A 72,089-nucleotide genomic window follows, 5' to 3' on the forward strand; every position below is an offset into this window, starting at 1 on the left:
GGACTCTGATCTACTCTACAGGGACATGCTGGTACTCCTGGACTCTGATCTACTCTACAGGGACAAGCTGGTACTCCTGGACTCTGATCTACTCTACAGGGACATGCTGGTACTGATCTACTCTACAGGGACATGCTGGTACTGATCTACTCTACAGGGACATGCTGGTACACCTGGACACTGATCTACTCTACAGGGACATGCTGGTATACACCTGGACATTCCCATCCACATGCAGGCCCTGGTATTTGTACTTCTCAAACGTGTTTTATTTTATTTCAAGGACCCCCATAACTCCAGTGTAGCTACAAATGAAACCGTCAACTTTGGTTAATATTGTCCTCTTAGCTTCCTCTCGTGTCCATTTGGATCCCGGAAGGAACCCTATGGGTCCCCTCACCGAAAAGGTACCACCACTGATGTAAGGTGTGTGTGTGTGTGTGTGTGTGTGTGTGTGTGTGTGTGTGTGTGTGTGTGTGTGTGTGTGTGTGTGTGTGTGTGTGTGTGTGTGTGTGTGTGTGTGTGTCGTGTGTGTGTGTCGTGTGTGTGTTGTGTGTGTGTCGTGTGGTGTGTGTGTGTGTGTGTGTGTGTGTGTCGTGTGTGTGTGTGTGTGTGTGTGTGTGTGTGTGTGTGTGTGTCGTGTGTGTGTGTGTGTGTGTGTGTGTGAGAGAGATGTGTGTGTGTGACGTGTGTGTGTGTGTGTGTGTGAGATGTGTGTGTGTGTGTGTGTCGTGTGTGTGTGTGTGTGTGTGTGTGTGTGTGTGTGTGTGTGTGATGTGTGTGTGTGTGTGTGTGTGTGTCATGCACTATACTAGGGATACATGACGTGCGTGTGTCCTGTGTGAGCGTGCGTTCTGGAACCTGGGCCTTTCCTAGTACCACACAGTAATTTATCTCTGTATGCATAACCTCCCATGAATCTCTATGCAGGGTGGGGCCACGCGTGTGTGTGTGTGTGTGTGTGTGTGTGTGTGTGGGGACGGGGGGGCGGAGGGGGGGTGGGGAAGGATGCGAACCATGCAGAACACCAATGAAAGAAAATCCATAGCCCCTGTGTCTGTGATTGGATAGTTAGTTTCAGGCAAAAATGATGTAGGCTATGAAGACGAGTCGATAACATACAGTAAAAGACACTGTTGTTGTCGTCGTACATGGTAAGATGTAGCCTGTTGCTGTCCACGTTTTGGCTGCTCTCTGTCTCCCGACAACAACCGGGCCAATCACATCATGAGCGGGACCAGCAGCAGCCGCCCCTCTGGGCCTGTGTGGATGTCTAATGAAATCACAGCAAAGCGGAGAGCGCCACCCTGTGTTCGCCAGACCCCACAGCGCCCGTCGTCCTGGTAAAATTCCATTCATGTCAGATAAGGAGGAAGCCTCCTCACCACCATCACCACCAGTGAGGCCAGACAGCAGAGAGACTATAGAGACTGACTGCACCAGAGGGCCCAAGGAAAATAATTTGATAAGAAGATCATCCGAGTGGTCTTGTGCGGGTTTCTCAGGAATTCAAATCATTTGTGGCTGCGGAGAAAAGGCGCGCGGGGGGGGGTGTGCCGCTTTGTTTGTGTGGTGCTGGGAGAGATTCTTCTTTTCATAATAAGAGGTTTTTCATTCAAGGCCTAGCTGGCCTGACCCCACCCATCTCACCAAATATCTCTTTCTCTGCGTCTATGTATGGAGGCTATTGAGTTCTTCTCTCACACCCACACACACACGCGACGCCCGCCACACACACATGCACGCACGCATGCACGCACATACACACACACAGACGCACACGTTCTAACCCTAAAAAAGACCTATTCTATTGTGAGAACTGAAGAAGGTCAGTATAGTGAGCGAACACGTTGTCTACTTATAAATGTATCCTCTTGTACCCGAGCAGATTAACAGTCTGGGGGCGTATTTTTCTATTTTTATGATAGTTATAGTTTTTTTTCCTCCAGCACACAAGCAAACAGGACAAAAAAACACCTCAGCCATGCAACTCCAGACCATAAGTCCTCCAAAAGTACTATCAAAAGATGCAGCTCATTTAGAGCTCACTCAGAGCTCTAACTTAGAACTTTAAATCGTATTTGTCCATCCTATTTAGCAACCTGTATGACAGTCGCTCGTAGGTGGCCAATTGTCCAGGCGAGGCATACCAGACGGTGAAGGTGCAGAATGCAGATGAAGCTTTCCAGTCCTTAAACCACCAGCCTCCAACTGTCCAACATGACAATGCGGACGCATTTTTCCATTTTATTACTATTGTGAGAACCAAAACTGTACTCACAATGTCTATTTCTGAAATTCTAGCTGCTATAGTTGTGAGGACATTTGGCCCTCACAAGCACGTGAGCCTGCACGCACGCACGGACGCGCGCGCACACACACACACACACACACACACACACACACACACACACACACACACACACACACACACACACACACACACACACACACACACACACACACACACACACACACACACACACACACGCACGCCAAGTGAAACACTTTCCATGTGCTTTAATAAGTGTTGTTATGGTCCTTGTACTAAAATGTAGTAATGTAGTAACAATGCAACCAACAGACAACCTCATAAACCTGCAGCATAAACTTTTGTGTAATGAGGATGATGTTAAACATTAACAGTGTTAAAAGCTTCCTAAAAGCCTTCCTTCCATTTGGGCTTTTAAAAAGCTAATGTTTAAAGGGTTCTTGGAGCCTGAAGCTCTTTAGTGACAATGGACACCAAATCAATTCAATCTCCGGGTCCTTAGAGCCATATTGACTGCAGGCTTTTGTAAAACAACTTTTTAATGCAAGACATAGAGTGCGAGCTCAAAGCAGTTCATGTGCTATTTTCTGTTAACAAGTCACTTAACGGCACACTGATACGCACAACACATGGACAATGGATAATCAAATTACATGAAGTTTCTATTATATAACTACAATTATGTGTTAGATGTACTAACGCACGCACGCACGCACGCACGCACGCACGCACGCACGCACGCACGCACGCACGCACGCACACACACACACACACACACACACACACACACACACACACACACACACACACACACACACACACATCACTGACATGAAGTTACAAGGAACGCAAAGCTAAAGGGCTGTGGGCTGATAGTCAAAGAATCCATAATTGTGTAGGTTTTATATTCACCCCTGCAGCATCCATCCACATACATATTATAGTTATGTTTGTCATGTTTGACAAATTGGACATCTCACAAATAACTCTCTAGAGATTCCCTATGCTGTTGGCTTTGAATCAAGAGGACAATTGCAGCTTAGCAAGTTGACAACAGCATTGCTACATGGCAGAATTTGTTACGAATTTCACAACCATACATCAACCAAAGCATCCATTATCCACCGACATAACATATAATTTAACAAGAGCAGAGAGACCTGCCTCGTCTTGTGCATTATGGCCTGTTCTTTGCTGCAGTATGAGGCTGCTTGTTTTGCATGCATGTCACACCCCTGCAAATTGTTTTAAGTATCACAACTAAAGAAGTGTACCAATTTGGGACAATAATATAATGCAGTACATTACAGAAAATGAGAAATCATAGTCTATTTAAGTTTTCTGTCAAGCATTCATCTCTTTTGTGGGTGTTAATGGCTTAGATATGTCGTAACTCGAACCAAACTATGCTGTTGCGTCATGTCGACATCCACTGCAACTGTGTAGGGTTAAACGGAACCAGTTACTGCACAAAAAGGGCTGTGCCATTGTATTGTTATTTGGTATAGTAGTGCTTTAATACAGTAACTAACCAGACAACGTTGGTGTTGTTGCCATCAGGGTGTGTCAGTGAGTAGTTTTTGTTAAGTTATGGGATGATGCTATAGCCACCTTTTGGCATGATTTTGGTGACATTGTCCCCAAAAGGGGAAACGCACAGCTATATAGAGTCATCTGCCCTGTCATTTAACATTATAAGCCCAAAACCTCCTCAAGTCACACCAACGCCCATCCACTCTCTTGGCTGCTAGTTAAACAGAATCTCTTGTCATCTGTGTCAAGAGATTGGTAATTTGTTTCATGTCAGTTGATCTCATGGTATATTTAATTTAATGTGCATATAATAACACTTTTCAAGTAACACTCGATAGAGAACAAAATGATCCCTCCTTGACTTTATTAGCATGGATTTCATAAGCCCCACACTTTGTACAGCATGACAAAGACAGGGAACAATTACTAATGCTGTTACTAACCGTTGGGAAAAGCAAGGGATCATATTTTTCCACTGAACTCAAAGTACATTTGAATTATGGGCCATAATATAATTTATAACCAGTCCTAATATAACCCTGGTCACATTAGTAAGAATATGTGAGGTTTTGTCGCCATCTAGTGGTACACTATTTCGGTATTTCCCCCCCACAACAAATCCAATATGGCTGCCTACATGTAGACGTTTTGTTTTTGTTATGTGGGAAATATTTGCTCTTTTGCCGAACATGGAAATAAATAATAGGAGTTCAGGTAAATTACTTGCATCAACACCACTTTTAATTGGACATTTAACAGAATTTGCTATTAACATGATCAACGTACGTCGCTCAACAACAAATGACCCGGATTATCGGATATGCTAACCGTAATTTGCAACACAGGCTACATCATAGTCATGGGCTACATAGTAGCCCTGAAACATGGCTTTGAACCATTGGCTATAGCTTTGATGTGATGTTTTAAAAAGAATCATAAAACATCACGTCCCGCGTTTTATGATTCTTTGTAAAAGCCATGTTTCAGTGGCAGCGGTGGCCGAACGGATTGCGGAGCGGTCTTGATGCCGGAAGGTCGCCAGTTCGAATCAGCGGTCCGACACGTTAAAATTACCACCGCTGAAGTGCCCTTGAACAAGGCATTGAACCACTACGATGAAATGTTATATGAGCAGGGCCTGGCTGGAAACAAGTTCTTGAGCTTAGCCCAGATACCCTGGGTAAATATAGTAATCATTTCATTTCATTTCAAACAATGTAAAAAAAATAATTAAATACCATAATTAGAATACGTCAACTAACAAGAATAGCCCCTTTCAGGCTTTCAGAGCAGACATTGCATGACTGCTGCCAAAGTTAGTTATGCATGGCCAGGTGTATTTAAAATTAAATGTCATAAATGGCTGTGCCCATATACTCTATGCTGTGGCCCCTTTATGCCCACATATCCTTGATGTCATCAGAGGGTTCAACCTGAGCAAAGGAATCGGTGACGAGAACAAAAACGTTTGCACTGTCTGAAACACAAATATGTGACATTGTGACTCAACTATTTACAGCTCTAGCTTGGACTAAACACTTGTTTTTATTTTTTCATAGATGTTCCTGTGTTCTTACCAAACGTTCTTGCCAAAAGGAATTCCAGATTTTCCGATGTGGAACCGTGTCCTGCCAAGAAGGCCAAGGTTGATGGTCAAGGGAAGACAGGTAAGAAGATGGTTCTGTTTCATGCATAGCCTTTCTGTACACATGTGTACAAAAAAACGATGCAAAGTGCACACTATCTTCTGTTATGTATAGTTGAAAACATTCTTTTCACATGCACATTACAGTACATCGCTGTCTTATTGCCCTGCAGCCACTATGGCAGTAAACAAGCCTGTGTACAGCATGTTGTCATTCTGTGGTTTGATGTGGTGTGGTGTGTATGTGAATACGAGACTGCTCGCCCCTTTACCAACTCGCCCCGGGCGTACAGCCGGCGGAACAGCGCGGCCTGTTATTCCTAAAGTAATCTAAGTAAATTATGCTTAAACGGTTAAACATAACCTTATTCCTAACCTCAACCTCAGTAAAACAATGCCTATGCCTAACCCTATTCCTAAACTTAACCCCAGTAAAACTATGCCTAACACTAAACTTATTTCTAACCTTATTCTCAGTAAAACAAAATAAAGAATACAAGAACCGCCGCACCGAGCTGTCGGCGTGAGGTCGGCGGAAAAAATCTGGGGCGAGATGGAATTGGGGCGACCTGACCTGTTACCGTGTATGTTACTCCTTTCTCCCACAGAGAAAGGTACTGTGCTGTTATTGATGTGGTGTGGTGTGTATGTTACTCCTTTCTCCCACAGAGAAAGGTGCAGAATCATTATTCGTGAGGAACCTTCCATTCGACACCACGGCAGACGACCTCAAGAGCCTGTTTAAGGACGCAAATGATGTCAGTCTGCCTCTCTTCAAAAATGGCAAAAACAGAGGCAAAAGCAGAGGGTAAGAAGAACAAACGGCTGGACACAGTGGACAGTAATACAGTATTCTTTGTTAACAACTATTTTATTTTGATTTTTCAATTCCTTTCATTTATTGTTTGTTGATTGATGGTGATGCAACTGGAACTGATGAAGATTGCACAATTGTAATATTCACCAAGGACGGTACAGTGACCGAAGTGACTGTTCCAGTTGAGATGTGAATTTATTAGGGATGCACCGATATGGAAATTCTTGCCCTTAAACGGACCACCTTGACCCTCTTGAGTCAAGATTTATTTTCAAAGGGCGCACAATTTTAGCTGATGGCTGATACTATATGATTATTTAGTTTTTGTTGTTTATTTGCACCTTTTGTGCCAAGGAAACAAATACATCTTCAATACAATAAATAAATGTTCAGAATCTACAGCTTGGTAAGCTGCAGATAACCAACACACCAACATAGCGAACGCAAAATGTATGCTTATCAATAACGGATAAAATCGGCTACTGCCATCAGTTTTATTTGCTGATACTGATATTGACTGATAACGGCTAATATCGGCTGATACATTGGCGCATCCCTAGAATTTATGTAAACATACCGGATGATGAGCTAACATTTTATTTCTCCACTTGTTCCACAGCTTTGCCTTCATTACGTTCCAAACGGAGGCCCTGGCTGAGGTGTGGCTACAGCAGACACAGGGTGCTGAGATCCATGGCCGCACCATCACCGTCGGCTTGGCGACAGGTGCTTTACTAGCTCCGTTTGGAACCTCATATCTTTGCTTTAGCTTCGAGAAGAGGTTATTGTCAGGATATCCCTGCATCGGTAGAGAACGGGGGTTGAGCCGTCCAAAAACAGTGGCGAAAACCCTTTTCGCAGTATAGTTTCCAAAAAGTAAAGGTATCAGAATCGAGCTACAGATGATAAACTTAGGATAGGCACATACATTTTTCAGATATGTGTGAAACAACTGCTTAAATCAGGCTTAAATAAAAATGTAGTCCAGTCAACCCCCGACCGCATGCGCAGTACTGCTTGCGTAAGATTACATTGGGGAAAAAAATGGTACTGACTTCATAAGCTTTGTAAGCGGTTAATGTGTACATTACTGTGCACAAAAGTACCGTAGGCCTATATACTTATGTGTGTGGTCTTAATTCATAGGCTGTGTAGTTTAAATATTTATTCTTGTTCTGGCCACCAGGTCCTACAAAAACGCTGATTGTCAACGGTCTCTGTGAGAGAACCACAGATAAGACCCTCATAGATTCGTTTGGAGGTGCCATCGGAGCCAAGATAGTGACAGACGAAGAGACGGGCTCCTCTAAAGGGTAAAGCTTAATTCTTCACTTTTGTGTTATGAGCTGTATGTCGGCCATCACACTCATTTCCCCCCCGACACGGTCAAGGAAAATGGCATCCCACGTTGGAGCCATTGTTCCCCTTAAAGAGGAACACTTGCTCAGGGCAGGAGGAATAACATCATGTCTCTGCTCTACTGTATATGTGAAGTGTCTGGAGAGTGGAGACAACTTGTTGTGATTCGGCACTGTAATAAAATAGAAATTAAATGGAATTGACCAGTGATGTGTACTGATGCGCAAGAGAATTGGAACCATGTCACAACATGTCACAGGCAGCTATCTCTGTCTCAGTGAGAGCATCTGTTTTCTGATGTGAAACAAAGCCTGGATGTAATGGTGAATTATTGAATAATAATTAATAGTTATTGCCTTATTTCTTTTGTCTTGTTTATAGTTCTGGTTTATAGTGGTGTACAGTTGTTCATGTTGTTTTCAGTGAACCAAAGCATCTATTTTCATTGTGAACGACTGAACGCCCCTCTCTGTGTTTTAGCGTTGGCTTTGTGGACTTTGACAACGAACAGGCCTGCCAGGCTGCCAAGGAGTCCATGAAGGACGCTGAGATCGACGGCAACAGGGTGACACTCAGCTACGGCACACGCAGAGGTGACGGCAGCTACTGTGTCTCGTTACATTGCAAGGCAGAGAGGCAGTGTGGAAGCACGTTTATGTCACTGCATTGCCTATTTCTCAAATGCTTTTGAATACATACTGTATTTTTGTGTTGTTTTTAAGTTTAACCCATTAAGACCTGAGGACCAGATTCTACAAAATGTCTTCTGAAATTCTAACAATTTTCTTAAAAAAAGAAAAAGGAAGAGGTTTCTATATCAGTGGTTCTCAAACCTTTTCATGTCGAGAAACACAAAAATGTTATGTATTTGGCCGCCAACCCCCATCTCAAAATATTTTGTTCCAGGGACACCCAGAAGCAAATTAAGATTAAAGAATGTACATTAAAAGATTTACACACATTTTCACAATTTTTCAATAATAGCAAATCTACAAGCTTAGGTGTAGATCTGCTATTTTTCAATAGCTAAAGTTTAAAATAATGGTTAAAGTGGGTAAAAGCTAAGGTGAGGCGTTCCAGGTCAGTAGGTGGGTTAAAAAAACGAAAACCTTTGTAATACACCATTCGGCCACTCTGTACTGAATTAAATTCAGGACAGAGTAGCAGCCATAGAGTATATAAAAGGATAGAGACTGAACTGGCGCGAAGCTCCGCCCCCCCAGCTATTCATGTCAGTGGAAGTTGCTCAGTGGCGTTTTGAAGCACCCGGAAGACTGCCGGAAGTACCGTCTCAGAACGTCTACTTCCGCATTTGACCACCAAATTTTGGTGGTCAAATGCGGAAGTGCAACCGAGCGCTCAATGTTAAAGCCCAGCTGCACGGGGTTTCCCGGTCATGAATACACGGGTCTGCCTGTAGTCCCTCCTCCTACCACTAGGGCCCAGAGCTTCAACGTTGAATAGCCTCACTGGCCCCTTGGTAGCAGCTCTGTAATGAAAGTCGGCAGCTTGTGGAGGAACGTTGAGCAATGGATGACATTTCATGACATCTTTAAAGTGTTACTGTGCAACCTCCATTTTGTTAGTCTTTTTGGTGACACCTCCGGTAGCTCAGCTGCCTGTTAGAACTGTGATCTCCACAATTCGGGTTGAAACATTGAACAATATCACGGAAATCCCACTCCACAATGAATGCTCCAGGGTCTTAGCGACGATGTTATTATTTTGGAATGTAACAACTACGTTTTCAGAAACCACGTGTATTGACTTTAAAATAGTAAACACATTTCCAGTTCCTGTTGCCTGCTTGCTTTATTTGTGAGTTAAATGGTGCATGAGTATTTATTCTTGTTCTGGCCACCAGGTCCTACAAAAACGCTGTATGTCACTGGTCTCTGTGCGGCAACGACAGATAAAACCCTCATGGATACCTTTGAAGGTGCCATTGGAGCCAAGGTAGTGACGGACACAGAGACGGGCTTCTCTAAAGGGTAAAGCTTTATTCTTCACTTTTGTCTGTTATGAGCTCTAAGGGCCGATTCATACTCCTATTTTACTGCTGTTTCGGCACTGTAGTGCCGAAATGATTTCGGCTCGTCAGAAATTTTCAGTAGCACCGAAGAGCCGACTTTAGGACCCCCCCCCCCCCACCCACCTCAAATGACGTCACATTGTAGGCTCTACAGCGCCAAACCGACTTTTATTCGGCTCTAAAATGGGAGTATGAATCGGCCCTAAGTCGGCCATCACACATCACGGAAATCTTTTGTAGTTTTTTCTGATCTTGGTTTATTGTGGTGTACAGTTGTTCATGATGTTGTTGTCAGTGAGTGAACCAAAACACCACGTCTATGACCATTGTGAATGCCCCTCTGTGTTTTAGGTTTGGCTTTGTGATCTTTGACAACAGACGGGCCTGTCAGGCTGCCCAAGAGGCCATGAAGAACGGCATGATCGATGGTAACATGGTGACAGTCCATTACGAGAAACCCAAAGGGTTTTAACATCGTTCTCCGGAGGATACACTCGTTTTTGGTTCACTTCTCAAAGCCTTTGGACATTCCACAATGTGTCATTTAAGCAATATTAACACGAGAGGTGTGCTTTACCTAACCGTGATTATTGGCCCGACAGTGATGCGGACAGCAAGCATCACTGAAGTGGCAATAATCATGGTAAAGCACAGCCTCGAGTGTAATATTGCGATTATACAACAGTTACCAACAAAACACAATCAAAATTTAAATAATGTTTCGACCTCTGTTTCCCTGTAAATAGAAGAGTTAATTTGACTGAGACATGAATGAATAGTCCCTGTTGATTCAAAGTAGCAGCGCTCAGCTGGTGCCGTCTCACCAAACAACACAGCTGAGGATTTTCCAGTATATGCCCCGTGTCATGTGGCCAGAATAACTGTGTGAACTTGTAGATCGGCTATTTTCATTGCGCGCTACCGTTGTACCACAAAGTATAAAATACACTGGGCTGTTAACCACTCCTTCTGATCCTCTTCCATCCATCCATCGAATAAATCAGAATTAACAATATAATCCATTTCTGAATGGGGTACTTGGCTGTTTGTTGTTCTCCGGTGCTTGCAGGCTGTTTTTGGTTTTCTCTCCAGTGGGCCACAATGGAGTGGTCAGGGTCCAGGGGCTGTCGACAGTCGAGGAGTTTAAACATGTGCTTTAAAAGACTGATGTCCAGAATGTTTGCCGACGTTCAACATAAAGATATTCATTAGCTGTCCAAAGTCCTATACTTTGCATATACAAATAAATACATACATAATAAAAAGTCAACGTAGAATACAACAGCCGTTTGCCTCCTATCAGCAACACCTGCATGTACGTCATCTAATTCTCCATATTCAGACCACAGCCATCTTGCCAGCAAGGTGATACCTAGGTGACACTTCCCATAGAGAGCCCATTCATTCAAACAGAAAAGTCCCCTCAAATTATATGAAACAACCTCAAAATCACCAACATTGCAGCTGTAGGGAAAGCTTGAATTATCCTCTTTCAATCTGTAAAGTTTTTGTTTAATAAAAATCCACCGACATTTTATGAGCTACTTCCTGTCAATAAATTCCTTGCAGATGATTTTTTGAGTGGTGCAAACCACTCCAACAACTGGCTTTGTACCCGTGTACCCGTGTTCGTACCCAAAACAATGAGCATGGTTACTATGGTCACTGACATTACGTCAGACCACAGCTGATCAGGCTATATAAGACCTTGCACCACTCAGTTCACACGGGTGTGATTTTGGAAGTGCTCGTTGACTATGACTTAAAGGCCCATGTGTACCACCTGTTTTGAATGTGCACATAATGCAGGAGGCAGCAGGAGGTTGCTTTACTGATAACGAGCGCTTCCATACTCTGATACTTAGAAAATAATCATCTGCAAGGAATTTCGCGAGACTAATACCTGGGCAACCCTTGGCCTTGACCAAGCCCTGCCGTGACATCAATTAGCAACAATAAGGCTCAAATGGCTCAAGTTTGTCTTGTGTTTTGATTGTGTTTTGATTACTTAAGAAAGTTATAGCCTATTATGTGTTTTTCATCAATAAAGAATGGTTGTGTCATGTCAGTGACCTTTCTGTTAGATTCCTGGTGTTAGTTACAATGATATGAAAAGTGGTCGGTGGTTCAAGAGATATGAAAATCAGCGTTATTGGACCCATTGGACATTAGTTGACCTGGGCAACAACTACATAGGCTATTGACTAGACAGTACACACCATAAAGGTCTCCACGCACCGGGCGCGAATCGGATGGCGAATTCGGATTTTTAGCGGCGTTTCTCCATCGGTTTTCCGAAAAACGCGGCCGGTGTGCAACCACCTTAAGGGTCCTAAAAAAACATGGGGCAGTACCAGGAGAAATATAGATGTATTTTTCTGTTGGATTCTTAGTAGTTTCTGTCCTGACATAAGTCAAGACGTGCTTGAATCTGAATAATAACCACTTTTAATTCCTTGGACCAAAACTATATAAAAATGTGATTGGGGATAGGTGTGGGTTGAAATTAACCCCATGGGACAAAAACGGGTGCCATGACAATGGCACCCGTTTTTGCATTTTAGGTTCCCAAGTGGCATCGTTCCCAAGTAACCAGTCCTAATATTGTCTCTCGAGACAGACTGTTGACTCGCATTAAATTCAAAGGAAAAGAGTGCGCTGTTTTTCCTTTATTTGCCGATTGGTTCTCAGATTGGTCCTAATCTAACCCTGGTCAGATTAGTAAAAATAGGCGAGGTTATGTCGCCATCTAGTGGTATTCCCCACCACATGAAATCCAATATGGCTGCCTACATGTAGACGTTTTGTTTTTGTTACGGTATGTGGGACTGGTCTGGGACAGTGGGAAATATTTGCCGAACATGGAAATAAATAAAAGGAGTTCAGGTAAATCACTTGCATCAACAGCACTTTTAATCAAATATGTGATATTTAAAATAATTTGCTATTAACATGATCAACGTGAGTCGCTCAACAACAAAATGTGTTGAGTGACTCATGTTGATATTGAGTATTGACCCAGTGAAAAGCAAATTTATGAAAAGCATTGAATCGTCTTTATTGTTACAGTTTTACTAGCCCCTCTCGGAACCCTCGTAAAAGGTTTCTAGGGCTACAGTTTTACATAAGTCAATAAGGGTTGAAAGGTTTTATTGTGCATTAGTGCATACTTCCCAACTTCGAGGGAAGAAGGGGGGGCATCATTCCATAATTGGAATGATTATGATCATATATCAAATAAGTAATTATGGTGTATTTAAAAATAAATCACACTTGTGTGACATGAGGGGCTCTTATCTTCATACATCATCCTACATCACATTCCGTGCTCACTCAGCCAATTCAATCATCAAAATGTCATTCCGGCCACTTTTCTCTTCAATATATACTTTTGACACACACACACAAAGCTAGGCATAGTGGCTAGCCCCACCCCCAATAAATGTCCTAAATGGCTGAGCCCCGTTTATGCCCACAGATCCCTGATGTCATCTATATGACGTCATAGTGCTGACCTCATACCCTGGCCTCTCGAAGTACTATGATAATGGTCATGATAATGGCTCTGAAGAGGTTTTGGGTCTGAACTGATGTTGCATGACCGAAGGGGCATGCGTTCTGAACGGGGATCACACTAGTAGTTAGTACATACAGTATTTGTAGGTTGAATTGATAATTTGTTTGTCTGTCTGTTGATCTCGTCGTTTACCCTTGTCTTTCCTTATCACCCAGCCACCATGGACTCCAAACAGATAATCCACTATGCTATTCAAATGGAGAAACTCAACACGGAGCGAAGCTTCGGGGACCTCGCAGGCCTCCTGAGTGACCTGGACAACACACGCATCACGGTGGAGCAACTGCAAAACACGGACATCGTCAGCGTCCTCTACGGGATTCTGAAGGCCTGCTCCGATGAATCCGTGACAAGAGCGGTCAAGCGCTTGCTGTCCAAATGGAAGAAGTTATACGGTCACTCTGATCAAACGTCACGAGACACACGTGCCGCAACACCACGTAAAGACAATGGGAGGCTGTCTGGCTGTGCAGGTGTTACAGATCAGAGTGCTGATACAGATGACAACGCGGCTGGTACGCAGGCGGATGTCCACATGGGTCCCACACACAGCCACACGTGGGATGGTGGGGGCGGAGGGGGCGAGAAGTCCACGGCGGAAACGACGTCGTCGGTGAAAGCTGAACAGTCACCCACAAATTCCTCCGTCCGCTCTGGTTCAGAAACTCCCGGAACGCTGAACGCTGCCGGTGATTTCTCACTCTCAGCCCTGAGATCCAGATGCGTCCGTCTCCTTCTCTGTGCCCTCGTCGCCTCAGAGACACCCGACTCGTCCTCGTCAGAGCCGGAGGAGGAGGTGTCGACGCTGGCCAGAGATATCGAGCAGAGCATCCACAACCTCCACGCTGCCAACCAACTCAAATACAAGGCCTGCGTCAGGAGCAAGGTGGCGAACCTCAGGAACCCGAAAAGCGGTCACCTCCGCCAGGGCCTGCTGAGCGGCTCCTTGAAGCCTGAGGCCTTCACTCGGATGTCTGCAGAGGAGATGGCCAGCGAGGAGCTTCAGCGGCTGAGGGAGGAGTACACGTCTCGTGCCGTGAACGAGCGGCAGCTCCCCCGGGGGGTGGAGGGAACCCCGACGCGGAAGATCCGCTGCAGACGGTGCGATAGCTTGGACTCCACGGTGACACAAGTCTCTCGAGGGATACTTTTTCTTCCCGCCTGGGCGCAGGGCGGAGGCCCAGACACGGACGCCATGACATTTGTGACCTGCAGTGTGTGTGGGGAGCAGTGGTACCACAGTGGCTGGAACTGCCTTTGAGCCTCAGGTCTGCATGGATGTACTGTAGTCTTCATCGAAGATTTGCCTGTCTGCCGAGTTGTCGTGTTTTGACACTTGCGTCTGATGCTGAGGCCGAGGACGCGCTTTTGTGTTCAATGTTGACGATGACGGATCATAACAGATCCACTCGGTACGGTAGGCAAATGGCTTTGTCAGCAGAAGCGGATTGGAGCCCCGCGACTCCCGTGAGCAATCCGTCATGATGTCATGTTGTTGACATCATCAGACGTTATCATTGTGATGAAAGGCACCACTCACTTCACACGAGTGTGATGTTATTTCAATGTTTTTGATGGTAACAATGCCTTGCATTTTGACACTGACGAAGGCCTGCGCGCCGAAACGCGTTTGTCTGTCTGGTATGACTGCTGCTGCGGAGCACTATCGTCATTAAACAAAGACTCTTACTCGACTGGATGTGCGGATTTTATTCATTTTCTATATTAACAATGCCTTGTTCTCATCACGTCCACGTTCAGTTGTCAGTCATCCCAGGTATTTTTTCTCAGAATGAAAGCCTAGGCGGGAGTAGGGATGTTAATAGTTAATCGATTAATCGCTGTTAAGAAATTCTTCAATTAAACGTAACAGTTAACAATTAATCGAAAATTCTTCTATCATTGGACCGTTTTCTGTGAAAGTAATGCTGTGGCACATGTGGGCCGGTTAAAAAAAGTCCCCTTCACCCCCACCTTGGTAGCCACAGAAACGTCTCTGCTTTTGCATGTGATGTGACAGACAAGTCAGTGCACTTTTCATTTCAATTTATTTCTCATACAAAGATGCCATTGCCTGGCCCTGTATCGCAAATGGTCAAATAAACATTTGATTAAGGAATATAATATGCATTTTGTATTCTTTCTGTACTGTATATCAGCAAAATGTAGTTTTAGACATTGAGGGAAATTAGCATTCTCAGATTTAGTTTTTAAATGCTGCCTATCAACTAACCGGTTAATCAGTCGATAAGGTTATCAATTTTCAATTAATGAATTAATTGACATCCCTACTAGGGAGCGTTTAAAAAGTAGATAGAAGGGGACAGTATGGGCAGGGGCCGTTCCATAGCAGAGGAGTAGCTCGCCCAGTTACATTAAATTTCTCAGTGAAACAAACATGGCGACTGCAGCATGTAACGTTACACCGACAAGGGTTGTCGATATGTGTCTGTTAATATTGTGCAGTGCAGAAACCTCAGGCAATGTGTTACACATTTTGGTTCCCGGCTTCCCGCTCGGTTGGAGAAAACAGACTTTTGGTCCCTGTCACCACCAGTGAGCTACAGTTTGCTCATTCTATCTACTGTTTCAAATGAGTTTCTCCAGACCTGCGTCTAGAGTGGAGTGAGATTGGAGTGCTCAGGGCTGGCCACGCGAGACTATCAGTCATGTGACAACAACAACAACAGCATAGTCTCGCGTTAGCAGAATTTTGCCTCTGGCAATTTCCAAATGCTTCCGTCATACGGTCTGGAGCAACGGAAGCTCTATCATGAGTAAAATATAAGGTGGAAGTGGAGCCTCCTCCCCACTTCTGTTAATCCGTTTGGTCTTTACAGTCGCGCACATTTATCCTAATATAATTAGAAATCATCTAAGCATATATAGCTTGCTGCTTGGGAGGTGTAGTTAGCATTCGGAGATTGTGGAATAGGCCGTGTGTGTGTGTGTGTGTGTGTGTGTGTGTGTGTGTGTGTGTGTGTGTGTGTGTGTGTGTGTGTGTGTGTGTGTGTGTGTGTGTGTGTGTGTGTGTGTGTGTGTGTGTGTGTGTGTGTGTGTGTGTGTGTGTGTGTGTGTGTGTGTGTTGGGCCAAGAACCCTACAATATCCCATTCATTTGGAGCATAGCAGACCGGTTGGATGAGACATGTGACCCTTAGAAAACAGTGAGCATGTGACTCAGTAATCTAGCTCCTTAGGAGTGGATGTGTGTGTGTGTGCGTGCGTGTGTGTGTGTGTGTGTGCGTGCGTGTGTGTGTGTGCGCGCACGTGCAGGGGGGAGGTCGGTTGCTAATGTACCAGGATTCTTTGCTCTCCGCAAGGCTTATGTGGCACAATGACTCACATCCTGCGACATCCTAACCTACTGACTGGTATTGGCTTTAGTTGAGCAATACGGATTTAAAGCCTAAGAAGCCTTTATTTTTATAATCGATGATAAGACTTGCCATTTTGACGAGTCGTATATTGTGGATCCATTTGGAATAATACATTGTACAAATTGTATTTTCAAAGGATTTTTTATATTTGATAACCTGAAATGGAACATTCTGCACAATGAATACTTTTTACTTTTGGTACTTTAAGTACATTTTGATGCCAATAATGTTGTACTTTTACTACTCAAGTACATTTTGATTTTGGGTCTTTTACTTGTAACAGAGTAGTTCTACATTGCAGTATTGATACTTTTACTTAAGTAAAACAATTGAGTACTTTTTTTCCCACCACCGGCTTTAAAGTTCTGAACACCTACCTACAGCATTAGGAGGATGGGTGCTATCACAACTCAGACATCAATCACTCAAGTGCCTGCTTTCAAGATAGCTCCCTATCTTTCCTGTTCCTGTGGAATAAAGCCTTTCACCCTTTCAATCACAGCAAGGCTATCACTTTCCCATGCCTGCCTGTCTGCCTGTCTGTCTGCCTGTCTGTCTGTCTGTCTGTCTGTCTGTCTGTCTGTCTGTCTGTCTGTCTGTCTGTCTGTCTGTCTGTCTGTCTGTCTGTCTGTCTGTCTGTCTGCCTGCCTGTCTGTCTGTCTGTCTGTCTGTCTGCCTGCCTGTCTGCCTGCCTGCCTGTCTGCCTGCCTGCCTGCCTGCCTGCCTGCCTGCCTGCCTGCCTGCCTGCCTGCCTGTCTGTCTGTCTGTCTGTCTGTCTGTCTGTCTGTCTGTCTGTCTGTCTGCCTGCCTGCCTGCCTGTCTGTCTGCCTGTCTGTCTGTCTGTCTGTCTGTCTGTCTGTCTGTCTGTCTGTCTGTCTGTCTTGTTTGACCACATCTATCAGTTGTGAGATGAGATGAGATGACAAATCTAACTAAGCAAAACACCCACACCTAAAAAAGAAACAAGATTGCAAACCAAGCCACAGATCCACCATGCACCCTCACTCAGCTACAGGTGAGTGGTGAATCAAGAAGAGTTGAATTGGGGATGAAGTAGGCTATTTCACTCTGGTCCTTTTAATACAAATCTATCAGTTTGACTGATATATTTGTATTATCCCCGAGGGAAATTCAGTTGTCAACTTGTCATCATAGCAGCAGCACAGTAACGGAGAGATACAAGAGTTAAGGTAATGTTTAAAAAATGATAGTTATTTAATTGGCTTCATGAATGAATTAATAATGAATACTGACATGAACACTGATGTGTAGGCTTACATATGGTAGACTTAAAGTTCCTGCACCATGCAGACATGTGGCTACAAGGGAACCCCATATGGGAACAAGTGTAATGCAATTATTTATGGTGTAGTCCACAGTTAACAGTTTTTTTTGTGTTGAGTTGTGCTTGAAATAAAATGTACTGTAATTCTGTAATTCAAACTGTTCATAAATACTTCAATCAATCAATCTGTCCTTGGGGGTATAGGCCTATACATCTACGAACAAATGTAAAACATTTGGAATATCTTTAGAACATTTTAACAAATTGTGTGAGGCTATGGGGGGGGGGGGGGGGTGCTCCCTAAAATATTTTCAGATTGATTATTTGATTGATTTGATTTAACCTTTTATTAACAGTTCAAGGAAAGTAGGCTACAGGTCTGGTCTTTGATTGATTGATTGATTGATTGATTGTGATTGAAATGTTTATTAACAGTTTGCAGAATTACAGTACATTTCAAGCACAAACTCAATACAAAGGCTGTTAACTGTGAGTGGACGACCCAATTAAGCATTACGCTTGTTTACAAGAGGGTCATGAAACCATTACTATATATTTGGTTTCATTTTACGCTCTCAAGAGTTAAAGATCTATAAAGGGTCCATTTGGTTACCAACTCTCCATCATTTAGCTGGGGACCACCTGGAACGCCCTCAGGACCACTGCTGGTCCCCCGGACCACTGGTTGAGAAGCAGTGCATCTCCAGTGAGGAGCGCATGATGTGCGGAGGCGTGACAAACTCGGGTCATATGAGCGTCATCAGCGGCTATCAAGGCGAGCAGCATAGTGTCACCCATAGGGTGTCACCGACCCTCGCCTCGGACCCTCGCCTGTAAAAGCATGGACCACATATTAACTTAACAGATGTCACGATCTTTGAATTAAAAGCAAAGGTACGTACCGTCGATTCTGTGTCTTAATTCAAAGCGGATAGGAGCCGAGTTGTGCGATGCAGAGTCTGATGTCGGTCTTGCTCATTAGCCTGTTGGCAGCTGGAGAGCCGAGGAGGGTTAATTAATGTTTTTTTTTTTTTAAAGCATGTACATTGTTTGTATTTCACAGTTGTCTTTATCTAGAATATGTCGAGCAGGTCAGCCAGTTCGTTTCGTTTTTACACGGGTCTGCGCGTATGTCGGCTGTGGGCATGCAGTGCACACTTTAACAAAGATTAATATTCTATTTATAAATAACTTTTGACAAGCGATAGACGGACAAAAGTTGTGTATACGCACTTTTCTTTGCTTGCAAAGTTATACTATAAGCTTTGTTTTAGCTTTTTTGAGGAGGGTATGGCATGCAGATAATAAACTAGGATGTGCTTGAAATGTAAATGGGTTTAATATAAGTCATATTAATTGGTAACTGTATAGGCTATTAATTGTAATTAGGCCATTTGTGTTCTGAGTCTGACCTAGCCCCTCTTGGAACCCTCGTAAAAGGTTTGTCAGAAACCTTTTACGAGGGTTCCGAGAGGGGCTAAGTCTGACCCTTCATTGAAATAGGAACCCCTCTCTCTCTCTGTAATAATCAGAATAGGCACTGCTCAGTTGTTTTGATAGAAGCTTGGTTATGTATGGCACTCCTTCATTTAGGCCTGTTCAATATATTTTAAGAAAAATGCAGTGTCATTGTCATGGGACACTGTATTAAACTACACATCATCAATCTCTGTAGTCTGCAAAACGAAACTTGGGTAATTCTTAATTTAATTGGCTGCAGACTGCTCTTGAATCAACCATTGAAACTTAGGAACAAGTCTGATGTATGCTCCCTCCAAAGATATTAGTAACCCAACCCATACTGCAATGGGTGCCAGACTGCCAGTGGTCTATTGTGGATCAGGGTGTAACTGTAACCGATACCAGGCCCATCATGTCTCTGGATTCACTCTGGAGTTGACAGTCTGCTTTCCAGATTGTTCCCTGAATTCTCTTTTTCAATCACAGTGGTGCAATAATGATCTCTATAGCAACTTATCAGGCCTATATCTCCCGCAGTCATCAACAATGAGTTTATCAAATGAAACACTATTGGAAACCTGGATATGCTACTTAGGGATCTGTTTATTTTGAAGCCAATAATTTGTATGGTGTGTTGTATTTTTCTTGGGATACCATCTTGTATAATGACCAAATCATATTTGCTAAATGGATGGCATGTACACAGTAGGCAGATTGAGCGAACATGCCTATCTCACTGTAAACTCATTTCGTTATCCAGAATGATGTATGAGGTCCCTTGCTGAATAGAAATGTCCCACCATCGTCTCCTGTTATATTCATTTGTGTTCTTCTCCAGTGTTGCACAATTAATCTGAAAACAGATTGAGATCTAGATTCAGACACCTATGCAATCTCATTTTGTGAAGAATCGTTCAGCACTAGTTGGCTGTCCAATTCATTTGATTTTAGTTACTCTTATGTTTTTATTTGGGTTTTTTTAATACATATTTTCATGGAAAGAATACGTATAACTAGGTAGGCCTAGTTTGTTTTTGGAGTGGAATGTGGCTTGAGTGACCACTGCAATACTAAGACTCCCTCTGTTAGTGTTATTGGATTAAAGGTACACTTAATATAAGTCCTCTTTGAAGGTGAGAGATTTAAACCTGACAAAACTATTTTACCCAATAGGATTGGTCATAGGAAAGGGAAAAGGAATGAACCAATTAGGCTACTACCATACTAAGTGAATGAATGAAGTCCCTTTACTATGGCTATTGGCCAATAGCCACATGGATTTACTTCATTGATGATGGAAGCATAGCAAAATGAAAAGATGGCTAAACTGGTGGAGTTGGCTGGTTTGGCAGATAGTTTGAAGGTTCCAATGGAGTTTAGGAGGTTTTCACTGAAGCACTTTTTAATACTTTCCAAGTTTCCATTGGTTCAATATTGTTTTGAGGGGCGCTAGCCCCTCTATATTCAGCTATTAGTGTAGATTTCCGACCTGTCTGAAGTGAGTGGTGCAACAGTGCCCCCTGTTGATACCCTACACATACATAGGGACACAGGGACGGACAAAGCTGGGCATTGGAGTGGCTGCACCGCGACATACATAAGCCTACACGGGTTGTGCAGTCGACGCGCTGTGATTGGCCAGTCGCTGTGATTGACAGCCTAAACCTAACCCTAACCTTAACCTCAGTAAAACTATACCTAAACCTAACCTTAACCTCAAGAAAACTATACCTAAACCTAACTGTAACCTCAGTAAACTTAACTTGCCTGGGGGCGTGGTTATAAACACAACCCATGTAGGAATTAGTATGTAGCGGCTGCACCCTATGGTTGCACCACTCAAAAATCCCAAACCTGATTGGTTTGATAGATGGTTTCTTCCGGACAGCAACGGCACTTTATAGAGCGTTCTGTCTCCAAAACACTGTCACATCACATTATACTATAACAAGCACCACACAATAACAGCCACAACCTTCCTGGAAGATTATTATTACCCTACATAAATCCCCCCCCACAAAGTGAAGCGACTTTGAGTACCTTGACGCTATATAAAATGTATGCATTATTATTTGTATTATTAATTCCTACTTTGCTATACAATAAATGGCAATGATCTACTAGCTCACAATGCGTCGCATCACAACACCAGGTTGTAGACCTGACCTGCTATTCATTCTGACAAATGAATGCATTGGAAAATAAGTTTGAATTTCTTTACCCAAAGTAGGGTGTCAGGCGTCAGGACAGGGTTAACGCGGTTATTGAGAATGACCTTCTGTTGGCACTCTTCTCTCCCTCACAGGTGCTTGCCTTGGATGGAAAATGAGCTGCCTGCAGTAATTGTAACACGGTGAGAAATGCCATTAGCAGTGACTTGTCATGTTTTATACATTTGTTCGTTTCATGTAGTGTAAAGCAGTGGTTCTCAGCCATTTCAGGCCGCCACCCCCCCAGCCTAATCATATTTGAACTGATGACCCCCCCACCGTGACAATTACTTGGAATTTGTTATCTAGAATTCTAGGAGTCGAGGCATTTTGTTTTTGTCACAGATACTGTGAAAATAGCAGATCTACCAGCTCACAATGCCTCACAGCTACTTTTACAATTCACCTCTTTCTTATGCACGCACGCGCGCGCACACGCACACACACACACACGCACACGCACACGTTTTTTTAAATGCCTTAAAGGTCCTTATTTTGTCACTACACTATCATCTGGGGACTCGGCCAACATTACGTGGGGACCTCCCTAGGGGTCCCAACCCATAGGTTGAGCACTACTGTAGTAAAGGACCGAGGAACATGTGGCCAAACAGAAGGTCCTGTGATCTCAGTACATGTGATACCCAATGCTGCACATCACCGACATCCTACATGTTGCACATACTGTAAGAAATTAATCTGATTAATCGTCGGAAGCTAAGGCAGTGTAACTGTGTTACATTATAGCTGACTGACATCAATCAGTCGTTTACGACGTCACATGGACATCGACATGCTGATCAATGAATTTGAAATCTTCTGTTGGAAAGTAACTGAGAGACATAAAAGTGCATACGCTGCCATTATGCCATGTGCATCTCCCTCTATAGCAGCAGTTATCAGCCACTGGAGTAGTGTGCTGGCGTTACTGCAGAAACACACTGACCTCCAGTGACATCCAGCGACCTTACAGGCATAAGGCTAAACTTAGGTAATTTATATAGCATTTTTATGTAGACATCGCACGCTATAGTGTATACTCATAGTTCCATTCATTGTACAGATATTCTACTGTTAGACAGATGTTAGGCTCTTAGTCTGCTTATGATCCTGGTGTTCTTGCATACTGTAAATTGCTCTGGACTAAATGCTGTCTGCTAAAGGCTGTAATTGTCTCCACCAGTCCGAAGGCATGGGGATAGAGTATGTTTTACACTCCGTCCGTGTGTGTGTGAATCCGTGCGTGTGTCCGTCCGTCCGTCCGTCTGTCACCAGCTAATCTCTGGCACTGTTAACCCAGTCGATGCCATATTTTGCACACACACTCCCTGGATGCCAATGATGAACCTCCTTTTTTCCCCCAGAATGGCCTGTTATAGTGCCACCAGGAGGCCGACTTTTGAAAAACATTTTTTTTGATATTTCTCCTCCAGATAATGCAGATTCTGTCCAAAAATCCGGCAAATCATTACACACTATCTCTATAGTCATGTGTTCAAGACGGATCTGTCCGATATTTCATATTCCATCCTAATTGGCTAACATTGGCCCGTTTTGAACAAAAAGCTTCAAATCATGAACACGGCGTGCAAGATTTGAAATCTTTCACGGACTTTCCTACTAGCCTGAGGAATATATCCCACCCTTTTCACATTGGCCACCAACAGGTGGATTTTCTCAAAACACATTTTTGGAACAAAATGCCTCAAATCATCCAATAACCATCCAAGGCTTAAGAAGAAATGGCACCCTTTTCACATTGGCCTATTATAGCGCCACCAGGAGGCCACAACCTGACCTGCCCTGGTGGAGACCTGTGCCCCGAGGGGCACTTTATCTAGTTTCAATCTGCTTTCTGCCCCATATTTTATTGCTTTATTTAATAAATATCGCCTTTGTGGTTAGATTCTCAGGTGGCAGGCTTCTGTGGACTCCTGAATCCTGAATAGATAGCCACCCTGACCCAGCCGGTGTCCACCCTGGCCCGTGTCCACCCCGGGCGGCTCCAGCCATGATGTCTCCCAAGTCCACCCTGCTGAAGGTCATCCTTTTGGGCGACGGCGGCGTGGGCAAGTCGTCGCTCATGAACCGCTACGTCGCCAATAAGTTCGACACGCACCTCTTCCACACCATCGGCGTGGAGTTCCTCAACAAGGAGCTGGAGGTGGACGGCCGCCACGTCACGCTGCAGATCTGGGACACGGCGGGCCAGGAGCGCTTCCGCAGCCTGCGCACGCCCTTCTACCGCGGCTCCGACTGCTGCCTGCTCACCTTCAGCCTGGACGACGGCCAGAGCTTCCGCAACCTGGCCAACTGGAAGAAGGAGTTCGCCTACTATGCCGACGTCAAGGCAAGGTTATAATAGTTCATTGGGATTTTTCGTTATTGGGATCTTTTGTTATAGTTTAGTTTCAGTTTTGTTTTGACTTTAAACACTTTAAACATTTTTCTAATCAATCTAATTCACTTTTAGTTTGTTTTTTGAGCAGGGTTTGCTAGTTTTTATTCGTTTTTATTTTTGTGACGTTAGTTTTTATTAGTTTTAGGTTTTTTTTTTGGGGGGGTGGGGGGATTTTTTTCCTTTATTTGACAGGTGACAGTAAGTAGACAGGAAAGGGGGGAGAGAGATGGGGGAGGAGACACAGCAAAGTTCGTCGGGATCGGGAGTCGAACTTTTACTCCACTACAATTATTTGAAAACTTGAGTTACTTTGTAGATTTTAATTTTGATTAGAAAACATACATTAACCACTTCAACGCTATACATTTTGGCCATTTGAAAAAAAGCAGATCTACAAGCTCACAATACGTCACGATGCGAGTCAGCATTGTGAGCTTGTAGAGCTGCTACTTTTAAAAGATTTTGTACACATTTTGTGTAATGGGACATTCTGCAATATGAGTACTTTTACGTTTCACACTTTGAGTATATTTTGATGCCTTTGTACTTCTACTCAAGTACATTTTGTATACAGCGACTTTTACTTGTAACGAAGTACGTCTACATTGCAGTAAATACTTTTACTTAAGCAATACATTTGAGTACTTTTTCCACCACTGGTTTACGTTAAAGGACCACTTCATCACTTTTCAATATCTTCATATAATTGGTCCTCAAGTAATGATCATGATAAAATAGCACCTTTTTTCTTCCTACTCAGTCTGTGTCTCAAGGGAGGGCTGTGGGCAGTTCAGAAACCCGTCCACCAGTGACATCATCGATGGGGAATACAAGCTAATGGAAACAGCAGGCTTTCTATTCCAGAAAAGTTAATGGCAATGCGAAAAGCCATCGTTCTCACACTAATAAAAATCGAAATATTTTTTTTTAAGATCTTTTAAAGAAAAATCTGCCTAACGATGATGTAACAGGTTTCTGAACTGCCCACAGCCCTCCTATGAGACGCAGACCGAGTAGACACAAATGGTGGTGTTTTATCATGAACATTAGTGAGGACCATTTATATGAAGAGAGGTTGAAAGGTCCTTTTAACCATAATAACCTTGATGTGTCTATCAAGGACCCCGAGGGCTTCCCGTTCGTCGTGCTGGGCAACAAGCTGGACGTTGGCGAGCAGCAGCGGCAGGTGTCGGGCGAGGACGCGCGCCAGTGGTGCAGCGAGAACGGCGGCCACCCGTACTTCGAGACGAGCGCCAAGGACGCCACCAACGTGGCCTCGGCTTTCGAGGAGGCGGTGCGCCGCGTGCTCTCCACGACGGACGACCGCGGACAGCACACGGTGTCGGACGACGCCGTCGACCTGCACCGCAAGAAAACGCCGCCCAACGGTGCCCCCTGTTGCTAAACCCCTAGGATGACCAGATGCCCCCCCCCCTTTGCGTGGGATAGTCCGTCATTTCCAAGACTTTTCAGGCATCCCACAAATTGAGACCCTTACGCACCCACAATGTGACATGGCAGGCATTAGTGTTCAAATGCCCCAATAGTTTAGTCCCCTAAATAGTTGGCTTTCTGTTGTAAAGCTCTCTCATTGTCTCTTTTCCTGCAAGATGAGTGTTGTTAAGTCAGTTAAAATAACATGAGAAATATCCCCTAGGGCTACAGTACCAAGTGAGCCATGCCACCCATGACCAAAATTTGCATTTTAAAACTTGTGAGACGCTAGAGGGGTTTTCACTAGTAAGAGACCACACCTTCTGCTCGAGTCTAACAGTATTTATCGCTAATCAAAACAATGATCGCATCGCTAATAGGCCTCTGTGAGCCTCAGCAGAGCCGGGGGTTTAGTAGTTTCACTTTCTGCACAACAACAAAACCTCTTCTTCTCTGCTCATGTTGCACATTTAGCTGGTCCTCGCCACCTACCGCCCCCTGGCGTCTACGCAGTTACATGATAAGTTGATAACCCCGTCCCATCCCACTTGTCCCACACAAGCGATACTTCTGTCCCTCAAATGAACAGTTTGGATTTGGTCACCCTATAAACTGCTAAACCCTGTACTTGTTTTCTTTTTTTGTCATAATTTTTATCCCACGATTTTGCAACCCATTTTTTCACCCAGTGTCATGTAATCCTGGGCGCTACACTTCCTCTGCCAACCTGGGGGGGGCAGTGCACTGACCTCATGCTTCCTTCTATGCATGAGGAGTCCAAGCTGCTTCTTTTCACCTGACAGGGGAGAGTTCCCCCAGCCGGACGTAGCGCGTGGAAGGAACACGTTATTCCGACCAGTTCCTTTCCCCTCCATCAGGCGCCCCGGCTGGCCAGGGGGAGGTAACCCTGTGATGCGGTACTGGCGCGTCATGACGCCTACAAGACGGGGACATACAGCCCTTATCATTTTTGTTCACAGATGTCTGCGATATGCAAATCAGTAGAGATTCAAAATGAGGAAGGAACTTTGAACTGCTTCAAATAGCCGTGTTATTTGTGGAAGAAGCAAAGACATTAAGGAAAGGGAGAGCAGTTTACAGATTTATAAGATATCAATATAATAGAATTACAAGCATCGTGGCTAAAGAATAAAATGTCAAATCAAAGAAAATGTAAGAAATGATTTAACTTCAGATATGTTGGATTATGCAATATGTAGTACAAAGTGAGATTGCATACTACCAAGCGTGCTGGTGTCGTGCACCAAAGACGGTTGATTTGCAACACGTTGTGCTGTGATGTGTTGTGAACTTGTAGATCTATTTTCGCCACACAATGACACACAACAAAGTATAACTCGGGCTTTAGAAACTGGCCTTAAAGTTTCTATTGTTGCCTAACGAGAGATGGAATGGAATGGCTGATGACTCCACTAAAAGACAGTTACGACGAGTGTCGGTTCTCCTTTTTCCATGAGGTTTTGTAAAGCACAGATCAGCTCTGTTTCTCTCTCTCTCACACACACACACACACACACACACACGGTTGCCTCTATTCTTCTCTCTTCCTCACTCTATGCACTGCAGACTGAAGGCAGACGTTGTTCAGGCAAATGTAATACTCAGGATGTACAGTTTGAAGGGTACACATTCATGGCTCGTTTTTTTTTAGCCACTGCCTTACCCGGAAGATGCACTAATGATAGAACAACTACATTCCTTTCTCTGATGGTAGACTACTATGCTAATTATGAGTCTTTTAGATATCCTATTTAAAAATAAATAACATCACATTGTATTATGTCGTCGTGAATGTGCCAAATCCTAATGTTAATGTCACTGCATGAAACCTTTGTACTGTGTGTGTGTGTGTGTGCATCAGGATGTTTCAAGAAGTTTGTTCTCCGTTTCTCAACCCCTTTCTTAACGAAAAGTATATATTTTCAAGTGAAAACAGATTTGTATTGTGCAAGAAAGTATGAATAAGCCTTAAATCTGCTACCTGGTTGGTCAAATAAATCCAACAGTCACTGCGACTAATGGAGGACATAGGGTAGTTTCCTGCCCTGAGTAGACAGGTTGGTGGTTCTCTAAACAAGACGACAATAGTATACAGTATACAGTAGTATGATGATGTTCCACAATTCTGTTCATGTTGATAGCGAAACAGTTGAATTGCTACTTATTGTTTTCATTATTCCATTTCATAAAATACAGGTTCAATGTTCATCTTGATGTCCAAGTGTGTCCTATTTTCAGTGGATATTGGTTTGGATTGACACGCGTCAGTTTATTTAAGTTTATTCCCCCATTGTTCTCAGTACTTGAATTTTCTTCACCTGCCCATTAATAATGATGGTAGTGTAGCCCCATACCGGGGTGCATACTTAGTTTAGACTAGTCTTTGGTTAGACATGGGTTAAGGTTAGGTTTAGGTGTGCTGCCCCGTGGGAGGTTAGGTTTAAGGCTCATTCATAGTCTGGATTTTCGGTGGTGAGGTGACCACCGCTCCGGTGGTGAGCTGACCACCGGAGCTGAAATAACGTTGAGCGGTGGTGAGTAAAAACAGAGAGAAGGGCTGGAGCGGTGGCGGTGGTTTGCTCTTCACCGCGGCTCGTGACGTCATGTTGTAGTTCGGTGGTGAGCTGACCACCGAAAATCCAGACTATGTATGAGCCTTTAGGGTGAGGGTTTGAGATGGGTTGTAGTTGTAGGACTAATGACTGGTCAATGACTAGTCTAAACCAAAAACTGTCTAAACTAAGTACTGCACCCCAGAATACCAATATTCAAACTTCACAATACATTTGAATGACATTCATTCCTACAAAATAGGTACTTGAAATAGCCTTTCCCCTAAACTATTACAAGATGCCCCTCCAAGTCTACCACACATGGTACATTTCCCCGGAAACCCCTCCAGAAAAGGGAGTTGGAACACTGTTTACAGACAAATGAAACCGCAGCAGAGGAGAGATGTGAATGTGACAAACAAATTCATTTAAATTCAGTGTAAATACAGTTCCACTGTTCCACAGATTAATATTGTGAAAATAAGATATCATGTGAGCTTGTAGATTGGATATTTTCAAAATGGTTATATATTATTATTTGATAATTTGGCCAATTTTTATAGTATATTTTGTTGAATAGGCTGTAAATTGTCACTTCACTGTAATTGGGCCGCTAAATGAGCGCCCCTCACTTCACACAGGTGTGATTTTTATTGTTTTCTCAGATTTTGAGAAAAATAATGTAAAACAAATATGTTCGCATGCTTATTAATTGTGCATAGTACAGTAGTGTTATCTTTTCCATTTACATTTGTTGCAACATCTTGGCTTGATGTTGGTTTTATGTTTTCTGACTTTTGACTGTTGATGGTTACTTTAGCTTGGAAGTTGCTGCCAGGTGTAACTCGATCAAGCCAAAGTCTGTGGATCATCAACATAGAAAGTTAAAAGGATTGAGTTATGATGTATTAGATGTCCAGAGTCGGACCGTGGTTTATTTAACGCCTACTGTGCATCCTACAAACTTTTGATGTCAACCTTTCATATACTGATATATAGGCCTACATTGTAGGTTAATAAGCATTATGCACGAGGAAACGTCCAGTATGCGTTAGTGAAAATTCACTTCTGTTAAACAGAATTACAGTGAATAATACTGCTATGCATGTCCATAGAGAATGGATGACTATGCTTCTGAGGAATACCCAATTTCCTTGGCATGTTCTCAGAGAACTGTGTGTACTAGTGTCTAGATTTGCTCCGACCGTGTCACTGGGTGTATAGGAGCTCAGTTTCAGTTTTCAAAGTGGCAAGTGGGGAGTGGTGACCCCCAATAAGGGTCCTTGAGGAGATGCCAATTTCCCTGTCAAATGTAGGCCTAGTTTGAGTTCAATTCACTTGACATTATTTCAATACAATAATTGTATGAGTGAGTGCTTTCTCACCTATTTCAACACCACCATTAATGTATGTGTCAGTGACACTTTGAACAATGTTGGAAAAGGGGTGAGTTATCCAGTTACCATCACTATCTCATGTCCAAATCCATGTTGTTGAACAGCACCATCTAGTGTTTATTTCATGCAACTTCAAGCACTGCAGCATCAACTGACATCACCATGCATGAAATATTGAACGTTTCACCATGCATGAAATATTGAACATTTGGTATGGTAGGCCTGAGGCCTGAGGCCTACCATACCAGGCCTGAGGCCTACCATTGCGTGGCACATCTATGCACAAAATGTTTATGTTCACAGGCTACTGTGTGCAGCCTATGAGGGCATCTGAGCATGTGCGGCACTACAAGTCTTACACCATATGTGTTTGGGAAACCCAGCCATTGACAGTTGTGTTGGATTCATGTCTAAAGGTCATCAACATGTCCGTACACAGACTAATGTGTCTGTGGCCCATGGAAAATGTTAGATTTTCTGTTTTACACACCATTATAATGTTCTTATTTTTGAGTGGTGTAAACCACTCCTACAACTGGCTTTTGTGTGCAGAAAAAAATGAGCATGGTTGCTATGTTCAAAATAATTTCTGACGTAATTAAATCACACCCGGGTGAACTGGATGACCGTAGCAACCATGGTCATTTTCTCTGCACAAAAAAAGCCAGTTGTGAAATCACATCCAGGTGTGATTTCATTACGTCAGATCAGAGCTGATCAGGCTATATAATACCTTACCTTATATAATACCTCACATCGGACAAAAACTCCAGCTGAATCAACTTCATGGTCACAAATCATCACATCAGAAGACGAGTCTACCTAGCCAAAGATCTTTAACGTCAGACATTACGTCAGACCACAGCTGATCATGCTATATAAAACCTTACACCACTCAGTTCACACGGGTGTGATTTTTTATCTTAAACCCCACACTAGGACAGTACGATGCTCAAACCTTTTATTTCCAAGGACCCCATGACTCTGAATGTGTACCAATGGAACGCATTCCATGGTACGCTACATTTGGTTCTATTTGTGCACTCTCAAGAGTTACAGATCTGTTAAGGTCGTTTAAGGCTACAGCTCTTTGTGTTTCTGGTAATATTTGTATTGATTGATTGATTGAACATTTTATTAACAGTTTGCAGAATTACAGTACATTTCAAGCACAAACTCAATACAAAGGCTGTTAACTGAGTGGACGACCCAATTAAGCATTACACTTGTTTACAACAGGGTCCACCATGTTCAATTCATCAAAACATTTAGAGACGTACAAATAGACACTTCTATATAGACAAAGAACAGTACAGGAATTCATCATAATGGAGGTAAAAAGGGAAAAGAAACATATACAGTGAGGGGAAAAAAGGGGGGGGGGGGGCGGTGGGGGGGGATTCAGATTTTACGGGGGCCAGTTTCGAATTGCAGCCATCCGTAGGTGCCCTTTGAGAGCGGTTTTGAAGGAGTCAAGGGATTCGCATGTCTTAATGACTGTTGGTAGGGCATTCCACATTTTGGTGGTATAGGAGCGAAAAGAATTTACTCCCTTGTTTGTGCCGAATCTGGGTTGAACATGATTCGTTGCACTCCCTCTGGTGTTGTGGGTGTGGACTTCGTTAACATTAAGGAAGTATCTACACAGGTACATGGGTATCTTGGTGGAGTATCGAATCTTGTGGACCAGACCCATTGCAAGATGCTGTACTCTGTCGCCGACCCTAAGCCATGCCAGTCTGTCAAAGTGGGTCTGTGGCAAAATTAGAAATTTGACATAAATGTCCACCACACCCCTGAATGTTACAAAAATGTTAATGAAGTGTCCTGTAATTCCATATGGGCTTGGACTCCTTGGAACCATGACACTTAAATAAAGACAAATCAGTGCCCGGATCCGGATGCAATGCTCCTGTTCTACTGAGCACTAGAGTTGTGCATTTAAAATACAAAATCAGACACAGTATAATAAATAAAGGCTCCGAACATTAGCCTCTTGCCCCAAATGTTAAAGAGGGCTGCGGGGTGCTTCTGCGATGTATTAGGCTGTAGTTTTCAATAAATAAGTGTTTTAATCCTGTCTGTGGCCGATTCTGTCGGAATTTCTAACAGCGGTAGTGAGGGGGCGCTTCCGGTGAAAGAGGGAATTACGCTCAATGTAAACAGGAAGTAAACGGTGGGGGGTGGCGTTCGGTCACAGGCGGGAATAGTTAGTGTTCCAGGTGCAGGATAGGATCCAGGTGCACACAGACAATGATTTAGAAACGAAGAGTGATTCACTGCTTCTTTCTCTTTTTCAAGACTGTGACGCTGCTTTAATTATCTTAAAATAATGTGGTTAATTAGGCCTAAATAACTCTATGGTGCCCACATTGTATCGTGTATCCCACTGCTCTGGAAGTCAAGCCTACAATTTGCACCAGAAAATAACAGATCCTCACAACGCTGTGAGCGTGTAGATCTACTATACTACTATGTTCAGTGCACGACACTGACCATAGTGTGACGAATTAGGCCTATATAACAATTTTGATTGTGCTTTAGGCCTACAAATTGCACATATCTTTTGAAGCAGTTATGTTATCTATTGTGGCAGTGGAAGCACTAATGTAGGTTTAACATGTAGGCCTACATTAAATAGAAAAGGGAATAAAATGGTTCGGTTCGGGACAAAACCGTTTTTAAGGTCAACCACACCAAATGCTTCTCATTGAGTTGCAATGAGTTGCATTGGTTTGGTTGACCTTAAAAACGGTAGTACCAGTGGTACTATAAATTAGTTGAGACCAGTCCAGGGGCAACCTTCAATCAGGCTTTATTTTTACACCTTTTGTGGGAGTTTTGTCTACAGGGTAAGAGTGGAGGAGGAGGAGCTGGGATTGAGTGGGGTGAGGGGGGGCACTGCGGTAATCTGGCCAGCTGTGCCCCCGTGGCTGCTGCCAAAGGTGGAAGTGGACTTCGAAGTACTGGACAGGATGAGGGAGGAGGGTATAGGGGAGACCCAGATAGTATGGTGAGAGAGAGGATGCAGGAAAGATGGGCGGAGCATCTACAGATATACACAGACCCAGACAGTAAAAAGGTGGGGTTTGCAGTCCACATCCCCACCCTGCGGATCACCCAGAGCAGACGGCTGCCGGACGGGGGTGTCAGTTTTTACGTCGGAAGTGGTGGCCCTAATATGGGCAGTAAATTGGGTAGAAGAGGTGAGGCCGCAGCAGGTCATCATCTGCTCTGACTCAGCGGCTGCGCTGATGGCCCTGCAGGGTGGGAGGTCACGGGTCAGGACAGACCGTATCTGTGAGTTGGTGACTGCACTCTATAGAGCAGAGCATGCTGGAGTGGGGTTGGGGTTTATGTGGGTGCCCATGGGAGTAGAGGGAAACGAGGCCGTGGATGGGGCAGCCAAAGAGGCCCTGGGTAGCCGATTTGACCGTTATCATACGATCTTATGGGCCCAGTATGGCCATACTGGCATACTCACCATAACCTGGTCAAGGTTTCCCCCTGGTGGACGTGTCATTTCCAACTATTGTCGGCGCATGGAAACTATGGGGCTACTAATATATACTATTCTCTGCCTATCGGGACGTAACTCGGACGGCGCTGAGTCGGGTCTGGTGGCCTTCGCAACGCTCGGCACGGCGACTCGCTCGGCTAACGCCTCGCTCGGTGGTGCCTCACGTAGCTCAAGGCCACCAGACACGGCGCGCCTCCGTCAGGACATCAGTGATAATCAAGCAAAATAATCACGGAGAACTACCGACTGAGCCGTTGGGTCGGCAGAGCATGCCCATACTAGCTCGAAACAATCATACTGATCCTAACTGATAACTGCGGTCTTGTCCATTGATACCAGTCGAAACGGGTGCCCTGGGCAGGGAGGAGGTGGATGTGGGCTTAGCCTTGGGAATCTCAGAATTCCGAAGCCGGATAAGGGAGGAGATAGCCAGGAGGTGGCAGAGTGAGTGGGAGAATGAAGAGAGAGGAAGGTTTTATTACAGCATACAGGACAGTGTTAAGGGAGGGAAACGGCAGAAGGGAACAGGTCATAATGACAAGGCTGAGACTTGGACACTGTGGACTAGCAAGTGGGTTGGCCCGCATTGGGAAGCACAGCACTGGACTATGCGAATGTGGGGCTGAAGAGACTATAAAACATGTGCTCAAATTATGCACTGGAAAGGAGGGAAATGTGCACGGCAGTGCTGGATGCAGGGCTGCTGTGCATCTCCCTGAAAAACCTACTCAAACCTCCGGAGGAACAGCAAGGGGAAGTGGTGAAGGCTATCATGACATTTCTTGCAGATGCAGACACCGTAAGGTGTAAGGCCTGCGTAACGGTGCAGTACCAAGCAACAAAGAATGATATAATTCATAAAGGAGTTTACTCCCGAACTGTGGGGGGCAGTAATACGCTACACAGTGTCCACACTGCCGGAAATCTACAAGAAGAAGAAGAAGAAGAAGCGGCCTTCTGTTTGCCAGAAGCCTGAGTTGAGTGTTTGTTTGGAAGAGATAAAACCTGGGGCGAATAATGTTGATGCTTTCATCATTCATTTTGGCAATATGGGGATATGTTTGGAATCGGTGGCATATACTATATTCCCTTTTATAGAGTTGTATTTTGCAGAGCTGGGACACTGGCATCAATACAGGGTAGGGAGGATGGGTTTTAAGAGGATTTGATAATGTTCAAAATGCTAGGCCTGCTGTTAGCCTACTTTATACTTTTATCTCCCAGAGCCTTTCTGGGTATAGTGTACCAGAGGGAGCCTATATGTATGTATTGTTGTTTTGTATTTTTGTCGATGTTGCTGGAATGAATTGGTATTGAGGGCTGAACCATACAATGTTTTATTTGTGATTTATTGTAGTCCGGACTAACTATCCGTTCACTGTTTTTCCCTCCCGTGCCATATTTTATGTATATTTGAGATTGGGTTTTAATAGGGCTGAGGACATGGGTGTATACTGGGCCATTAATATTATTATTGCTTGTTTTGCAATATTGATTATTTTACTTTACTGGATTTGATGAGGTCAGATCAACATATGGAATTAATTCTGTACTGGCCATATATGGAGCTTGTCTTGAGTGTACAGGGTTTGATGAGGTCAGATCAACATATGGAATTAATTCGGTATTGGCCATATATGGAGCGTGTCACGAGGCGTGACTGACGGGAGATTCAGGTTTTCATAGTAACTGTTAAAGGACCACTTTTCAACCTCACTAATGATCAAGATAAATACAAATAGCACAATTATCTGTGTCTCATAGGAGGGCTGTGGGCAGTTCAGGAACCAGTCTGTGTCTCATAGGAGGGCTGTGGGCGGTTCAGAAACCAGTCTGTAGGGCTGTGGGCAGTTCAGAAACCAGTCTGTGTCTCATAGGAGGGCTGTGGGCAGTTCAGAAAGCAGTCTGTGTCTCATATGAGGGCTGTGGGCAGTTCAGAAACCAGTCTGTGTCTCATAGGAGGGCTGTGGGCAGTTCAGGAACCAGTCTGTGTCTCATAGGAGGGCTGTGGGCGGTTCAGAAACCAGTCTGTAGGGCTGTGGGCAGTTCAGAAACCAGTCTGTGTCTCATAGGAGGGCTGTGGGCAGTTCAGAAAGCAGTCTGTGTCTCATATGAGGGCTGTGGGCAGTTCAGAAACCAGTCTGTGTCTCATAGGAGGGCTGTGGGCAGTTCAGGAACCAGTCTGTGTCTCATAGGAGGGCTGTGGGCGGTTCAGAAACCAGTCTGTGTCTCATAGGAGGGCTGTGGGCAGTTCAGAAACCAGTCTGTCTCATAGGAGGGCTGTGGGCAGTTCAGAAACCAGTCTGTGTCTCATAGCAGGGCTGTGGGCAGTTCAGAAACCAGTCTGTGTAGGGCTGTGGGCAGTTCAGGAACCCGTCCACCAGTGACATCATCGATTACTTACTTACTTACGCCTTCTGCCCCTTCTGGGGCATAGGCCGTCAACAAGCGATCTCCAGGCATCTCTGTCTTGAGCTGTTCTCTCCAGTTGGTTCCAGGTCGTCTTCATGGTCTTGATGTCCGCCTCCAGGTCTCTGCGCCAGGTGTTTCTAGGGCGACCCCTTTTCCGCTTGCCCTGTGGGTTCCATGTTAGGGCTTGTCTTATGATGTTACTTGCAGGCTTTCGTAGGGTGTGGCCTATCCATCGCCATCTGCGTTTCCTTATTTCTTCTTCCGCCGGAAGCTGGTTTGTTCTCTGCCAGAGTTCATTATTACTGATGGTCTCTGGCCATCGGATATGGAGGATCTTCCGCAGGCAGCTGTTGATGAAGACCTGCACCTTCTTGATGGTGGCAGCTGTAGTTCTCCATGTTTCTGGTCCGTATAGGAGGACCGCTTTGATGTTGGTGTTGAAGAACCTAACTTTGGTGTTGGAAGTCAGTTCTTTGGAACTCCAGATGTTCCGTAATAGGACGAATGATGCACGGGCTTTACGGATTCTAGCTCTAACGTCAGCATCTGTGCCCCCCTGCGTGTCGATCACACTGCCTAGATAAGTGAAGGCTTCAACTTCATCCAATGCCTCGCCGTCCAGTGTTATTGTGTTGGTGTTAGCTGTTTTGGTCTTGAGGATCTTGGTCTTGCCTTTGTGGATGTTGAGTCCGAGTTGTGCCGAAACGGCTGCCACTTTGTTGGTCTTCTCCTGCATCTGTTGTTGGGTGTGCGACAGTAGTGCCAAATCATCTGCATAGTCCAAGTCGTCGAGTTGCTTCCAAGGTGTCCACTGAATTCCGTACCTTCTCTGTGCCGTGGAGGTCTTCATTATCCAGTCAATGGCTAACAGGAAGAGAAAGGGTGAGAGCAGACAACCTTGTCTGACCCCAGTCCTCATTTGGAATGCCTCTGTGAGCTGCCCTCCGTGGACCACCTTGCATGTCAGTCCCTCATAGGAGTTCCTGATGATGGAAACGATCTTGGTTGGCACCCCATAGTGTCGGAGAAGATTCCAGAGGGACTCTCTGTCCAGACTGTCAAAGGCTTTCTCATAGTCCACAAAATTGATATAGAGGGAGGAGTTCCACTCTATTGACTGCTCCACGATGATGCGCAGCGCTGCAATCTGGTCTGTGCAGGATCGATCCTTGCGGAAACCAGCTTGCTCATCGCGGAGTTGTGCATCAATGAGGTCCTTCATCCTGTTCAAGATGACTCTGTTGAAAACCTTCCCTGGCACTGATCGCAGTGTGATCCCTCTATAATTTGCGCAATTGCTAAGGTCTCCTTTCTTTGGGATCTTGATGAGGTAGCCCTCTTTCCAGTCTCCTGGCACTTGTTCTTCCTCCCAAATCCTCCTGAAGAGTGGGTGAAGCAGCCTCACAGTGGTTTCTAGGTCTGCCTTCAATGCCTCCGCAGGAATGTTGTCCGGTCCTGCAGCTTTTCCATGTCTCAGCTGCTTGATGGCCTTCCTGATGTCTTCCATGGTTGGTGCGTTGCAGTCTATGGGTAGGTCTGTGTCAGCCTGTGCGATGTCTGGTGTGTTCTGTGGTGCTGGCCGGTTTAGAAGTTCCTCAAAATACTCCATCCATCTGTTCTTCTGTTGCTCGTCTCCCGTTGTTATCGGTCTTCCCTCTTTGTCCTTCACCGGTCGTTCTGGTTTGCTGTACTTTCCTGCCAGCTTCTTGGTTATGTTGTAGAGTTCTCTCATGTTTCCCTCTCTTGCTGCTTGTTCTGCCTCTGTTGCCAGGTTGTTCATGTACTTTCGCTTATCTGCTCTGATGCTCTTCCTTACTAGTTTGTTTCCCTCTGTATACCTTTCTTGTGCCTTGGCCTTCTCCACTCTTGTCCGGCTGTTGTTCACTGCTGCCTTCTTTTCCCTCCTGCCCTGAATCTTTCGCAGACTGTCCTCGGAGATCCATTCCTTGTGCTGGTGCTTCTTGGGGCCAAGCACTTCCTTGCAGGTAGATGTTACTGCCTCTTTTATCTCCTTCCACGTGCTCTCCAGAGTGCTCTCGTCCTCTTCCAGCAGCTCCTGTAGAACTTGGAATTTGTTCCGGAATGTTAGTCTGAACTCTTCCAGCTTGCTGGGTTCTCTCAAGGAAGCTGTGTTGTACCTGTGTTGTGTTGTGTGTGCCTGCATCCAGTTCTTTCTCAGCTTCAGCTTCAGGCTGGTTACAACAAGGTGGTGGTCTGACCCTAGCCGCAATTTGCAACTCTAGATCTTTTTTACAATGGGATGAATCTAGAGTTGCAATACCCTCCATTGACTCCCCAGTGTCCCCACTCATCATTTTGCGTTTGCGATCTGCTGGTCTTAAACGACGTTAAACTCACCAACATTGCAGCTGTAGTCCAAGCTTGAATTTTGCTCTTGCAATCTGCAAAGCTTGTTTTTCATAAAAATCCCCCGTAGACATGTTATGAGCTACTTTCTGTCCAAAATATTCCACAAGTGATATTCCGAGCCGCCATTTTGTATTTTTTTCAACCTGCCGTAAAACAAGAAGTGTGGGAGAGCGCTTGTTTAATAGAAGGCCGTGCGTGACGGGGCGTCGCGCTGCGTCGGCTTCTTCTTTGGGTGTCTTACCTGCGCAGGTAACATTCTATTAAACAAGCTCTCCCCCTCACGTCTTGTTTTACGGCCCGTCGCAGAATTACAAAATGGCGGATCGGAATATCACTTGTGGAATATTTTGGACAGAAAGTAGCTCATAACATGTCTACGGGGGATTTTTATGAAAAACAAGCTTTGCAGATTGCAAGAGCAAAATTCAAGCTTGGACTACAGCTGCAATGTTGGTGAGTTTAACGTCGTTTAAGACCAGCAGATCGCAAACGCAAAATGATGAGTGGGGAGTCAATGGAGGGTATTGCAACTCTAGATTCATCCCATTGTAAAAACATCTAGAGTTGCAAATTGCGGCTAGTCTGACCCCACATCTGCTCCTCTCTTTACTTTTACATCCTGCATGGACCTTCTGAATTTCTTACAAATACAGATATGGTCAATCTGGTTCTCAGTTATGTGGTCTGGTGATACCCAAGTGGCCTTGTGAATGTTCTTATGGGGAAAAACACTGCCGCCAATGACCAGGTTGTTCATAGCGCACAGGTCCGCAAGCCTCTCCCCATTTTCATTCATGACCCCCAGTCCATGTCTTCCCATGATGTCTTCGTACCCTGTGTTGTCCCTTCCGATCTTGGCATTAAGGTCTCCCATCAGGATTGTGATGTCTCTCTCTGGGTCTCTCTCATCATCGATTGGTAAAGCTAATAGAAACTGCAGGCTTTCTATTCCTGAAAAGTTGCAATGCAAAAATGGAAAACGTAGTTCTCACGATAATTAAAATCTGAATATATATATATATATATATATATATATATATATATATATATATATATATATATATAACTAACGATGATGTCACTGCTGGACGGGTTTCTGAACTACCCACAGCCCTCCAATGAGACACAGACTGAGTAGGAAAAAATTGTGCTATTTTATCTTGATCATTAGTGAGGACCAATTATATGAAGATAGGTTGAAAAGTGGTGAAGTGGTCCTTTTAAGTAGAAAAAAACTAATTGACATGATTGACATGAACACACTGGGCTCACTGCTAAAATCTAAAATATCTAAAACCACATATTACACACATAAAGACCCCCAGGAAAGTGTTCTAAATCTTCTAAACGTCATTAACATATCTTTTTGAAAAAAGGGTGAAGTTTCCCTTTAACCTGCAGTAAGGCGCCCTGAGGGCTTCTGAGGTCGCGTGCACGCATCCGCGCGGCCTGGGTGACAGCAGACTGCTGGGTGAGCGCTGGCGCTTTGGCATGGGGCGTCAGATCAACATATGGAATGTCGGAACAGGTCAGCTCCATATATGGAGATCTAAGGGTGGCAGCGGGGGCAGTGTCTTGAGTGTACAGGGACTAACGGCACGACAGACAGGTTTTACAGGTTTTCATAGTAATCTGCGAACCAGGGTCGCAATATTTTTACTTTATGTGAATTTGGTTGGCATATTTATCTTGATATCTTGATTTGTTTATTTGCTGTGTGCGATTAGTTTAGAGCCCTGATTAGCCCTGATTGGTTTAGGCCCTGAAGCCTTCACCGCTTATCACCAATTTGCCACTTGTGGGCTTATAGTCACATTTTTTATGATTATAATAACCCCTCCTTCCCTTCGTATTTTAACATGACTTCCTTTTTAAGCTTCAATAAACTTGATGTTGAATAAACCTTTTTGGTACATCAGCCTCTGGTTCTGCTCATTCTGAACACTTAACCAATTCACTCTTCGCTAAGTCCCACCCAAGCCCGTTCTTGGCCAATACCACGTTAGCGACGGTTACTATGTTAGGATCCTGGTCACGCTTTCAATGCTGGTCAAAATGTTTCAGCAGTGTCAATAAATATATTTGCTGTACAGCATGTGTGGACCTCAGAAAGATGGTTTGTTTTCTTACCTTGTTATGAGCAAACTAGTCCATTCCATGAATCAGTTTATGACATCAGGAAAACTCGTTTTATTTTCGTCTTTTGATAGATTTATAAAGTAACTATTTTGGTGTGAAGCGGTTCTGGTGTTCCCAACTCTCGTTTGTAAACAAGTCGCCATGCTGTTTGAGATGCACCCAGCTGCAGTCCCAGACATTTCTCCTAAAGTGTCTCCCTCAAACACGTCCAAAATTGTGTATGGTGTTTGCGACAAGTGGACGAGATCAAATACATTTGTTTAATGTTTACATCCAACGGCCTGAGACCGAGGCTACTTCAGAAGTGGGTGTACAGATTTGGACCAATCAGATCGTTTTGTAGGCAAACCGGAACTTCTTACCACACAAACTTGTCAGGGTTGCCAGGTCTGCTTATTTCCCGCTACTTTTGGCTTAAGGCTAATAATTAGTGTATGTAATACATTACCAAAACATGAATTATCATAGACATATGCCTACATAGTATTTATAATGATAAATGCATACAATCTTTTTATTATGATTATATATGGTCATATTATTGTGTTTGTTTTGGCTTGTTTTTCTTGATTTGGCTTTAAGAGTTGGCTTGTTTTTGGAGGTGGGTTGGCTTATTTCTCTCACACAATGTGGCAACACTGAAGTCAAAACAAAAACAAGACAACCTTGACATTTTTTATTAAAAATATAACCGCATGAGTTTTCCTGATGTCATAAACGGTCAGAATCAGCTTAGTGTTCTAAAAGAGTGACTTTGAGAGCTGTTTCCCCGTTACAATGGAAGTCAATGAGAGCCTATTTTTATTTCTAATATGTACTATTAAACTGCACAACGGAGCGAAATAATTCATGGAATGGACTAGTTTGCTCACAACAAGGTAAGAAAACAAACCCTCTTTCTGAGGTCCACACATGCTGTACAGCAAATATATTTATTGACACTGCTTAAACATTTTGACCAGCATTGAAAGCGTGACCAGGATCCTAACATAGTAACCGTCGCTAACGTGGCATTGGCCAAGAACGGGCTTGGGTGGGACTTAGCGAAGAGCTAATTTGGGGTACCTTACCTTTGTTCCTGACTGTTCTGTTTTTGAGTGGTGTAAACCACTCCTACAACTGGCTTTGTTAGTTTACATGTCTGTCCGTACCAAAAAAAAAACACACCCGTGTGAACTGAGTGGTGTAAGGTTTTATATAGACTCGTCTTCTGATGTGATGATTTGTGACCATGAAGTTGATTCAGCTGGAGTTTTTGTCCGATGTGAGGTATTATATAAGGTAAGGTATTATATAGCCTGATCAGCTCTGATCTGACGTAATGAAATCACACCTGGATGTGATTTCACAACTGGCTTTTTTTGTGCAGAGAAAATGACCACGGTTGCTACGGTCATCCAGTTCACCCGGGTGTGATTTAATTACGTCAGAAATTATTTTGAACATAGCAACCATGGTCATTTTTTTCTGCACACAAAAGCCAGTTGTAGGAGTGGTTTACACCACTCAAAAATGAGCATGGTTGCTCTATGGTCACCCAGTTCACACGGGTGTGATTTCATTACGTCAGACATTACGTCAGACCACAGCTGATCAGTCTATATAAGACCTTACACCACTCAGTTCACACGGGTGTGATTTTTTTTTGTTACACTGTTTTTGCCATGGTTTTGTTTGACTTATTTTGTAGTATTGTTCCTAGTGTTTCCTGTCTTCCTAGTTACTGTTTTCCTGCCTTGTCTAACCTTGTAATTGGTCAGTGTTTCCACCTGTGTCCTGTTAGTCCCCCAGCCTATCCCAGTATTGATTGTCAGTTGAGTTCACCTGTGCCCTGTTCTCCTGGGTCTATTTAAGTCCTGTGTTTGCATTGTTCTTGTTGGTTCGTTAGTTCCCTGTTGGATGAGTTCCTGTTATGCATTTTGAGTTTTATCTGCCTTTTGCCCAGTCATGGAAGATCCTTCAAAGTGCTTTACACAAAAAAGAAAAGAAAGGCAAGGCATAAACAATACAGTGAGGACATGAATAACATTTTTTTTAAAAAGACAGATAAATCAATTAAAAGCAAGGGTGTAAAAGTGGGTCTTGAGCTGAGCTTTAAAAATGTCTACAGAGGCTGCCTGTCGAAGGTACAGTGGGAGTTTGTTCCACGCCGTTGGCCCGTAGAAGCAAAAAGCTGCTTCCCCGTATTTTTTTATTTTTTTTAGTTGCCATTTTTTTAGGCAAAGCGAGCAGGCCAGCAGTGGAAGACCTTAGGGGGCGGTTTGGGACATATTTCGGCAGGCAGTCATGTAGGTAGGAAGGTGCGAGACCATTGAGAGCTTTATAAACAAGTAAAAGAATTTTAAAATCAATCCTAAAAACAACCGGAAGCCAGTGCAATGAGGCCAAGACTGGAGTAATATGTTCTCTCATCTTAGTTTTAACATTTTTGTAATTTATTTTTTACATGTGTAGGGAACAGTTTATGTACAACAAGGTTGTCTTCGCTACTCCTGCGCAGACAGACATGGCAACGACCCACTGCGCAGACAGACAGAGCAACGACCCACTGCGCAGACAGACAGCAACGACCCACTGTGCAGACAGACAGACCAACGACCCACTGCGCAGACAGACAGAGCAACGACCCACTGTGCAGACAGGATGGACGAACCAGGATGGATGGATAAACATCACAGTGAGTACAACTCTGCACCCCCTGCTCTCTCTCTAACCGTGCACAAACACCCAGCATCATGTTTTATATTCAGTGGTGGAAGAAGTACTCAGATGTTTTACTTAAAAGTAAAAGTAGCAGTTCAAATTTGGGTCACGGCCTGAAAGGTTTGTGAGCTGTTAATTGACATGCATTATTTTGAAATTAACATACCATTCAGGAGCTGAAGATGCTGTTTGTAGATTTAGATTATTTGTATTAAAAACATACATACATTAACCACTTCAGCCCTATATACTTTGGCTATTTGAAAATAGCTGATCTACAAGCTCACCACACGTCACTTTGTGGGTTTGTAGATCTGTTATCTTCAAAGGATTGAAAAAATCACACCCGTGTGAAGTAAGTGGTGCAACTCCGTGTGGGGGTCCCGGGGTGGGGGGGGGGGAGTTCCAGAGCCACAGGAAATCACCCAGGAAATCACCCAGGGTGATTCCGGTGATTCCGGCGAGCCGCCCCACGTCCGAAACGGTTGAGAAATGACAGAGTTACTGTGTGGGGGTCCCTCTACTGTACCCTTCACTGTACTGTACTGTACTGTCACTGTACTGTACTGGCACACCCGAAATCACCATATATACTGTTAATATGTGCGTGTGTGTTTGTGTGTGTGTTAGGTTGCGCACAGGTGGTGAAAAACAACCATGCTGTTTTCGTGCTCAGACGCACCCACCCAGCCAGCCAGCCAGCCACACACTTAGGCCCTCATTTATCAACCGTGCGTACGCCAAAATATGGGTGTACGCCGAAATTACCGCAATTTTCGGCATTTACCATTTGCGCCAACGTTTGATTTTGAACTTGAGCCAAGACAATAACCACGTCTGGTCGGGAGCTGTCGTACGCTTTGTCCTCACCTGTTTTTCTGTCGTAGAACAGCGGAGCAGCATTGTTTGACCAGCTGAGAGGCTGTCACAGGCATCGAAACATATGTATTCACTCCTAAAATGTTTATATAAAACTGTATAGGTATGTATATGGGCTAAATGTAAAAAAGTAAAAAAAAGTTAAGGAATACATCAACGATGTGTCTTTGTGTCATATGAAATTAGTAGGAGCTTTCCAACTTTACAAGCAAGCAATTAAAATCGCGCATTTAAAAACAATGTTGCAAGTTAGATGCGTAAGCCATTTAAACAGTGTTTTGCATGATGAGCGCATACATGCGAGGATTTGGGCTGTCTGTGCTGAAATATTTCCATGACGGGACGTTGGAGAGTGCAGCGCTGCAGCTGCGGAGAGTCCCAACTTGGGTAGCCTACTGTAGCCTAATCTACAGCAGGCCGATGTCTTTCTGGAGTTACAGTAGCCTATGTGCAATCTCCTCCTCGTTTAATAAACCCGACGCGTCGCTCGAATGCCAAATGTGCCATGCCGGCGTGCCAGCGCAAAATTGGGGACCGCTGACCGCATCGGAGTTAGGTATAGGCTAAACCACCCAGCCAGGCTGCCAGCCCACCAGTGCCAGTGTGCCACATGAGGCTGGTTTAGGCTGCACATTTATATAATTGTCAGTTGATAGCCCAGCCACTGCACCGACTACTACTGCGACTAGCGAGGTAGGCTAATCTAAATAGATTGTCATAAACGTGCATGGTCGCGGTGTCATGAACAGTGATAGAGACAGACAGGACAGGAGAGGAGGAAAACAGCAGTGTGTGTGTGCGCCTATTTGTTATTTAATTCATTGTTCACATGCAGGTTCAGATTTTCGTTCACTAATATATTGTTGTAGGCTATATTAAATGAATAAATACTTTAATAATTTAATATAGGCTACAACTAACAACACACGGCAGGCGCGTAGCGCGGATCAAATGATTGACTGGGCAAATTAGCATGGGGGGGGGGGGGGGTAGCCCCGGCCGATAGTGAAGTGTGAAGTGTGAACGGTTTGGGGAACCATTTTAAAACAAAGGCGGCTTGCATGCTGTGGTTTACTAACCAGAAAGTTGCATGCACAATTTATTTAAGATAGGCTACAACAAACCAGTTGGACTTGCAAGTTGCGTGTGCGTGCGTGCGTCTGTGTGTGTATGAGAGGGGGGTGACTTTTTTATTGACTTTTTTCGTCATGTAACTATGGTTTCCAAGGTCGTACTGCAGTTGTTCATGTCGCAAAAACGAGGGCGAGGCTTGATTTCATAGGGCGTGCCAGATAGATTTCAGCCGTCACATTTATAAACGTCCGAACGAAATTAAGGAAGAAACAGCTGTCTGCGATCACTTTGTAAATGCCGACCCGACGTGGGTGTACTACGAATCCTACACTCGAATTTGGGGCAGAATTTACACTCAATTGATAAATGAGGGCCATAGTCACTTAAGGAAGTGGTTGCACCACTTATTTGTTTTATACATTTGAAAACTTGTATAAAGGCGAGGCGCGTGGGGAAAACGTTTTTCATTGGCTTTCCATCATGTAACTGATTTCCATACGTTGCTTGGTCGTATTGCAGTTGTTCATGTCGCAAAAATGAGGGCGAGGCTTGATTTCATAGGGCGTGCCAGATTGATTTCAGCCGTCACATTTATCAGCGATACGACCAACATTACGCAAGGATCAGCTGTTTATGATCACTTCATAAATGCTGTGGCGACGTGAGCGCACGCCAAAACCCACGCTCGAATTTAAGGCAGGATTTACACTCCATTGATAAATGACCATAGGCTATATTCAATGAATGTTAGCCAGTATAAACTATGACTTGGTTGTGTTTTTATAGACAGCGTACGTGTCACGTTAGTGTTACATTGAGCGGACACTAGCACAGTTCTACTGTCGGCATCCTGTGTAGAGAGCATACGGAAAGTGTGTGTGTGTGTGTGTGTGTGTGTGTGTGTGTGTGTGTGTGTGTGTGTGTGTGTGTGTGTGTGTGTGTGTGTGTATTGGCGAATACAGTGGGCGGGCTTTAGACTGGATGTAAACCCTGCACAGTAGATAGAAACCCATTTATTTCCCCCCCTATATAAAATAATAAAAGAAAAAATGTGTACTGTATCTATTTACAACCAGGTAGAGTTTAACTATGTAATTGCTGTACTTTCAAATGGTTTTATGGGACACATTACAAATTGCATTGTTTGTTCTACTGGTTTAAACATGTCTGTTCTAGGTTACTTTATATTATTATTATTATTATTATTATTATTATTATTATTATTATTATTATTATTATTATTATTATTATTATTATTATTATTATTATTACTGGTTTAAACATGTCTGTTCTAGGTTACATTATATATCATTCCATTGGGAAATGTTGCCCTGGTTAGTGGTTTATGTCCAGCTGCCACATAAGGTTACATACAATTACAACGGTTTTACTGTACTGTACATTTAGCAATTAAAAGCAGGTCTGTCCGATCGTGTGTTTCTAGTGTTTGACAGCTAAAACTTGTGGGGGTGGTTAAGAGTTGGGGGAGTGATTAGATGAGTGATTAGGGGTGGAGTTAAGTACCTCTTGTCCCATTGTCACACACATTTCTGGGCAGCTCGAGGTGTTTAAAAGGTTTAGAATATTCTCATGGCATTTCCTCAGCTTTCAGTTTCAAATGGTCATATCCTCCTTCAAATATTTGTCAATTGATGATCCATCATACGAAAGCCTATGTTCTGTACTTTAATAATCTGTAAAAAACTGAAAAATGACCAATGCCCACTTGTGGCACAAAGGACTGTAGCCAGTCACATGTGTTCAAATGTAATAACCCTGTATACCCCCCTGTATAACCATATGGCAAAGTCCCAGGCCCAGCCAGCCAGACAGGGGTTAGTCCCAGGGTTGTCCATAGTTATTCTGTAGCAGGCAAGTGTTGCTCACACAATATTTCTTCCTGAAATCAGGCAAAGATAAAAATGGTAAATGGTGCATTTATATAGCACATTCCAAGGCGCTTTACAAAGATTGTGCATTACATTCACCCTTTCACACACACACATTCATACACTGATGGCAGAGGAAACCATGCAAGGCACCAACCTGCTCATCGGGAGCAATTAGGGGTTCAAAGTCTTGCTCAAGGACACTTTGACACAAACTCAGGGGGAGCCCGAACTTGGAACCTTCCAGTTCCCAACCGGCAACTCTACCCCTGAGCCACTGCCGCCCAATAATCTCACATAATGGTTCTTCCTGAAATCAGGCGAGTATTTCTCACGTAACGGTTCTTCCTGAAATCAGGCAAATATTTCTCATATAACAGTTTTCTTCCTGAAATCAGGCAAGTATTTCTCATGTAACAGTTTTCGTCCTGAAATCAGGTGAGTATTTCTCACGTAACGGTTCTTCCTGAAATCAGGCAAGTATTTCTCATGAAACGGTTCTTCCTGAAATCAGGCGAAACTTTCATATTTCTCATATAACAGTTTTCTTCCTGAAATCAGGCAAGTATTTCTCATGTAACGGTTCTTCCTGAAATCAGGCGAAACTTTCATATTTCTCATATAACAGTTTTCTTCCTGAAATCAGGCAAGTATTTCTCATGTAACAGTTTTCGTCCTGAAATCAGGTGAGTATTTCTCACGTAACGGTTCTTCCTGAAATCAGGCAAGTATTTCTCATGTAACGGTTCTTCCTGAAATCAGGGGAATATTTCTCATATAACAGTTTTCTTCCTGAAATCAGGCAAGTATTTCTCATGTAACAGTTTTCTTCCTGAAATCAGGCGAATATTTCTCATATAACAGTTTTCTTCCTGAAATCAGGCAAATATTTCTCATGTAACAGTTTTCTTCCTGAAATCAGGCGAGTATTTCTCACATAACGGTTCTTCCTGAAATCAGGCAAGTATTTCTCATGTAACGGTTCTTCCTGAAATCAGGGGAATATTTCTCATATAACAGTTTTCTTCCTGAAATCAGGCAAGTATTTCTCATGTAACAGTTTTCTTCCTGAAATCAGGCGAATATTTCTCATATAACAGTTTTCTTCCTGAAATCAGGCAAGTATTTCTCACATAACGGTTCTTCCTGAAATCAGGCGAATATTTCTCACGTGACGGTTCTTATTGGCATCAGGCAAGTATTGAGGGGAGGTCCTTTCTCCAAGTTCCTGGATTCCTTACTTACTGGATTACCGTACTAAACCCATTTGATCAAGGCATCATCATGCACCGTGTAGTACAGTCAATCTCATGATTCACCAGCAACATTTTAATGTAAGGTGCAACTGTTACTTACTTACTTATGCCTACTGCCCCTTCTGGGGCATCGGCCGTCAACAAGCAATCTCCAGGCATCTCTGTGTGAGCCGTTCTCTCCAGCTGGTTCCAGGTCATCTTCATGGTCTTGATGTCTGCCTCCAGGTAACAACATACAAAATTGCAGTGGCAACTGATTGCATTCTAACTACATGTGTAAACGCTACACATAAGCTACAAGCAAGTTACATGATCACAGTTTTGTTACAGTCCACTGTACAGGCCATTTGGTTTCCCAAATGTTTAGTATTGTAGCAGTCGGCGCGTGGCGCGCCTCATTGGTATGTGCCCAAAATAACAGATCTGTAAGCTGTTGAAAACGCCATGAGCGCTGTGCAGGGTTGGGAAGCAACATATTACATGTAACGCCATTATGTAATCGGAGTAAAAAAAACAGTACAGTACTTTTTAAAATGTGTATTCTGGATTACAGACAGTAACGGGGATTACAGGCTTGATTACATTCTCCCCTTCCCCTCATCAATTTTAGGGCTAGAATATGTTAAAACAACAAACGATAAAAGAATCAAGTCGAAATAAATAGTACGCATGACACATGATCAGGGGCTGAGCTGTGTGTGTCGCTGCCGCTACTCATAATGCACTGCACAGTGGGCACACGAGCAGCGGAGAAACTCTCCAGTCCCCATGTTATATTTATTATATTATATTACATTATATCGCGTGATGATCTATAGCCAGCGGACACTCTGGTCAGTGATCTGTATAGGGGAAAAGAGGAGGCGGGGTGTGTGTGTGTGGAGCGCTCTGTAGCTGTGGGGACACGGGTGGAAAATGATTCAGATGATGATGATTCCGTTCAAATGGCACTCCAGTAGGCTATGCATTGCTCGCTATATGATGCAGACATAACCATAACTATGGATCATATCATTAACATGCAGCTCTCAACGGCTTCTGTGTTGACCAGTGTGGTGGTGATTAGGAATTATTATTATAATTAGGAATAAATGTACCTTTTGTACAAACTGTGCCTGAATAAGACTGTATTTTAAAATGAATCATAAAAGGTATACTTTTTCTTTTCTGAGGTGGTACTGATTTTACTTTTTCTTTTTTTCATAGGCTCAACATTCTTGTCTGGTTATCAATGGTAAAACTTGTTTTATCTAATGAAATAGTTTTGCATAAAAGTAATCCAAAAGTAAGTGAAAGTAACCACTTAGATATATCCTTTATTTCGGCGATAAGTCTGTTCTCTCATACACTCACTCGGAATATTGAACCATCTAGTGGCCTAACATTATGGTAATAACCGAGCCTCGGGCCGACCCGGGTAGGGCCGGACCTTAATTTTCGGGCCCGTTGAGAACTCTACGTCTCCTCCTTCACCTCCCCCTCCCCTCCTCCCTTTTCTCCCCCCTCTTGGTTGTGTGGGTTCGTTTCCCATCAGTGCGATTGTTATTAACACTGTACAGACTCATGGTCCAGTAAGACCTGCCACTAACTCGTCATCCGGGGAGCCTCTCCCCGGAGTCTCTTTTTGTCTCCCACTCTGCAGTTCCATGGACTTGTATTATGGACCCCCAGCTGCCTATGAAGAGTGACTGTGGACCAGGCCTCTTCACGGAGCCTTCAATGAGCCTATCAAGAGTGTGACCGTGGACGCCTTCTCCCAGAGTACGACCATGGACTGCTACCATATCATAGTACACCACCACACTGTATTTTATCTTCTTAATCCGAGTGCATTTTTATGGCTCTTGAAGCAGAGACAGGTACTCGCCCATCTCTTCCAAAACAAGTCAACAAGATACAGCATTTCCTTCACCCTTCAGCATGTATACGGGTCTTCTTTTGTGAACAGTTCAAGTGGCATGACTGAGGTGCTGACATATTTCCATTGCTGACCCACGGCAAAGGCCAGGTCTGGGTTGGTATGGGTGTTTCATCGTGCAGAGAAGAAGCTTGGGGGCACTTTTGGGTCAAACAACAGTAGTGAGTTGGTGCTAGAGGCCCATTGGCTCTGTGTCTCTCCATTTGATGATGTTTGGCTGTAACCCCAAAGCTTGTGTTGGGAATTAAAGTCCCCTGTATATATGGCAGGTGTAACTTAGTACCAGCAGGAGTGAATTAATTCACATTATCATGTCTTCTGCAGATCAGCTTCCACCAACTTCTTCTGTTCTAATACCACCTTCTTTGCTATAATTTCAATCTTTTGTTGTGAAGCACTTTGGTGTTAATATGTGCTATATAAATAATGGTTGATTTGATTTAATACCACCTCCTTCTACACGTCCTTCGGCAAAAGGTAGATCACGATCTACCAGTAGATCACAAAGGCTGTGCAGGTAGATCAAAATATATATTTTTGGCATCTGCCACTTGAATTAAGGTGACTTGATTGACAACAAAAAGGCCTGTCGGCTCAAACCCACAATGCAATATTTTGTTTTTTTTAGTGTTGCTGTGTACAAAAATGTCTGTAGCATAGCATTACAAATGAAATACAAAAATCACACCCGTGTGAAGTGAGGGGCGTTCTTATCATCTTACAACATCGAGGAGGGAATTCGGTTTGGGAACTGCCCATAGATCCGAAGTCCCGTTAGTCCGAACATGCATTAAGGTATGATTAGGTGATGTAATGATGATTTAAAACAAACGGTGTCAAAACAAACATTAAATTCTCTTTATTTTCAATGGGATTTAATGTTTGTGTTGGTGACTAACATTCATTTCTCTTCATTGTCAATGTCGTTTATAAAACAAACATTGACCTAAAGACAAACATTAAACCTGTGCTGGCGCCCCTAAAAAAAAAAGGTACCTCTCCCCCTCTATTTCCCATTCTGTGCATTCAGTCTTAATGTATATGTAACGCCAGCTTCTAAAGCTCCCTCAGGTACACTATTTAAACTATTTTCAGCAATGGTATAATCATTTTTTCGGTCGGTAGATCTCTTTGAGCTTTGTTATTTTGAAAGTAGCTCTCAAGTCAAAAAGGTGTGGGCACCCCTGTAGTCTAACACCACCTCCTAATTACTAATACCACCTCCTTCCATGTTGGTGGAAGCTGATCTGCAGAAGACATATGATGATGTGAATTCACTCACTCCCACTGGTACCAGCGCCTGCCTTCTATGCAGGGGTCTTCAATTCCCAATACAAGGATTGGTGTTACAGCCAAACATCATCAAATGGAGAGACACAGAGCCAATGGGCCTCTAATCCCGTTTGACCCAAAAGAAGCTTCCTCTCTGCACAATGGAACACCCATACCAACCCAGACCTGGCCTTTGCCGTGTGTCAGCAATGGAAATGCATCAGTACCTCAGTCATGCATCTTGAACTGTTCACAAAATACTTAAATGCACGCTGAAGGGTGAAAAAGTGCGGTATCTTGTTGACTTGTTTTGTTTTGCGATTGTGGAGGAGCCCATCTGGGGGGAGAGGCTCCACCGTCCAGCCCCAATGGAGGAGCCCATCTGGGGGGAGAGGCTCCACCGTCCAGCCCCAGCGGGGGAGCCCGTCTGGGGGGAGCGGCTGCACACCTACATCACTGTCCTGGAGAACCTGGCTCCGTCTGGCCTGTTCCGCATCAGACCCACGCTGAACAGGTCAGCGCTGAACATCACACCACAAACCGCAGCCACAATTTTTTTATTTTATTTAGACACGCACGCACGCGCGCACACACTGTAGGTTTAATATCTCTACCTGTGTATTTGCTGTTCAGAACTAACACAGAGGTGGTGGCCGCGGAAGGGGCGTGGTCTTCCTGAAGGGGGCGTGGTCTTCCTTACCGCTTCCCGTAGCAACGGTCTGGACTCAGCCGTCGGCGTGGAATGGGAGACGCAGTCTGAGAGTGCCGCGGCCGCAGGTGAGCTGACGAGATGACTTCATGGTGTAATTTAATTGACTGGTTCTCCAACTTATGTGTATTTGGCCACGGACCCCCATCTGAAAATATGTTGTGCCACAGTAACGCCCAGAAGAGAAGATTTATTACAGCAAACAAAAAAATACAAATCCAGAAAAGAATTGCAATTGCACAAACTCGCAAGCGTGGCACAAACTCCTGCGCTGTGAGCTTGTACATCTGCTACTTTTGAACATCCAACGTATCAATGGATAAAGTGATTAGAATGATTGTGATGCCACGTTAACTACTGTTGCTGCACCTTCACCATACCTTTGCAGCTTTATAACAATCCAGTATTTGTTGTCAAGATTGTTTATTTGGATTCCTTTCTCATTTCACCTTCCTTCAATCTTCGCCTCCGTTTCTCCTCTCTTTCACTGTAGTCAGGGGATATTGATACAATCTGGGAATACATTACCAAGACTTTTCTTCACCAATGTGTTTGTAAAGGTGTCTACTAACATACCCCACATTGGTTTCTATTCAACCACCCTAGGGGAATGTTTGACAGCTGCTGAAACCATTAGCCTATAACGTAAAATGTTCTAAATTTCATTATGTTTTAAGTAGCATGTGACGTGTCAAACTAGGATGTTTTCATGATTCTGAATCCATTCCAAGCATTAGTTTTTCATGAAAAACAATCCTTGGGCTAAAAATGGCCATATCCGTCATCACAAATGTGATGAGGTCAGCACATTTTGGCACATTAGGGCACATTTGGGCAAGTGGCTATGGCCGAATTTAGCCCGACGAGTATTCTTCGTGCAAAACTAATGCTTGGAATGGATTCAGAATCATGAAAAAACCCTAGTTTGATCCCTAGTTTAACCATAGACCCCCTAGGTTGGCCATAGCCACTTGCCCAAATGTACCCAAATGTGTTGACCTCATCAACCATTTTTAGCCCAAGGAGTGTTTTAAGTGCAAAACTAATGCTTGGAATGGATTCAGAATCATGAAAACACCCTAGTTTGACAAGCATAATGAAATTTAAAACATTTTGCCTTATAATGGTTGTATGGCACCCCAACTTTCAGCAGCTGTCAAAACATCCCCTAGGGTGGTTGAATAGAAACCAATGTGGGATATGTTAGTAGACTCCTTTACAAACACATTGGTGAAGAAAATTCTTGGTAAGAAATGTATTCCCAGATTTGACACTATACTGATGATATTCCCTGACTACTGGGGTAAATGGATTGTAAAATGGATTCATGATGATGGTGTGTCTTTCTTGCAGCGTCCCAGTGCTGGGTGTGTACCAGACCCTCCAGAGAGCAGCGTCCCAGTGCTGGGCGTGTACCAGACCTTCCAGAGGGCAGCGTCCCAGTGCTGGGCGTGTACCAGACCTTCCAGAGAGCAGCGTCCCAGTGCTGGGTGTGTACCAGACCACCCAGAGGGCAGCGTCCCAGTGCTGGGTGTGTACCAGACCTTCCAGAGAGCAGCGTCCCAGTGCTGGCCGTGTACCAGACCTTCCAGAGGGCAGCGTCCCAGTGCTGGGCGTGTACCAGACCTTCCAGGAGAACCCTACGTCGGCCTGGTGCTCCATCCCCGACGACGGAGCCTCCTCCCTGGCTATGAGACTGGACAGAACGCCCCCTGTTGGATCAGCTCACACCCTGGCCACTCTGTGCAGATGGCAAGGGGTCTTTGGCCCCATTCAGGTACAGTACAGACCACCTCCCCCCTCTCTAAGAACCTTGCATTTACCTCCATTTTGTTTTCTGTCGGGTGGAAACCTTGTATGTTCAAGACTATTTTTCAGGAAATGTGAAAAATAGAATGTGTTCCAAATACTCTCATCTCTTCCAAAACAAGTCAACAAGATACTGCACTTTTTCACCCTTCAGCATGTATAGGAGTATTCTTTTGTGAACAGCTCAAGTGGCATGACTGAGGTGCTGACATATTTCCATTGCTGACCCACGACAAAGGCCAGGTCTGAGTTGGTATGGGTGTTCCATTGTGCAGAGAAGAAGCTTGGGGCACTTTTGGGTCAAACAACAGTAGTGTGTTGGTGCTAGAGGCCCATTGGCTCTGTGTCTCTCCATTTGATGATGTTTGGCTGTAACCCAAACATGATCTGCAGATCAGCTTCCACCAACTTCTTCTAATACCACCTTCTTCTAAACACGTCCTAACACCACGCCCTTCTAACACTTCCTTCTAACACCACCTTCTTCTAACACGTCCTAACACCACCTCCTAACACCATCTCCTTCCATGTTGGTGAAAGCTGATCTGCAGAAGACATATGATGATGTGAATTCACTCACTCCCACTGGTACCAGCGCCTGCCTTCTATGCAGGGGTCTTCAATTCCCAATACAAGGACAGCCAAACATCCTCAAATGGAGCCTCTAACGCCAACACATTGTTTGACCCCAAAGAAGCTTCTTCTCTGCACAATGAAACACCCATACCAACCCAGACCTGGCCTTTGTCGTGTGTCAGCAATGGAAATGTGTCAGTATCTCAGGCATGCCACTTGAACTGTTAACAAAAGACTCGCTAAAGGGTGAAAAAGTGCAGTATCTTGTTGACTTGTTTTGGAAGTCTTGAGGCGTTTGATATTGCTATAAAATTGCCTTGCTATTTTCCATTTGTTTAACCGTTCCGGTTGCTGTGAACTGTTGCTAGGGCCCCACCCGCACTGTGTCTGTATGACCAACCACATTAGCTTCTGTTTTAGTCGCAGCCTTTGCACGCTTTTCCCCCTGAAACTAATGCGCTGTCCGTGCTTTTGAACAGATAGGTCTTCTGATTATCCGGTGGGCGTGATCGGAACATTGTTTTTTTCTAGAGGAAGGATGGACCTCATTTTAGTTCGCTAGCATTGATGCTATGCTTTAGCATCCAAGATGGAAGCCAAAAGCGGACACGCGTCATAGTGTTATATCCTGAAATCACCAGCACCCAAGCGCCATACCACTTTCGTCCAGCAGGCGGCACTCATTGTGTCAACAGCCAACGTGAGTTACATAAATCCTTTATTTCGGCGATAAGTCTGTTCTCTCACACACTTACTCAGTATATTGAACCATCTAGTGGCCTAACATTATGGACATTTTTAGGGTCGGGCCGAGCCTCGGGCCGACCCAGTTAGAGCAGTGTATGGTAGGGTAGGGTCGGGCCTGAAAATTAATTAAAATTAATGAAAACTCTACGTCTCCCCCTTCCCCTCCCCATCCCCTCCCCCCTTTTCTCCTCCCCTCTCCTCCTCTCCCACCCCCCCCCCCCCTTGGATGTGTGGGTTTGTTTCCCATCAGTGCGATTGTTATTAACACTGTACAGACTCATGGTCCACTAACTCGTCATCCGGGGAGCCACTCCCCGGAGTCTCTTTTTGTCTCCCACTCTGCAGTTCCATGGACTTGTATTATGGACCCCCAGCTGCCTATCAAGAGTGTGACCGTGGACGAGGCCTCTTCACGGATCCTTCAATGAGCTTATCAACAGTGTGACTGTGGACCAGGCCTCTTCACGGATCCTTCAATGAGCCTATCAAGAGTGTGACTGTGGACCCGGCCTCCTCACAGAGCACGATCATGGACTGCTAGCATAGTATAGCATTATCTTAACATTACCAGTAAGACGCCTGAGGGTGAGGAGCGACCTTGCCCTAAAGGGCGACGTCGCGTGCACTTGCCATATATGGAGCGTGTCTTGAGTGCACAGGGTTTGATGAGGTCAGATCAACATGGAATGTCAGAACAGGTCAGCTCTAAGGGTGGCAGCGGTGGCATTGTCTTGAGTGTACACGGTTAACACGGAAAACAATACCCGTAAGTGTCCGTCTCACAGATGAGGCATAGCTTGTTCACAGGTCTTTCCAGTGCGTTTGTCTTCATCTTGTCCTGCACACATCTGACAAGCCCCTTTCATCAGGTATCATATGTGACTCTTCCCTTTGCATCAGGTATCATCTGCTTGACTCTTCCCGACACCCACAAGCTCTGTGGCACTGAATCGTCCATAATCATAACGTCTGCTGTTGCCAGGTTCTTCCTAATCTGAGTCCACTTTTGTGGCACTTGAAGCAGAGAGAGGTACTCACCCATCTCTTCCAAAACAAGTCAACAAGATACTGCACTTTTTCAACCTTCAGCATGTATAGGCGTCTTCTTTTGTGAACAGCTCAAGTGGCATGACTGAGGTGCTGACATATTTCCATTACTGACCCACGGCAAAGGCCAGGTCTGGGTTGGTATGGGTGTTCCATCGTGCAGAGAAGAAGCTTGGGGGCACTTTTGGGTCAAACAACAGTAGTGTGTTGGTGCTAGAGGCCCATTGGCTCTGTGTCTCTCCATTTGATGATGTTTGGCTGTAACCCCAAACAAGATCAGCTTCCACCAACTTCTTCTAATATCACCACGTCCTAACACCACCTCCTAACACCACCTCCTTTCATGTTGGTGAAAGCTGATCTGCAGAAGACATATGATGATGTGAATTCACTCACTCCCACTGGTACCAGCGCCTGCCTTTAATGCAGGGGACTTCAATTCCCAATACAAGGATTGGGGTTACATCCAAACATCCTCAAATGGAGGGACACAGAGCCAATGGGCCTCTAACGCCAACACATTGTTTGACCCCAAAGAAGCTTCTTCTCTGCACAATGGAACACCCATACCAACCCAGACCTGGCCTTTGTCGTGTATCAGCAATGGAAATGCGTCAGTACCTCAGTCATGCCACTTGAACTGTTCACAAAAGACTTGTATACACACTGAAGGGTGAAATAGTGCAGTATCTTGTTGACTGTTTTGGAAGAGATCTCTGCTTCAAGTGCCACAACATTGGACTCGGATTAAGATGAACCTGGCAATAGGAGACCTTATGATTATGGACGATTCAGTGCCACAGATCTTGTGGGTGTCGGGACGAGTCAAGTAGATGACACCTGATGCAAAGTGAAGAGTCACATATGATACCTGATGAAAGGGGCTTGTCAGATGTACGTGCAGATGTATGTATGTGCATATCACCCAGCTAAGCAGCACAGTCAGTGTAGGTGAAGTCAGGGTTCATATCTACAGGTCACCATGACCACAGCGTCTCCATGCATGAGACATCAGACTTCCCATCTTGTGACTACGACGTCACTACGCTGCCACCACCACCATCACTGTGCTGAACCAACGAGGGGATGCCAACGATCTCCTCCACGTGGGTCATCGTCAGCTGACAGCAACATGGATTCATCTCAGCCAATCACGATAGAACAACAACATTCCGCCATGTTTGCTATAATTGTGTTATTCACGGAATAGAAACTTTATCCAGGACTCAGGAACGGACTTTGTAACTATGGAATAACGCTATGTCAAGCCTGGATCTGTAACATCTTTTCACTGAGAATCAATTTGTATAAATTCCACTAAACTTTATAATTCGGCATGGTCTGAATTCCTGCATCTTCCTAATTCGTTTTTAAGGGTCTTTTACCATGGTGTTTTATCCATTGCCTGGATTGTGTTCAGGCTTCAAGGGTTTTTCTAGGATTGGCAAAGGTTACTAAAGGATTTTAACCCATTTTGGGTGGGAACCCCTTTTGGTGTTTTAAAGCATGATGTTATACTTTAGCTATTGAAAAATAGCAGATTCAGATTAATTTGGTTCCATTCAAAGTTCTCTGAAAGGTTTATCCATTCATCCATCTTAAACTGACAGCGCACTATATTTGACAACTACTAAGGTTTTCTAAAATGGTTCTTTAATTACTGCCTTAAACTGACAGTCCTATATTTTAACAATGAATCCATGAATTGAACAAGGTGGACCCTCTTGTAAACAAGTGTAATGCTTAATTGGGTCGTCCACTCACAGTCTTTGTATTGAAATTCAGGACCCTGATGAAGACCGTATAGGTTGAAACATGTCGGTTCAATAAAGTTTCCTCCTTTTAACATTAAGTGTGCCCGGATCTCCTCTTTGTTCTACAGTCGTTGTATTGAGTTTGTGCTTGAAGTGTAATGTAATTCTGCAAACTGTTAATAAATATTTCAATCAATATTTCAATCAAATTCTATAACTATTACCCTAGAGTTGGGTTCTGCTTGACGTTTCTTCCTAAGGGAGGGAGTTTTTTCCCGTTACCACTGTCGCAATATTGCTTGCTCTGGGCGGCTGTCCTTTGCTCTACATGTAAAGTGTCTTGAGACAACTTGTTGTGATTTGACAGTTTAATAAAATGGAATTGAATTGTGTATCAGGCATATATGCATGTGTTCTGACAGGTGGGTGAATATAATTGCAGTAAAATTGTACTATAAAACTATATTTGTACTTAAAGTATTTGTACGTATAAAGCTGTTTAATTTTGTTTTAAACCAATGCAAGGGAATGCTTGACGTGTCTCTGTAAAGATGTTTAATTGTTTTGAACCAATGCAAGGGAATGTTGGATGTGTCTCTCTGTAAAGATGTTTAATTGTTTTGAACCAATGCAAGGGAATGTTGGATGTGTCTCGGTATAGCGGATTAATTGTTCTGATGAACTAATGCAAAAATAACAAATGATCTTTTTTTTTTCTTTCTTTTTCTTTTAACTCCTGTGTCTATTGTCTGTTTTTGTTAGACACATATTATAACCCACATTCAATACATCATCAATATATATCACCCACATTCAATACATCAACAAAGCCAATACGAAACAGGCTGTCTTAAACAACAAAGGGACACTACAAAGTGTGTATATTCTAAACATTTAAATAAAAGTACTGTATTTGAAGCCCCTAGTAGTAAATAGTAGTGCAAGTGATAGTTTTTGGTTAAATATGTTTATCGTAATTATTACAGTAAAGATATTGGTTCTGTTCAGAATTTGACGCGTCATGTCTTTCCACAAAATAATAGAAAAAGCTCAAAAGGGGCTCGATAAGACAGTTCGATAAGGTGCTAGTTAGGAATAAAAAATAACGAGCTCCATCGCTAGTCCTCCCTCACCAGCACGCTGGCGGGAGCTTCTTCACACCCCGACCAATCTATAAATCTTTGTGCATAGTTCAATTTGAACAAGGCCCTTTGCCTTACCAATCGCCCTATTTAGCTTTATATTCATTGTCTTTGTTCTTAGATAACTTGATTGACTTTGAATGACGCTACAGGATAATAGGCACCACTATAATACGTTCTTTATGCATTTTCTTTCTTGATGAGCACTTTTCTACCTTTTGAGGTTAAAGTAATATTAACGTACAAACATGAGTGATAATTGATTCTTATGCATTCTGTTAGCTGCTTGGTAAGCACACTTTACTAATTTAATTTACTCTCATTTTAGTTATACAAAAGTGTGCTTACCAAGCAGCTGTTTTGAAAGAAATCCCGGAGCTGATTGTGTTAAAAACTTAAGCCCTATATATACTTTGAGCGGTCACGACCAGAAGTGAGGAGGCAGAGGCAGAAGATACATCAAACCCCAAAGGTGGGCCCGTAAATGTCAGTGTCCATAACATACATGGTAACAATAAAACCTGCATGCATATCGGCCTTTAATACACCCCACCCTCAGGCGCTACCATCCACAGGGGTGCTCTAGCACATGGGTTCCCAAAGTGGGGTCCGGGGACCCCCAGCGGTCCTTGAGGGAGTTCCAGGGGGTCCCCAGCTAAATTATAGTTAGGAACCAAATGGACCCTTATGGGTATGTAACTCTGAGAGTGTACAAATAGAACCAACGGGTCCATTTGGTTCCATTTGCACACTCTCCGAGTTAAATTACCGACAGAGGCCAAACACATACCTCTACTGCACCCTATAAGCATGTGGTCCGAGACCATGGACTATAGCCTGTCACTTTTCCGTGATTTTCACCTTTTTTTCAAATCCTCCGTAATCGTGAAAAATGGCATCCTATAGCATGCGGTCTGTAACAGCCGTTGGCTGTTTTTGGTATTATGTTTGATTAGTAGTGATAAATATGTATGGAGCTAATGCTAGTGTATCCATATATATTTATCAGTATAGGCTGCTTATTCCTTGGACATGTTACTGTTTGGCAATTGTCCTCCACAGAAGATGTCCGTCGTGGGCCACTGTCCTGTGGGTGTGACGTAGGCCTGATCATCCGACTCTCCCCATTGGCCAGGCGGTCACGTGACTTTGCTGTCTTCCTGGAGTGTGGGCTTTATAACCACAGTCTGTGGCAACAGCTCTTCGAGTAGCAACGCAGCTCTCCCTGCAGCCGATGCCATGCTCTGTTAAGCCACTTGTCATTAGTTTGTGTTTCTGTTCTGCTTTGTTTGTGCCTGTGAGAGAGGACGTCTGTTTGGTAGGTGTAAGTTGTAGTTTTTGTCCCTGTATGCTTGTTAGGGTCAGATGTCCGAACTCTGGTCTTTTGTAAGTAACTATATTTACATATGCAAAGCCTTTGTAAATATTCTGATACCCAATATTCTGAGCCTTTGTAGATATATATTTCATTCATTCTGAGCCATTACATATATATCAATTTATTCTGTCATGAGAAAGTCTGTAAATAGCTATTTATTAAATAATTTTACATAAGTGACATCAGTTTCGTCCTTCCAACTATTATGGGCCAAGTTTGCCCCTAGACCAAGAGTGGTCCGTAATACGGTCCGAGACCATGGACTATAGCCTGTCGCTTTTCCGTGATTTTCACCTTTTTTTCAAATCCTCCGAAATCGTGAAAAAATGTTACCCTATAGCATGCGGTCCGAGACCATGGACTATAGCCTGTCGCTTTTCCGTGATTTTCACCTTTTTTTCAAATCCTCCGAAATCGTGAAAAAATGTCACCCTATAGCATGCGGTCCGAGACCATGGACTATAGCCTGTCGCTTTTCCGTGATTTTCACCTTTTTTCAAATCCTCTGAAATTGTGAAAAAAGGCACACTATAGCATTCGGTCCAAGACCATGGACTATAGCCTGTCGCTTTTACTTGATTTTCACCTTTTTTCAAGTCCTCTGAAATCGTGAAAAATGGCACCCTATAGCATGCGTTCCGAGACCATGGACTATAGCCTGTCGCTTTTCCGGGATTTTCACCTTTTTTCAAATCCTCTGAAATTGTGAAAAAAAGGCACACTATAGCATTCGGTCCAAGACCATGGACTATAGCCTGTCGCTTTTACTTGATTTTCACCTTTTTTTCAAGTCCTCTGAAATCGTGAAAAATGGCACCCTATAGCATGCGTTCCGAGACCATGGACTATAGCCTGTCGCTTTTCCGTGATTTTCACCTTTTTTCAAATCCTCCGAAATTGTGAAAAAAAGGCACACTATAGCATGCGGTCCAAGACCATGGACTATAGCCTTTCGTTTTTCCGGGGTTTACGGGGTTAGCAATTTACTTCTTGAGTTGCTATTAACCCATTTATTAGACCTGAGGTCGATTCTACAAATGCCTTCTAAAATCCTGACCGTTTTCTGAAAAACCTCATGTTTATGTCAGTCTTTCTCAAACATGTTCATGTCAAGGACCCCCAAAAATATATGTAATTGGCCGCCGACCCCCATCTGAAAATATGTTGTTCCAGAAGCAAATATTTGAGTTAAAAACGTTCACTCTGAAAGAATATATATTCAAAGATTTGTGACACATTTTCACGACTTTAAAAAAAAAGCAGATGTACAAGCTCTCGGTGCCGCGCTATGAGCTTGTAGATCTGCTATTTTTCAATAGCTAAAGTATAACATGATGCTTAAAACACCAAACAGGGTTCCCGCCCTGAATGACCACAGACGAATAACAGTCTAAGTCCACACTATTGATCCATAATATATAAATGATAGATAAGGGTTCAGGACAACGAGGCCTTTTCGTGGAGGGGTCAGTCTGAAATTTGGACTTAGACTGTTTTTCGTCTGTGGTACTATAAACTCCTCTGGTGTCTCACTTTTTTTTGGGAAATCATTTTCATGTTATTTTAACAGGCTTAAAAACACATCTTTCAGAAAAAGTGACAATGAGAGAGCTTTACAACAGAAGGCCAACTATTAGGGGACTAAACTATAAGGACATTTGAACCCTGATGCCTGTCAGTCACAATGTGGGACAGACAGGGTCTCAATGAACACTGATGCCTGTCAGTCACAATGTGGGACAGACAGGGTCTCAATTTGAACCCTGATGCCTGTCAGTCACAATGTGGGACAGACAGGGTCTCAATTTGAACCCTGATGCCTGTCAGTCACAATGTGGGACAGACAGGGTCTCAATTTGAACCCTGATGCCTGTCGGGTCACAATGTGGGACAGACAGGGTCTCAATTTGAACCCTGATGCCTGTCGGTCACAATGTGGGACAGACATGGTCTCAATGTGAACACTGATGCCTGTCGTTCACAATGTGGGACAGACAGGGTCTCAATTTGAACCCTGATGCCTGTCAGTCACAATGTGGGACAGACAGGGTCTCAATTTGTTATTTTTTTTAAGCTAAAAAAACCCCCTTAAAATCCATTTAATGGGTTAATGGGTTAATGGGTTAGGACAGGGGTTCTCAACCCCTGTCCTCGTGGGGTCGGAATGATGGCATTATAATATGAATGACTAATGATGTCATTACTAATGATATTAATAACTGAACTTTCTGCTAAAATAATTTTCTTCTCTTGTTACGGTGCATGATTGGTTTTGCACGAGTATATGGAATAGATGTTTATATATGGCAGGATTAGCCTAAATTGCACTAATTTAGGGGAAATGAGTGCAAACAAGTCTATAAGTTGTTAGGCTATTGGTACCAGTTACTACACATGTTTAAGCAAACAAGCATCCTTCCATTAATCTATTTGATTCCCACAGAAGAGTAGTTAAGGCCTTGACACATTGTCAGGACCGGGATTCGAACCCAGGACCTTCTGCTTTCCAGGCAGCCTCTCTACCCATTCAGCTGCCTCTTCTCATCAACACAATGATTCTCAAACATCTTCATGTCAAGGACACCCAAATGAATAATAGGTATTTGGCCACAGACCCCCATCTATGATTCAGATAGAAGAGCCTTGTCTGGGTTTGAACCCACAACCTGAGGATCATGTACACAGTGTCTTAACAGAGGGAGCCACCAAGTTCTCTCTAATCATCCACACTTTTAGGGTGTTCTTTGGGTGTCACTCTTTAAAACATGTGTTGGGCAGAAAGACATGAGCTGGACTTGAACCCATGACCTGTGGCTCACATACACAGCAGTTTAACCCAGAGAGCCACCATGCTCCTCCTCTGCTTTGCATCTTTTTCCAGTGTTCTTCTCCAAAACATGCTCCAGCGTGAAAGAAGAATGAGCTCAGCTGGGTTTGAACTCACTACCTCTGGCTCACATAGACATTGTCTTAACACTGGGAGCCACAGAGCTCTCTTTGATTCAGCTCTCTGAGATTCCTCATAGTTTTGCTTCTGTTTTAGGTTGTTCTTCTGGTTGTCACTTCAAATGGGGCCTTGGGATCATATACAGAGCATCTTAACAGCGTTTGCTGTTCCATCTCATGTGTCTTTGATGCTTTTAAGTGTTATCATGGATGTTAGTCAGATAATACAGAGGAGAAACCATGACAGAACACAGAGAGCCCGGTAGCTCAGTGTGTTACATGGCTGAACACATGATCCAGACGTTGTGGGTTCAAATCCCGCTCTGCTCTTTGCTCTGAAACTTTACTTTGAAGAACGAAGAAGATATAAGCGCCCGGAAATCTCACTCAGACAGGAGAACGCTGTGGTGGCGCAATGGTTAGAGACCCTACCTGCACCAGCGGAAAGACTCTACCTGCTCCATCACTCGCGAGTTCTCCTACCGGTTGATAAGTCATGGACCATGTATGGGCCCGGGACCATGTATGGGAGTGGGCGGTGGTGCCCCCCGGTGGTCTAGGACAATAAAACAAGGTGGTTATGAAAATAAAATCCAGATCTGGCTGAAATCTTAATACAAGGAGAGAGACAGGAAGTGGTGTGACTAGAGAGAGGAAGTGAGAGAGGGGAAGGGGGTGTGGATAGAGAGGAAGGGGTGTGACTACAGAGAGGAAGGGGGTGTGGCTAGAGAAAGGAAATGAGAGAGAGGAAGTGAGAGAGAGGAAGGGGGTGTGACTAGAGAGAGGAAGGGGGTGTGGCTAGAGAAAGGAAGTGAGAGAGAGGAAGTGGGTGTGGATAGAGAGGAAGGGGTGTGACTACAGAGAGGAAGTGAGAGAGGAAGTGAGAGAGGAAGTGGGTGTGGATAGAGAGGAAGGGGTGTGACTACAGAGAGGAAGTGAGAGAGAGGAAGGGGGTGTGGCTAGAGAAAGGAAATGAGAGAGAGGAAGTGAGAGAGAGGAAGGGGGTGTGACTAGAGAGAGGAAGGGGGTGTGGCAGAGGAAGTGAGAGAGAGGAAGTGGGTGTGGATAGAGAGGAAGGGGTGTGACTAGAGAAAGGAAGTGAGAGAGAGGAAGTGAGAGAGAGGAAGTGGGTGTGGATAGAGAGGAAGGGGTGTGACTACAGAGAGGAAGTGAGAGAGAGGAAGGGGGTGTGGCTAGAGAAAGGAAATGAGAGAGAGGAAGGGGGTGTGACTAGAGAGAGGAAGGGGGTGTGGCTAGAGAAAGGAAGTGAGAGAGAGAGAAAGGGGTGTGGCAGAGAGGAAGGGGGTGTGGCTAGAGAAAGGAAATGAGAGAGAGGAAGTGAGAGAGAGGAAGTGAGAGAGAGGAAGTGGGTGTGGATAGAGATAGAGAGAAACTAGAGAGAGAGAGGACACTAGAGAAGAAAGACACTAGAGGGAAAATAGAGAAGACACTAGAGAAGGAAGAGAGAAACTAGAGAGAGAAGAAAGACACTAGAGAGAAAATAGAGAAGACACTAGAGAAGGAAGAGAGAAACTAGAGAAGAAAGACACTAGAGAAGAAACTAGAGAGAGAAAATAGAGAAGACACTAGAGAAGGAAGAAACTAGAGAGAGAAGAAAGACACTAGAGAGAAAATAGAGAAGGAAGAGAGAAGAAAGACACTAGAGAGAAACTAGAGAAGAAAGAAACTAGAGAGAGAAGAAAGACACTAGAGAAGGAAGAGAGAAAATAGAGAAGACACTAGAGAGAGAAGAGAGAAACTAGAGAGAGAAGAAACTAGAGAGAGAAAATAGAGAAGGAAGAAACTAGAGAGAGAAGAAAGACACTAGAGAGGGAAGAAAGAAAATAGAGAGAAACTAGAGAAGGAAGAGAGAAACTAGAGAAGACACTAGAGAAGGAAGAGAGAAACTAGAGAAGAAAGACACTAGAGAGAAAATAGAGAAGACACTAGAGAAGGAAGACACTAGAGAAGAAACTAGAGAGAGAAAATAGAGAAGACACTAGAGAAGGAAGAAACTAGAGAGAGAAGAAAGACACTAGAGAGAAAATAGAGAAGGAAGAGAGAAGAAAGACACTAGAGAGAAACTAGAGGAGAGAGAAGAAAGACACTAGAGAAGGAAGAGAGAAACTAGAGAGAAAATAGAGAAGACACTAGAGAGAGAAGAGAGAAACTAGAGAGAGAAGAAACTAGAGAGAGAAAATAGAGAAGACACTAGAGAAGGAAGAAACTAGAGAGAGAAGAAAGACACTAGAGAGGGAAGAGAGAAGAAAGAAAATAGAGAGAAAGACACTAGAGAGAAACTAGAGAAGGAAGAGAGAAACTAGAGAAGACACTAGAGAAGGAAGAGAGAAACTAGAGAAGAAAGACACTAGAGAGAAAATAGAGAAGACACTAGAGAAGGAAGAGAGAAACTAGAGAAGAGAAAATAGAGAAGACACTAGAGAAGGAAGAGAGAAACTAGAGAAGAAAGACACTAGAGAAGAAACTAGAGAGAGAGAAGAAAGAAACTAGAGAAGACACTACAGAAGGAAGAGAGAAAATAGAGAAGACACTAGAGAAGGAAGAGAGAAACTAGAGAAGAAAGACACTAGAGAGAAAATAGAGAAGACACTACAGAAGGAAGAGATTTCTACGTGGTTCAAATCTCAAACGTCACGTGCGGGAAGAGGATTTCTACGTTTACCGCATGTTTTTATTGATTACTTTCAATCGTCTTTCTACACACCCGGGCACTTTATCAACTAGCATCGGATGATAGCACAACACTCCGATCACGTGATCGCAAAAAAAAAGAAAAAAATGCCTCACCCCCTCCCTTCCTGAAAACAGCACGAGGCAGCCCAGCCCCTGTATTGTCACTCACGTAAAGGCTGGAGACTCCCATGCATCTCGGGGCAAAATAATGGCTTCGTCTTCATAACCAAGCTGGCTGCAGTCTTCTTGTTTATCTTATAATATCTTTGTTTCAGGGAGGGGAGGGCTCTCTCATGTGACTTTCAATGGAGGGAGGGGTTGTGTGTGTAATCTGATCCGAGTGTGACTTCAGTGTCTCCGTCAGATTTCTCTCATTTTTTCTTTTTTCTTTTGTATCGCCTGTGCGAGCGGTTATTTCTTTATCATGATGATCAACGCCGGTCAGATAGAACATGGCAAATGTGTTGTGTTGTTTGGCAGTAATACTAACCGCCTAAAAACATCGGAGGGAACTCAGCGCGAGCACGGCTTTCAGAGTTTTTATGTCAGACAGCGTCTGACAAAACCGTACGGTCGCCCCTTTTCCACCTCGCCCCACTACTCTACCTAGCTGTAAATAACAGGTACGGTCGCCCCTTTTCCATCTCGCCCCACTACTCTACCTAGCTGTAAATAACAGGTACGGTCGCCCCTTTTCCACCTCGCCCCACTACTCTACCTAGCTGTAAATAACAGGTACGGTCACCCCTTTTCCATCTCGCCCCACTACTCTACCTAGCTGTAAATAACAGGTACGGTCGCCCCTTTTCCATCTCGCCCCACTACTCTACCTAGCTGTAAATAACAGGTACGGTCGCCCCTTTTCCACCTCGCCCCACTACTCTACCTAGCTGTAAATAACAGGTACGGTCGCCCCTTTTCCATCTCGCCCCACTACTCTACCTAGCTGTAAATAACAGGTACGGTCGCCCCTTTTCCACCTCGCCCCACTACTCTACCTAGCTGTAAATAACAGGTACGGTCGCCCCTTTTCCATCTCGCCCCACTACTCTACCTAGCTGTAAATAACAGGTACGGTCGCCCCTTTTCCACCTCGCCCCACTACTCTACCTAGCTGTAAATAACAGGTACGGTCGCCCCTTTTCCATCTCGCCCCACTACTCTACCTAGCTGTAAATAACAGGTACGGTCGCCCCTTTTCCACCTCGCCCCACTACTCTACCTAGCTGTAAATAACAGGTACGGTCGCCCCTTTTCCACCTCGCCCCACTACTCTACCTAGCTGTAAATAACAGGTACGGTCGCCCCGTTTCCATCTCGCCCCACTACTCTACCTAGCTGTAAATAACAGGTACGGTCGCCCCTTTTCCACCTCGCCCCACTACTCTACCTAGCTGTAAATAACAGGTACGGTCGCCCCTTTTCCACCTCGCCCCACTACTCTACCTAGCTGTAAATAACAAACATAATTCATGTTGGTGATAATTGTCTCTGTGACATGTTCTTTCTAAATTTTACAGAGTATAGAGATCGACTACTATACAATCAAATAAATCTCTATACAAGATAATTTCAGATTTCAGAGAGGGAGGGAAATACTAAATTAAAAACAATCGCGGGGGGCGAGTTGGTAAAGGGGCGAGTCGTTTGGTATTCATCCTGTCTACCAGATCCGTTGTTAAATTAGACATTGTCGTAACAGATGAACTGGTCTATAGACCACCTATACTTGTGTGTTCACAGTGGCTGTTGTAGAAGAGAAGAGAAGTACCAGGCTACTACTTGGCCTCACTCCCCGAACCCACCTCACCCCTGCCCACTTTGACAGGCTGGAATGGCTTAGGGTTGACGACAGAGTACAGCACCTTGCAATGGGTCTGGTCCACAAGATTCGCTACACCACCAAGATACCCATGTACCTGTCTAAATACTTCCTTAATGTCAACGAAGTCCTCACCCACAACACCAGGGGGAGTTCAACAAACCATGTGCAACCCAGATTCGGCACAAACAAGGGACTAAATTAATTTCGCTCCTATGCCACCAAAATGTGGAACACCCTACCAACAGTCATTAAGACATTCCCCTCACTGTATAATATACAGTGAGGGGAAACGGGGGGGTGGTTCTAAATTATGTTTCTTTTCCCTTTTTATCTCCTATGATGATTTCCTTTTGACTATATAGTTGTGTATATTCGTACGTCTCTAAATGTTTTGATGAATTGAAAATGGTGGGCCCTATTGTAAACAAGTGAAATGCTTTATGGTGTCGTCCACTCACTGTTAACCGTTTTTGTATTGAGTTGTACTTGAAATGTACTGTAATTCTGCAAACTGTTAATAAATCAATCAAAACCAGGCCGATACCCCCCTAGCTCTGAGCTTTATTCCCCTTCATTGCATATTGCACATTTGATATGTAAGTGTATAAGTGGCAGCGGTGGCCGAACGGATTGCCGAGCGGTCTTGATACCGGAAGGTCGCCAGTTCGAATCAGCAGTCCGACACGTTAAAATTACCACCGCTGAAGTGCCCTTGAACAAGGCATTGAACCACTACGATGAAATGTTCTATGAGCAGGGCCTGGCTGGAAACAAGTTCTTGAGCTTAGCCCAGATACCCTGGGTAAATATAGTAATCATTTCATTTCATATAAGAGATCATTTTAAAGAAGTTATTGATTTTGTTGTTGTTATTTTCAGGTATATTCAGTGATTTGACTTAATTCAAATATCACTTGTTTTTCTGGATAATCCTCCCTACTATAGAGTGTGCTGACCATATAAGGAGTTCCTCCCTGTCCCCAGTGAGCCCCTGGGGTCAAAAAACCCTAGTTTCAGTTTTGGTGGCGGGTGGCAAAGCTTTCATCCAATCAGGATGAGAGGGGCCTTCCTCCAATCATGATCGAGTGGGGGCGGGCCTTGGTGCACATGCTGTTGGCCTGTTGCACTTCCCCCCACTGTAGAGCATGCATGTGCACATTTTGTTACCGGGGCGGACTGGGTGGTTTTCCAAATCACCCAAATCACTGAATGCTCCTTTAAGTGATTTCATTTTATGATTTAGTTTAGTTCATGTAGGATTTATTCTTAGGAAGTATATAGGGCTTTAGGCCTATAGCCTAAGTATTTTTCAATTGAAGTTGTATTTTATATTTGGCCAATTAGAGTGCCCGCTGTATTTAGTTAATAAAACATGTAGGCTATACCTCTTTGTAACCCCCTTTAACAAACGTATCTGTCTCAGTCCTTTCCTGGTGTTTCAATTTACACATTGCTCTTACCTGATCATGTCTAAAAACAGTCCTGTAGCCTATGTGTAAAGTTTAGAGTTCTTTATCTCCAGAAGAAAATAAATGAAGTTGGTAGTCTTACGTATAGAGAACAACTTTCTTTGTGTAGCATTAGGCAGAAGCAGGGATTGAACCCGGGGCTCCTGACCAACGCACAACCTACCGTGCCAACACAAGGCTATTGCAGGCTCGGTCTTGCCCGGGGGCTACATTTGGGTTTCACAATAATTATTGCAAACCACACTTTAGAACAGTGCACTCATAAATAGGCCTATATGATTTTTGTGTTGCTCATGGTGTAGTAAATTCTGTTGAAATGGTACACAAGTTTAACGTGACTCTTTTGGGCACCGGTCACAGCTGCACAGGTGGTATTTGCTCTACTGCACTGCCACCTGGTGGCCACACCACAGGTGTAATGCGTTCTAAAGCAGAATGAGAATATAATTAAAGTCTGTACATTACATCCACCACTGAAGATAAAATCATAACTGTACAGGGAGGCACGTGGGCATAAAACTGCTGAATAAAAAGTACCATTATAATGCCCCGCCTTTCTAATAATAATTAGATGTATGTATTCATAGAAGCACTATGTTCCTTCCATGAATGTATTGCAGAGACTCTTGAGTAATGAAGTCGGCTGACATTTGGTTTGTATCCAAAGTGGCCACTGATGCACCAAACTATATACAGTGGCGCCGCTTTAATGTCACAGATTTTCAGCTTCACTTTGCTCCCCACAGAAGAGCAGTTAAGGCCTTGACACACTGCTGGGACCCGGATTCGAACCCAGGACCTTCTGCTTACCAGGCAGGCTTACCAGTGGAGTTAGACTTTGCTGAGATCACAGTATAGCTATTCCACTGTGTTACACTGTACCATGCCTCCCCCTAGTGGCCGTTTATGGTATGTTCACCGTGCATGAAACAGTGTAATTCAGGCATACATGTTTCTTCCCAGGAGGAAGTCACTAATTTTGCTCTGGAGAGGGAAGTCTGGTGGAGCTGCTATTTCCACTACTTCTTAAACGTTTTCATTGATTTATTCATGGAAATTATTGTTTTGCACCAGTGCTTCTCAAAGTGGGGTTCGGGGACCCCCTGGGGTCCTTGGGTGGGTTCCAGGGGGTCCCCAATGCAGCACGACAATCGTTTGAACCACACGACTAGACACCAGCGCGCAACAGACTGTCTTCATGTTTAAAATGTCATTCATAACATTTTGGGGCAGGCCCGTCCAGAGTTTGAATGGACAGGTATCAGTCAAAAGGGAGACATCGAAGAGGAAGGATGGATCAAGGTCAAAACAGGTCAGCTCCATATATGGAGATCAATGGGTTTGAGGTCAGATGTAGAGTTGCTGGCCGGCTCCATATATGCAGATCTAGGTGATAATCCATTCCTCTCTATGTATGGTTATCCAGGGTAGGATGACGACAGTGTCATGATCTTCACTGACGGCCATATGGTGGTGTGACGTGTCACGAGGTGTGAGGGACTGTTAGCTCAAATCTAAAATGATACATAACCCATTAAGACCTGCTGCCCCTTTAATTAAGGGGAGTGCATAAAAGGGGTGGCTAGGATTGTGGCCTTCTGTTTGCCAGAAGCCTGAGTTCGGTGTTTGTTTGGAAGAGAGAAAACCTGGAGCAAATAATGTTGATGCTTTCATCAATAATTTTGGCAATATGGGGATATGTTTGGAATCGGTGGCATATACTATATTCCCTTTTATAGAGTTGTATTTTGCAGAGCTGGGACACTGCCATCAATACAGGGTAGGGAGGATGGGTTTTAAGAGGATTTTTGATAATGTTCAAAATGCTAGGCCTGCTGTTAGCCTACTTTATACTCTTATCTCCCAGAGCCTTCCTGGGTTATCACATTGTAGTGTATCAGAGGGAGCCTTGAGTATGTATGTTTCTATCAGAGAGAGCCTATATGTATGTATTGTTTTGTATATTTTTGTCAATGTTGCTGGGATGAATTGGTATTGAGGGCTGAACCATAAAATGTTTTATTTGTGATTTATTGTAGTCCGGACTAACTATCCGTTCACTGTTTTTCCCTCCCGTGACATATTTTATCTATATTTGAGCTTGGGTTTTAATAGGGCTGAGGACATGGGTGTATACTGGGCCATTAATATTATTATTGCTTGTTTTGGATTTTATTTGCTGTCGTTACTTATTTACTTTGTGCTTTTGCTGTGCCATATTTATTTTGTAGATCTATTTTCAAAAGATTTCCATGCATTTGAAAAGTTGAAATGGGGCATTTTGCATAATGAGTACTTTTACCCTTGATTTGTACTTTATTAATTTTCTTTTGTATATGAAACATTGACAGACATAGACAAAACACAACCAAAGAAATGCATAACAAAACAAACACATAACATAACAAAACAATATAACAGATGTTAATTTTGATGTCAATACTTTTGTACTTTTACTCGAGTAAAGTTGCAATGCAAAAATGGAAAACATAGTTCTCAAGATAATTAAAATCTGAATATATATATATATTAACGAAGATGTCACTGGTGGACGGGTTTCTGAACTGCCCACAGCCCTCCAATGAGACTTGTATTATGGACCCCCAGCTGCCGATCAAGAGTGTGACCGTGGACCAGGCCTCTTCACGGGGCCTTCACTGAGCCTATCAAGAGTGTGACCGTGGACCAGGCCTCTTCATGGAGCCTTCACTGAGCCTATCAAGAGTGTGACTGTGGACCCGGCCTCCTCACAGAGCACGACCATGGAAAGCTACCAGATGACATGGGGTCATATCTCCTTCAACAGCAGCGAGCGCTTCCTGCTGAAGGAGCCCACGGCCACCTCGGGCCTGCATGGACCAGAGCGTGGCCACGATGTACGTGCTGAAGGAGCCCCGAGCAGGGCACGTTGGGCATGGTGCCCGCCGTCACCTTCACCGTCCTGGTGCCCGCCGTCACCTTCACCGTCCTGGACTCCAACGGTAGCCTGGTGGAGGGAGACCTCATAACGTCACAGGGCTTGGTGGTCCTGGAGGATGAGGTCTGCTTCAAGGTGAGTGGTGGTCTTGGAGGACGTGGTCTGCTTCAAGGTGAGTGGTGGTCCTGGAGGACGAGGTGGGTCCGCTTCAAGGTGAGTGGTGGTCCTGGTGGACAAGGTCTGCTTCAAGGTGAGTGGTGGTCTTGGAG

General features: G+C 44.0%; 3 protein-coding genes and 1 long non-coding RNA gene across 5 annotated transcripts; all 4 read left to right on the top strand.

Moving 5' to 3' along the window:
- The first annotated feature begins 4,384 nt into the window (after positions 1-4,384).
- On the top strand, positions 4,385-11,195 carry LOC306916902 (nucleolin-like). Its single transcript, XM_079494995.1, has 8 exons — positions 4,385-4,519; positions 5,365-5,472; positions 6,120-6,258; positions 6,887-6,993; positions 7,454-7,580; positions 8,107-8,219; positions 9,491-9,617; positions 10,010-11,195. Exons 1-8 carry the CDS (start codon positions 4,465-4,467, stop codon positions 10,128-10,130), a joined length of 897 nt encoding a protein of 298 aa, XP_079351121.1. The 5' UTR covers positions 4,385-4,464; the 3' UTR covers positions 10,131-11,195.
- Positions 11,196-12,408: 1,213 nt separating this feature from the next.
- On the top strand, positions 12,409-15,359 carry tceanc (transcription elongation factor A N-terminal and central domain containing). Its single transcript, XM_079495145.1, has 2 exons — positions 12,409-12,544; positions 13,391-15,359. The coding sequence occupies exons 1-2, from the start codon at positions 12,520-12,522 to the stop codon at positions 14,494-14,496; spliced, it is 1,131 nt and encodes a 376-aa protein (XP_079351271.1). The 5' UTR covers positions 12,409-12,519; the 3' UTR covers positions 14,497-15,359.
- A 3,282-nt stretch (positions 15,360-18,641) lies between these two features.
- Positions 18,642-27,634, top strand: LOC306917534 (ras-related protein Rab-9A-like). 2 transcript variants are annotated; one of them, XM_079495815.1, is made up of 4 exons: positions 18,642-18,793; positions 21,666-21,713; positions 23,476-23,920; positions 25,092-27,634. In XM_079495815.1, the coding sequence occupies exons 3-4, from the start codon at positions 23,582-23,584 to the stop codon at positions 25,374-25,376; spliced, it is 624 nt and encodes a 207-aa protein (XP_079351941.1). In that variant the 5' UTR covers positions 18,642-18,793; positions 21,666-21,713; positions 23,476-23,581; the 3' UTR covers positions 25,377-27,634. The 2 variants fall into 2 exon arrangements, with proteins under 2 accessions (XP_079351941.1, XP_079351942.1); XM_079495816.1 differs by having other exon boundaries at positions 23,484-23,920.
- A 14,673-nt stretch (positions 27,635-42,307) lies between these two features.
- On the top strand, positions 42,308-51,308 carry LOC306916924. The gene is made up of 3 exons (XR_013789053.1): positions 42,308-42,493; positions 49,260-49,378; positions 51,137-51,308. It is a non-coding gene; the product is annotated as an uncharacterized lncRNA (long non-coding RNA).
- Positions 51,309-72,089: the final 20,781 nt, after the last annotated feature.

This window comes from Electrona antarctica (assembly GCF_951216825.1).
Source record: "Electrona antarctica genome assembly, chromosome: 24".
NCBI lineage: Eukaryota > Metazoa > Chordata > Actinopteri > Myctophiformes > Myctophidae > Electrona > Electrona antarctica.

Coding starts and splice junctions, on each gene's coding strand:
- LOC306916902 (XM_079494995.1), top strand. CDS start 4,465: ATGTGGGAAATATTTGCTCTTTTGCCGAACATGGAAATAAATAATAGG. Junction 4,520..5,364: donor AATAAATAATAGGAGTTCAG/GTAAATTACTTG, acceptor ATTTTTTCATAG/ATGTTCCTGTGTTCTTACCA. Junction 6,259..6,886: donor AACAGAGGCAAAAGCAGAGG/GTAAGAAGAACA, acceptor CTTGTTCCACAG/CTTTGCCTTCATTACGTTCC.
- tceanc (XM_079495145.1), top strand. CDS start 12,520: ATGGAAATAAATAAAAGGAGTTCAG. Junction 12,545..13,390: donor AATAAATAAAAGGAGTTCAG/GTAAATCACTTG, acceptor CTTATCACCCAG/CCACCATGGACTCCAAACAG.
- LOC306917534 (XM_079495815.1), top strand. CDS start 23,582: ATGATGTCTCCCAAGTCCACCCTGCTGAAGGTCATCCTTTTGGGCGAC. Junction 23,921..25,091: donor CCTACTATGCCGACGTCAAG/GCAAGGTTATAA, acceptor GTGTCTATCAAG/GACCCCGAGGGCTTCCCGTT.